This window comes from Pinus tabuliformis, chromosome 6 (genome assembly GCF_031772625.1).
Source record: "Pinus tabuliformis cultivar Carrire ecotype Pingquan chromosome 6, CPIR1, whole genome shotgun sequence".
Lineage (NCBI taxonomy): Eukaryota > Viridiplantae > Streptophyta > Pinopsida > Pinales > Pinaceae > Pinus > Pinus tabuliformis.
Genome location: NC_142292.1, coordinates 1707796127 through 1707868215, shown reverse-complemented (window position 1 = coordinate 1707868215; position 72089 = coordinate 1707796127). Strand labels below are relative to the sequence as shown.

At 35.2% G+C, this 72089-nt stretch overlaps 1 protein-coding gene across 1 annotated transcript; it reads left to right on the top strand.

The window, feature by feature from the left end:
* The first annotated feature begins 42700 nt into the window (after nucleotides 1–42700).
* Nucleotides 42701–50623, top strand: LOC149265561 (cytochrome P450 94B1-like). Its single transcript, XM_089393223.1, has 2 exons — nucleotides 42701–42914; nucleotides 49223–50623. Exons 1-2 carry the CDS (start codon nucleotides 42701–42703, stop codon nucleotides 50485–50487), a joined length of 1479 nt encoding a protein of 492 aa, XP_089249349.1. The 3' UTR covers nucleotides 50488–50623.
* Nucleotides 50624–72089: the final 21466 nt, after the last annotated feature.

Genomic DNA, 72089 nt, shown 5'->3' with positions numbered 1-72089 from the left:
ATACTGTCTCCACCGCCTCTGCCTAGAATTTCTATCCTCACCCGGCACCACTGAGCATGCTTCTTGCCCTTTCCATCAATGTCTCGCTCATTCTTTCTACAACTCCATTTTGCTCAGGTGTGTATGGAGTAGTCTTCTGTCGTGCTATACCACACTTCTTATAGAATTCTCCAAGTTCTTTGCTGCAAAAATCTCCACCGTTATCTGTCCTCAACACCTTTATCTTCTTGTCTGTCTGATTTTCCACCAGAGCCTTAGATTCTTTAATCTTGTCAAACACTTAAATTTTTTTTTTGAGGAAATATATCCATGTATTCCTTGAGAATTCATCTATAAATGATACATAGTACACAAAATTACCCAGTGATGGAACCTTCACAGGTCCAAACACATCACTGTGCACAAGCTCTAATATATGTTTTGCCCTCTTACCACCAGAGGGAAAACTCACCCGATTCTACTTCCCATATACACAATTTCATAGAAATCAAAATCCAAAGAGCTATTAGTCACACCTTCTACCATACCTTTACCATGAAGTATTCGAAGGCCTGTTTCTCCAATATGTCCAAGACTTTGATGCCATAGCATGGTATTTTCTCTAGAGACCACTAGATTTTCTGCTCCACTTTCAGGAACCACATAATTATTGCACTAATCAATAATAGTGTTACCTTGCATCTTGTATAAAGTTCCAATCCGAACTCCTCGCATCAATACCTGTGCTACCCAAACCATATTGTAGGTATATTTCTTGAACACTGTTTTTATACCTGCATCATCCAGCTTGCTTATAGAAATCAGATTTCTGGCCAATGCAGGAATATGCAGAACACCCGGAAGTGTTCTAACCCTTCCACCTTGCAACTTCAACTTTACTTTTCCACGACCAACGATTCTAGCCTTCCTATCATCTGCTAATAAGACATCACCACCATCATATTTCTCATACTTGTAGAACCACTCTCTATGGACACTGAAGTGAAAGGATGCACCTGAGTCAATCAACCATGTCTCATGATCTACATGTGTACTTGAAGAAGCCAAGTATACATCCCCACCTTCATCTGAGGTGGTTTTCACCTCTGCAGAAGGAGCATCATCAAGTCCCTTTCCTTTGTCAAGAGCTTTAGATTTATAGTCCCTTTTGTAGTGCACTTCCTTTTTTCATTTTCAGCACACCTTTATAGGTTTTCTTAGAGATTTAGATCTCCCTCTAGATTTAGATCTCCCACTCGATGACTTATTTTTGTTTCTGTTCTGGGACCATCCTCGTACAAATAAGGCATCACCATTCTGGCTCTCCATATTTTTTCGTCTCATCTCCTCCATAAAAAAGGATGAGACTATTTTATCAAACTGCAAGGTAGTTGCATTGCTACCTATTACAATAACTAGACTATCCCACAAATCTGGTAGAGAACACAACAAACTGATGCACTTATCCTCATATGAAATTTTACTATCAAAAAATAATAACTAACTTACCATAGTAAATGCGTTCAGATGCTCTGTCACCGAGTCTCCATCTGTCATCCTCAAGTTATACAAATTTTTTATGTAGGAACAATTTATTCACCAGAGACTTATATTGGTACAAAGTCCCTAACTTGACCCACAAAGCCTTAGCCATAGCTTCCACTGATACATTCAGCAATACAGAATCTGAGACACACAATCGTATTGTGCTCTTTTCCTTCTGATCCAACTTCTTCCATTCTTCATCGGACACCCCAATTGGTTTAGTGCCCGAATCTACCGCGATCCACTAATCTTTATCTACCAACATATCATCCATCTTGAGTTTCCATAACTCAAAACTCTGACCATTAAAATTTTCGATCTCTATATTTCCATTGCTCTCCATCTTATTTCACCACCAGAATCGATCCTGCAGATTTCCCACTGAACAAGGTCTACCGTAGGCCCGATCAAATCCCCTCAGAAACAAAGGCATCATCTTGAATCCAAAACCTGGCTCCAATACCAAATGTAGGTTTTAACCCCGTACAGAAACTACCTACAGATGAATTATAAAACACATAATATAAACAATGAGAGAGCATAACACTTAAAACACATATACACAAATATTTTCCCTTGGATCCCAAAATCGTTATCACCAGATTGATTTTTCATTATGTTCCTTTCAATGTTACAATACTTATATATATACATGTCGAAGCATCCAATACCATGGACCAAAAACAATCGCGCCCAAAACCATTTGCAAAAACCATGCACAAAACCATAGGTAGCTTCGCCCCACCTAATATAGGGTCCAAAAAACAATTTCGCCCAGTTGCTGCCTCAGACTCTGTAGAGGGGGACTACCCGCCCCCCCTAATCCCTCAATTAACTAGGTAAGCTAGTCGTGGAAAGAATATAACACAACCCAATATAAAAATATGCTCAAACTGAATATTTTAAAGATGTTTATGCAACTTTGAGTCAAGGCAATCATGTTGAAGAATTGGATTATCATGTTCATAACAAGTTGTTGTATCATCTTGGAAAGTTGTGTATTCCACAGGGTGAAAGAGTTAATGTTATAAGGGAAGCCCATACTTCTCTTATTGTTGGTCACTTTGGTGTAGGAAAAATAGTTTCTCAACTACAGAGGTATTGTTATTGGCCTCGTATGAATGAAACTGTATCAAGATATGTAAAAGGATGTTCTATGTGCACTACTAGTAAGCTAAGTAATAGGAAATTGGGTTTGTACACTCCACTTCCTATCCCTTTTTGTCCTTGGGAAAGTTTTTCTATGAATTTTGTAGATGGACTACCTACGTCTAGAAAAGGTTGTGATTACTTGTATGTTGTAGTGGATCATTTAAGCAAAATGTGTTTTTTCGTGCCTTATAAGAAATAGGTCACAGTTAAACAAGTTGCACAAATTTTCTTCCAAAATGTATGGGTTAACTTTGGGTTACCCACTTCTATTGTTTTTTATTGGGATTATTGATTTATTTGGAGGTATTGGTCAAGTTTATGGGAACTCATGGACACAAGGTTGAAGAAGAGCACAACATTTCATCCCCAAACCAACGGTTAGATAGAGCTAGTGAATAAGGTAGTAGTGCATCTCCTTCGTGGATATTGTGGTAAGCATACCAAACTTTGGGATGAGAATTTTCATTACATCTATCATGCCTACAGTCATGTCAAGCATTCATCTACACAAGTATCTCCAATTGAAGCTTATTTGGGTTATTTTCCAAAGTCTCCTTTGGATTTCATCTTTGGTAAAGATATTGCGGTGGGTGGACATAGTGATGTGGAAAAATCCAAGCATTTCATTGAACAAATCCAATTAGTGCATCAAGGGGTACAATAAAAACTAGAGAAAATCCAAGTCAACTACAAAGAGAGACATGATAATCATCGGGTTGATCATGATTTCCATGTGGGAGATGAAGTTTGGATGTACATCGACAAGGAAAGATTGAAAGGTGAAGGTAAAATGTTCAAACCAATTAGATATGGTCCTTTCAATATTTTGGAAAAAATTGGTAACAAGGCTTTCTAATTAGATTTTCCACCTTACATGAAAATTTATTCTATTGTGAATGTGGAAAACCTGAGATTACATGAGCCTCATATGATCACTGATCAAGAAAATAATGTTCAGATTCCACTATAAAAGTGATCTGTGGAAATTGGTGGCCACCCGCCTATTACACTTAGACCCTACCATTTTTCCGTTTATTTCTTTCAATTTATGTAATTGTAGCACAATTTACTATGTCAGTATTTTTTCAAGTCCTGAACTTTCAGAGTTATTTTGAGGCCCTAAACGACATTTTTTTTGGAAAACGGGAAAACATGATTGTTCAACTCACATTTGTAGTCCTCGGATAGATATTTCTAACAAGGTATCATGTGCATCAAATGAAGATCGTATGCTGAATTTACAACCCTGGGAAGCCAATGTACCAACTTACCCCAATAAGGCCCATAGTTTTGGCACTTCATTTCCTAGGGTTAGATTTTTGTATGTTTTGGGTTTTCCATTGTTTCTCAATAATAAATAGGCCTTCGAGCCTCATTGTAAAATAGTTTAGAGGCATGTATCTGCCACATCTCTTCTCAGATATAAGCTACCATCCCCTGAGCTAGTCTATTTCCATTCCATATTTAAGCATATTTCAGTTCTTTGATATTAATGAAATTAATATTTATTTCTGTTGCATCTCTATGATTATGTTTATATCTTTATTTTGTTTCGTTCTTGCATAAATATAGATCACTGGTATCAAAGCAGTTTGCTCTTTCTCTCTTTTTATTTGCATGTCCCCAATGAGGTCGTGGTACAAGGAGTTAGGGCTTGAACTGGTTGAACCTTTGTAGGATTGGCGCAAAACCCGATAGCCTCCCATTGTGGAAGAAAAGAAAGACGCGGGAGCAGGATATCCTTTCAAAATATTGCACGAAGAAGCCCTCGAGTGACAAAGGAATGTGAGGATGGACAACTTTTCCTAGATCCTTTGGTGTACGCCCATAAGCAATGCATATTCATCTGACAACCACTCTAGAGGCACAACTCCCTTCAAGGTATAAGTCAAATTTGGCATTCCCATATTTGAAGGAAAAATAGATGCAGACATCATAAATATATGGTTAAATATGTTGGAATGGTATTTTTTAGTTCATGATTTTTCCAATAAGGAAAAGTTTACTATTGCACTGCTCAAAGCCACCCCCCCACATCAAGGACTGGTGGGAAACCTACTGTGAGCATAATAACAAGAGGGAACCCTCATTGTTTTTAGTTGCACCCACTTGGAACTCTTTCTAAGATGCCATCAAGGAGTAGTATTACCCTGTCAGGAACTATGAAGATAAGTACATAAAGTGGACCACACTGCAGCAGGGAAGGGACCAAGATGTGTCGGAGTTCACAAATATTTTTCATACCCTTGGTAAGAATTTGGGTATCAAGGATTCTAAGCAACATCTGGTAGTCAAGTACAGTGGTTCTCTACACAAATACATCCAGGACAAGATGGAGTTCCTAAACATCTCCTCGCTTGGCATTGCCTGCTGATATGCTGTCAAGATCAAGCAAAAGTTTAAACCAAAGAAGTGAGACTTGGATTTGCGAATCCGAATCAAGGGAAAGGCACCCCCAAACCATAGAAAAAAAGAAAATGCCAAGGCAAGGTGACCCAGGGAAACCCGTTGAAGCCACAAGAAAAGAACAACTCAGTGAAGACAAAGAAGGACACAGGAAAATCATGTGAGTTCCATAAGAGCCCCACTCACAACACAAGTGAGTTTCGATCGAAGCAATCCCTAGTGGCCGAGTTGAAGGCTTCAAAGTAAGATACATGTTCCAACTCTGAGTCAAAAAATAATAAGGAGAATGACGAAGGGAAGTAGATTGTTGATGCGGAGACTAGCGCCACTGTTGCCACCACCAAGATCCTGAAGATTGAGCCAGAAGATCTAGAGGAGAGGGAGCATCTCTTCCACTCATAGTGGGTAAAGGGTTCTCCACTACAATTCATTTTCGAGAGCGGGAGCAAAAAAACCTCATTTCAATAAAGGTCATGAAGTGGTTTGGCCTACCAACTATACCACACCCATAGTTGTACACCATAATGTGGCTTCATCAAGGATGAGATCTTCACGTTGGCCAGCAGTGCCCCTTCCCTACATCATCAAGCCCTTCATGGATGAGGTATTGTGTGATGTTTCTCCTCTTGAAGTTTGTGATGTATTATTAGGCGAACCATAATTATGGAAGCGTCATGTTGTGTATGAGTCAAGACCTCACACTATTATTACTTCTTTGGGAAATAAGTTATACAGGATACCAGAGGTAGCCCCTCCTACCACCATCTCTTTGATATTTGCTAAGAAATGCAGTAAGATCATCTCCCAAATCATCATTTTTTTTTTCTTTCCAATTTGCTCTTAGAGTAAGGGGAATATAGTGGCCAAATCCATGGCCCCTAGGAAGGGTTCCTCCACACAACAAACGTAGGTGGATAATGTCATTGAAGAATACAGGGACATCTTATCCTCACCCACAGGGGTACCCTTGCACTGTCAAGTCAAGCATTCGATTGATCTAACTCCTGGAGCACCTCTACCCAACTGGCCAATATATCATCACTCCATTCTGGAAAATGAAGAGATTAAGAAAAAAAATCTAAGAATTGCTACAAAAAGGGCACATCTGGCCAAGTTCTGCACCTTGTGAGAGTCTGATTATACTTGTAAAGAAGAAGGATGGGACTTGGAGGCTTTGCATTGATTATCAAGCACTAAAAAAAAATAACTATCAGGAACAGGTATCCAATCCCATAGATTGATGACCTCCTCGACCAACTCAATGGGGCCGATTGTTTCAGCAAGATCGATTTGAAGTCTCGATATCACTAGATTCCAATTGATCCCACATATATATGGAAGACTACTTTCAAATCTAAGGAATGCCTTTTTGAATGGTTGGTTATGCCCTTCGAGTTGAAAAATGCCCATGCTACTTTTATGAGGATAATGGATGACATCTTGCGGCCCTTCACCAACTCATTTTTGGTTCTTTATCTGGATGAAATCCTCATCTTTAGCAAGAGTTGGGAAGAAAACTTGCAACACATTCAGCGGGTCCTTGAAACACTTCAAAATCACAAATTGTGTGCCAACTTGGAGAAATTCACCTTTGGCATGAGCCAGGTCCAATATCTGGGTTACATCATTCATGAGTGAGGTATGCATGTGGATCCGACTAAGATCCAATTCGTTCGGGATTCAACAACCCTGACCACTCTAACAGAGCTTCGCAACATTTTGTGCCTTGCAAATTTTTATTAGAGGTTTGTGTTGGGATTCTCCCATATCACTTGGTCTTTGAGTCAGTTTACCAAGGGCAGAGCGAAAAAAAAGTTTTCCTAGTTCGAGTTCCAACAGAAGGTGTTCGTTGAGTTGAAGTGTCACTTCTTCTCTGTACTAGTACTCACATTTCTAAACTTGCAACAACCATTTGAAATTGAGACAATCGCCTCTGACTATGCTATTGGTGTAGTCCTCACCTAACATAGGCATCTAGTGGCCTATAATAATGAGACACTCTCTAATACAGTTCGAAAGTAACCCACCTAAGATAAAGTGATGTATTCCATCATGTAGGCTTGTCGGCAATGGAATCATTACATTATGGGGAAGGAGATGATCATCCACATTGATTACCGACCTCTTCAGTTTATAGAGACACAAGGGAAGTTGCAGATTGATTGCCATCATAATTTGTCTGCATATTTGCAACAATTCCACTTGAACATTAAATACATAAAGGGAAATAACAATCATGTTGCAAACTACCTCAGCCGGCTCCCAATTGCAGCACTGATTAATTTTCTCAACTCTTATGGCCACGAGACGTTTGGATGGTCGAAACTACACAAAAGTGATCCAGAGTTCGCCTCCACATGCCATATGCTGGTGGATGGCAAGAAAGTTCCTAATTTCCACCTATAAGATGAATTATTATGCTACCCGGGACACCTTTTTGTTCCTTCAAGTGAGCGTGATAAGTTGATTTGGGAGGTGCACTATAGTCGGGTCACAAGACACTTTGGTTTGGAGAGAACTGTGTTTGTACTACAAAAGTATTTTTATTGGCCAAAACTCTGACAGGATGTTGGGAAATATATAAGATCCTGCACTGCTTGCACCATCGCCAAGCCAACCATCAAGAAGCAAGGCCTTTACACTCCTTTGCCTACTCCCAACCAACCTTGGGAATCCATCTTCATGGACTATCTGTTTGGCCTCCCTTCTACCAAGCATGGTAATGATTGTGTATTTGTGGTCACAGACAAGTTTTCTAAGATGGCTATATTGGCAACCTGCAAGAAGTGTATCACAACTTAGGACACTGCAAAACTCTTCTTTGAACGATTGTAGGTACATTTTTGGATCCAGTAAACCATTATATCAAATCCATATAGAAGGTTCCTGAGGAAATTCTGGTCAAGCCTCTGGATATTATTGGATACCAAGCTCACCAAGTTGACTACATTCCATCCCTAGACTGATGGCCAAACAAAGGTCATCCACAAGATGATAGTGCACATACTATGAATTTACAAGTCCAAGCATCTGTTGAGTCCCAAACTTGCATCTTCCCTATGCACCTTCTTAGCATTTTTTTCTAGTTACTTGAACCACCAAGTTGTCAAATCATTGCATATTAGTTTAAAAAAAAGCTTATAAAATGGTTTCCTAACTATGTCTTGTGACTGCTGTTTGATCTAGATTTTTGCTCAGTCAGCTGTGGAATCTTGTCAGTTTCCGCAGCCAGCTCAACTTTTCGTAACCGTTTTGTTGAAATCTATGTTACAGGTGTCTACTGGAGAATCTGGCCACATGGGCAAGCTGCAACTGATGTGGACATGGAACATGTCCCTTTGGTTCAGCCGAATCACTCACAAAAGGCCATGGTCAAGGACAGTCAAAGTGGTGGTCAACCTAAGAGTTTTGCGGTGGCAGGACTCGGTTTTTCACCACATGAAGACTTGCGTGGCAAAATCCTCAATCTCAGAAGGTGTGCTAACACCCGTAGACTGCTCCGTTAACCCAAATCCAACAGCCACCACTCCTTGGATTTAATTGTAACGGCTACCATATTACTGGATCTCCGGACGTGGTTATTCACGTGTCTATTTAGCAGCGCAGAATTTAGGAAGTAGTTGTAGCATCCTTAGTTATAAATAACGCATTATCATATGCTTGTTAGTTAGCTTGGTATATGTAATTTTGACTATTTTACGAGCCCACTGTGCCGTGCTCTATCTTTATATTATGACTGCATTTTAATATATGAGAAGACGGTGTTCTTAAGTTCAATTTGTGACTGATTGCTGATTGGCTGAGGTTGCAGAGGGCCCATGTACACCAAGGTTGTGTAATTGTTGTATAGCTTCTTGCTTTCTTCCTTTATGTCACTGATGCCATAATCGTTTGCTTGTATATATTACACAGTTTTTGCTATTCATGATAGTTGTTGTCCATAGTTTCTTTTATGCTTTCTAATGACTGTTAACTGATCAGTGTTTTTCTTTCATGTTCTTATAGACAGCCCGGGCAATTGCACATAGATTTTTAATGACTAATGACATGAAATCATCTTGTCCTTATGTTGATTTATTTTCTGAGTTCTAATTCCAGCACTGTTTATTTCTTTCAGTTTTGTTTTGCTCATTTTGTTTTATGCAATTTAGAAATCAGATTACTCAATTTGTTTATGATTACCTCCTATAGCCAGAATGAGTCGAATGGTGAGGGGTCAGAATATGAGTTGAAGTAGTATGATTTAGTTTACTTTTCTACAAGTTAGTGATTAGATTACTCATGTCATTTTCAGTTACCTCCTATAGCCAGAGTGAGTCGAATGGTGAGGGGTCAGAATATGAGTTGAAGTAGTATGATTTAGTTTACTTTGCTTACAGTTTTTGAATTGCTTTGAGTTCAGTTTTTTTCTCTTTTTATATAGCAGCAAGGATACTAGGCTTCATTGTCACTAGCTCACTGTTTGGTACATTTTTATTTTCTCTTAGGAATTGATTTCATCACTGCAAGTTTTAAAACCTTTTTGAGAATTTTGAAGTTTGGAAATTATTTTAGAGGTCACCATTGCCTTGAACACTTATATCCATACTTGACTTTTGCCATCTCACATTAGGGAATCAACAAAAGATAAACCCAAAAACAAACCAAAAATAAAAAATGACAAAGAATTAAGAAATCGGTTATCTTGCATATACAGTGCACTTCACTTCAGAAGTTTATGACTCCCGGATTGACAATTTATATAGCAATTTAGGACACACTAAATTGACCAAACATTTTGGCGTCGTTGCTGGATAAGTGAAACTAGGTAGCCAATTTCTTAAAAAAAAAAAAAACAAGAAAATTTCAAGGAAGGTAAAAATTGATAACTTCTCAAAGTATGCTCTCCTCTTGCACCTAGTGTGACTTGGAGGATCAGAAAAGAGAGTTACTGGTTTAATAATTTCTTGAGTATGCTCTCTTCTTGCACCTAGAGTGACCTAGAAGATCAGAAAGAGAATTATTAGCACGACTTGAAGAAAAATAAAAAAAATGACATGCATAGAGTAAGAGATTCTAGGGGAAGGTTTATAGCTAGGGCCAAGAGTTCGATTTTTACAACTCCGTCTACTTCAAGGTATAGACAAGATACACCTCCATCATCTCCAACTCACACTCCTAGCCTTAGGATTCCTGGAATTCAAGAGGTAGTAGCTGAATTAGGAGACTCTCCCACACTATCCACCGAATCTAAGTTAGGAAAAGACCCTTTATTTACTTCTACAGGAAAACACATTGTAATTGAGGAAGTAGAATCACCTGAAGAAGAAGAGGGAGAAATTCCTCCTCGTTTTCCATTGGTAGAAGAACCAGAGGACTCTAAAATCTCTGAGGAAACTATCATGACAGAGGAAGTAGTAAACATATTTGGAGGAGGTAGAGGAGGAGGAAACAATGCAGGAGGTAGAGGTAACAATGGGGGAAATAGGGATGGAGATAACTCATTTGGATTTCCTATAGTTGATGAGGAATCTCGAACAACAATGAAAAACATCTCACCATCTATCCTCCCAAACGTTTATGGGTTGCGAAGTTAGGATCCTGAAACATTTCTATTTGAGTTTGAAGTCATGTGTCGAACTTATGATTATATGTAAGACTCTCAAAAACTCAAATTGTTTCCTTCAACATTGAAGGGAGCTGCTCTAAAATTGTTCATGGGATTAGTCACTCAATCTATTAGGACTTGGAATGATATGAAGCAAACATTTTTGGATAGATACCTAGACTATTGTATGCCCACCAATCACAAGGATGAGGTATTCAAAATGGTGCAAAAAAAGGATGAAAACTTGGAGGATTTACTTGAAAGATTTCAATACAACTTGAAAAGAGCAAAAATGAATAACTTAGATGAGGAAACCTTGAAAACCCTTCTATTAAAAGCCATTAGAGATGAATGGATAGATATTTTAAACATGATGGGAATAGGAGATATATCTCAACTTCCACTTCATGATATAGCAGAGCTATGTGTCCATCTCTCAAGGGGAAAATCTAAAACTGGAAAAGGGCCTAGAGATCCTTCTCTCATTAGAGCAAACAAATCTGCAACTGGATTAGTAAGTAGGGCTGAAATTGGCAACATGCTTGATGAGTTAAAAACTGATATTTTAGGGAGTCTTAGTGAGCAACTAGACACCCTTAAGATACAAAACAAGCAGAAAGCAGAAGCTGAAGCTTTAGCCATCTTTTGTCCAAAATGTAGGAAGAAACATGCTCTAAGGGAATGCCCCTTGGATGCAAAAGTTGTAGAAACATGTGTGATTTGTTCAGAAAGCCATGAGACCAAGGATTGTCCTTCAATTCCTGGGCTCAAAGCTGTCTTTCAAGAAGATCCAAATTCAATTGAGTCTCTCTATTTTGTTTCAAGGAGACCTTGGCAGGGGCAACAAAATCAAGGGTTTAACAACCCCACGAACTTTCAACCCCCACCAAATTGGAATCCTTGGCAACAACCTTGGTCCCAACCTCAAAATCCATTTCAATCATGGGTACAAGGTATGCCATATCCTTATGGAAGATTTGCTCAATTTTATCAATATCCTCCATCTTTTCAAAACCAACAATCTCCATAACTTCCAAATCAAAATCCACAACTTTCATTGCCATTTCCACAACAACAACAACCTTCTCAACAGAATCCAAATTCCCAACTCTTGCTTCCATTCCAAAAAAAGACAAATCAACTACCTTCCCAGCCATTGCCAAACCCCAATAATAAAAATCCTCAAAATGCTTACATGGTAGAAGGACAATAATTTCCTACCTATATGATTGTCCCTCTCAATGATGTACAACTCAGATCTGGTAGAGTTTTAGACAAGCCTTCTATAGATGCTCAAAATCAAATCATTTCTGAGGAAGATTCTCTTGAAGCCAATAAAGGTTCGGAAGCATCTCTTCAAAACCCAAGCACTCAAAAAGAAAAAGAAAAAGAGTCAACCCCCACAACTCCTATAGTTGAGCAACCCGCATCTTCATCCACGCCTCCTTTTCTTGAAAGATTACAAATTGACAAAGGGGTGGAAAAACAAATCTTGTTGCCTGACTATGATTTCCTAGATGAATTAAAGAATGTATGTATCAAGATTCCCTTGTTACAAGCCATTAGAGAAATTTCTATTCTAGCAAAAACAATAAAGGAGTTGAGTCTCAAAAGACCAGGAAGGAAACCAAGAGATACAAGAAGAATCCACCTGGTAGGAAAAATTGCAGATATCATGATGGGGAAAATTACCATGCAGAAGTATGTAGATCCCGGTAGTCCAATTGTCAAAACACATATCAATGGGGTAGAAATTCCAGATACTTTGATTGATTTAGGGGCTGCTATCAACATTATGAGTAGACAGACTATGGAACAACTAAAACTTCCTAATCTTCTTTTTACACCTACTTTACTGCAACTTGCAGATCGATTAATTATCAAACCAGATGGTGTATTAGAAGACATTTCGGTCTCCTTAAATTCTTGGGAATATCCAGTAGATTTCATGATTTTAACTCCCAAGAGTAATCTAGGAGGGCACCCACTCATCTTAGGAAGACCTTGGCTAGCCACAGCTGATAATTTTATCAGTTGTAGATCCGGGGATATGTATATTTTTGATGGTAATTCGACAAAGAAATTTAATCTCTATCCTCCAGCAAAAGCAATTACAGAAGTAGGAGATAATGAATGCGTCGATGATGAGGACACTATACAACCTGTCTTTACCATTTCTGAAATCAGTGAAGATAGTCAAATTCTGAACACATTAGAAAATTTTGAAACATCTTCAGAATATGACCACACACAATTTCAATTAGATTCTGACATTGAGTATCTATCATCTAGACAAATGTCTCTTTACTCTATGGAAGAGTTTGGTAGTTCCGCCATTGAGATCTTTCTAGGTAAAACATTGAATATCAACAAAAACTTGGAAAAATCACAACAGGGAGAGCTAACCAAAATCTTGCAAAAACATTCTACTGCATTTGCATGGGAGTATACTAATATGAAAGGTATTGACCCTAAGACTTGCATTCATCACATCTACATCGAGGAAAACAGTAGACCAATCAGACAACCTGAGAGAAGGATGAATCCAAACCTTAGGGAGATAGTGAAAGAAGAGCTCCAAAAACTACTCAATGTAAACTTCATTTATCCAATTTCAGAGAGCCGATGGGTTTCTCCTTTGGTTATAGTACCTAAAAATAATAGTAAATGGAGGGTATGCATTGATTACAGGGAATTGAATAAAGCAACTTTGAAGGATCACTTTCCTTTACCCTTTATCGATCAGGTATTAAATACTCTAGCAGGCAAAAATTACTTTTCATTTTTGGATGGTTTTAGTGGCTATAATCAAATTCAGGTAGCACCTGAAGATCAAGATAAGACCACATTTACCTGTCCATGGGGAACTTTTGCTTACCGAGTGCTTCCTTTTGGATTATGTAATGCACCCGCAACATTTCAAAGGGCAGTACTAGGAATCTTTTCTGATCTAATCCATGATTGTGTAGAGGTTTATATGGATGATTTTACAGTTTATGGTGATTCATTTGAAGAGGCATTAGAGAATTTGGAAAAAGTCCTTATAAGATGTAAAGAAACAAACCTTTCATTGAGTCATGAAAAATGCTTTATGATGTTTACTGAAGGTATTGTTTTGGGACATCATATTTCAAGGGATGGGATTAAAGTTGAAGTCATCTCCAAGTTGCCTATTCCAAATTGTCAAAAAGATGTTAGAAGTTTTCTGGGATTTACTGGGTACTATAGAAGATTTATAGAAAACTTCACCAAAATAGCATCTCCACTCTTCAAATTACTTACAAAATACTGTGAATTCAAATGGGATCCTGATTGTCAATCAGCATTTGAAACTTTGAAAGCAAGAATATCTGAAGCACCCATTTTGAGAGGACCAAATTGGAAACTTCCTTTCCATATTTCTACATATGCTTCAGATACAGCTCTAGGAGTTGTGTTGGGTCAAAAGGATTTAGTTCCTTATGCCATTTACTATACTAGTAAAGATTTGACTCCCACTGAGTTGAACTATACCGTGACTGAAAAAGAGTTCTTAGCTGTTGTTCATGCAATCAATAAGTTTAGACATTATATAACAGGCTATGAAACTTTTGTCCATACTGATCATTATGCAATTAGATATCTAATGACAAACCTGTTACTAATGGCAGAGTTATAAGATGGCTCTTACTTTTGCAGGAATTCAATATTACTGTGTTGGATAGACCAGGGAAACAAAATAAAGTAGCTGATTTCTTGTCTAGGATCCAAAATACTAACAAAGATTCTCCTGTAGAGGATAAGTTTCCAGATGAATATTTATTTGTAGTAACTACTAAGACTCCTTGGTATGCAGATATTGCTAACTATTTGGTTACAGGGAAGCTACCTCCACATCTATTTCCTAGTGAAAAAAGAAGAATTATTCAGGAGAGTTCAAAATATTCATGGATTTCTAACGAATTGTTTAAAACAGGGCCAGATTGTGTGATCAGAAGATGTGTTCGGGAAGATGAAATGCCTGACATCCTTAAGGCATGTCATGATGAACCATGCGGTGGACACTTTGCTGACAAAAGGATGGCCTATAAAATCCTTTCTTTAGGATATTATTGGCCTTCCCTCTTCAAAGATACAAAAGAATATGTCAGAAGGTGTGACAGCTGCCAAAGAGTAGGGAAACCAACTCTTTCAAATGAAATTCCATTACAACCATAGGTATTCATCGAAACCTTTGAAAAATGGGCTTTAGATTTCATTGGACCCATTAATCCACCATATAAATAGAAGAAGTATATATTGATATGCACTGATTATGTCACTAAATGGGTAGAAGCCAAAGCATTACTTTCTGCTACTGAAAATTCAGTTGTTAATTTTCTTTATGAGGATATTTTTACTCGCTTTGGTGTCCCAAGAGAAATTGTGACAGATCAGGGAAGTCAATTTACATCCAACATGATGGAGAAGCTGATGGAAGAATACAAAATCAAGCACAGAAAATCTACTCCTTACCATCCGCAAGCAAATGGCCAAGTGGAGTCTACAAACAAAGTTATTGAAAGTAACATCACCAAAACTGTTCATCTACACATAAGAGATTGGGAAAAAAGGCTTCTTGAAGCCTTATGGGCCTACAGAACTACATGGAGGAATACAACAAGACATTCTCCCTATGAACTTGTTTATGGGAAAGAAGTCCTATTCCCCATTGAGTTTCAAGTCAAAACTTTCAAGATGGCAGTTCAGTTGGGGATGGATCTGTCAGAAACCCAAAAGCACAAAATGGAGCAGTTGAATGAGCTAGATGATATCAGACAAGAAGCAATCTTAAGAACTAATCTAGTTCAACATCAAAGAGCTAAATGGCATGACAGATACGTCAAAGAGAAAAAGTTTCAAGAGGGAGATTCGGCATTACTATTTGATTCCATGTTTAAAGACTGCAAAGGTAAATTTCAGACCCATTGGCTTGGGTCATATGAGATTGACAAAGTCTTTAGCAATGGAGCGGTAAGAATCAAGACCATTGATGAATTTCAAACTCCTCTTATTGTGAATGGCCACAGATTGAAAATTTATCATAAGCCACTCTCAAAAGAGGAATTTGTCAAAATGTTTCAAGAAAATTCTGCAATAAGGCTGGTGAAGAAGAATCCTTCTTCCCCACCAGCCTAGCTTCTGTTCCTTTCTGTTCTTTAAAAAGAAAAAAAATGTATAAGCCTGAAAACCAATCACTAATTGGCAGTCTTATACAGAAAATGTAGAGTGAAAATCAGGGACACCTGACACTATATTTTCCAAAAAAAAATCTCTCCTTCTTTTTCCATTTTCACTTCACTTCATTGCCATCCCACTTCATCTCCATTTCATTTTCATTTCACTCCACTTCACTTCATCTCACTCCATCTCATCCATCTCATTCCATTTCATCAATAAATGTCTCTTTCATGACCATTTTCATTCAGTTAGTTATTATCTAACTATCTTTATTCAACCAAATGGGTGTTGTATCAGTTTCTGCAGTTGGAATCAGTTTCCACAGCCAGAATCAGTTTCCGCAGCCACCACTCTATTTTTCAAATTTACAGTCAAAATGTTAGTGCAATAATCATGAAAATGCAGGTGTCACTAATCATATGCTATGAAGACATGGAGCATATATAGACATCAATAAGGAGCAGTTGATTAAAGTCTAATGGACAACAAATGACAAGGATTCCAAGGTTTGAGCAAAAATTTCTTTCAAATAGCAATCAAAGGCACAATTTTTCATAGTTATTAAACCTTAAAGCTCCACTATGTGCAATGATTATCACGATAGCACCATTACCTATTACCGTTCCACGACATTATTCCATAAACCATTCATTTATTCCCTAAACGGTCTCATGATTAAATTTCGGGTTAACTCGTAGATGACTGCACTTTCATACTCCACTTGTAATCATGAGATGTGACCTATTTCATTATGACTCCTCTCCACCGCATTTTTCGTAGCCATTCCATAAACATGTAACATCTCGTACGAAGTCGTTCAATTCAAAATTCCAGCTTCACTCCACTACCCTGCCACTTTGTTAAAACCACCTCGTTCACATACGTCTGCACTCCTTGTGAACTCACCTCGGCTGCTTATCCTCTATTTCTGCTTGCAGTTCCTGAACACTCCCGTTACCTGTTATCCATCTTCCAATCACAACCACTACGTTTTTTTTGCCATAAACCCTGCAATGTAGCCATCTTACATCTGCTAAACATTCACACGCAGTTGAATTTCAAAACAGAGGAAAGGATGGGACGATTACTAAGGGCAGAACCGAAAGGACCTAAGTATTTAGAAGGTTACCCTCAAGTAAAAGATTTTCTGAAGAAAGCAAAAATGGCTACGCTTCATTCAAAAATTTAAAGGCCATAATAAGGAGGTAACAAAATCCTTTGCACGGTCTTTCAACAGCCAGATGGTGGAAATTGGAGACCTGAAGTTCACGGTCACTGAAGCATCAATAGCAGTTGCCACAGACTTGCCCCAGGAAGGTGAGCGTTGGTTTAAAAACAAAAGTGTGGATGAGCAGGCATGGAGAATCATATTACGTAACCCAGGTATGGACGTTACTGTATTTACAAAAGGAATTCCTGTTCATGCACTAAAAGAAGAATGGGCCAGCTTACTGTTAATCATTCAAAAATTTATCACTTGCGAAGGACGCTTTGGGGCAACGTACATGTATCATGCTAGGTTATTGATGAAATTCTTAGAGAGTCAAACTCTTAATCTGCCTTATTTCTTACTGCTGAGTTTGAAAAAGATGAGCACCACAGTCCAAAAGAACATAGGAGACATAGAACCTCATTTATATCATCATGGACTTGTGAGGATTCTCATTGAAGACCAACTGAGGAAGAAAAAAGATACCTGGGAACGGTTCTTAGTAAGAAATTACTTTCAAGAGCCATCTGAGGCACCTGAAAGCAGTACACCAAAGACACCAAGAAGGAGTAGGAGAAAGAAAAGAGTGCCATAATCCAAGACTCTCTTGTTAACAAAACTAAAGAAGTTGGTCAAAAAGAGAAGGAAGAAAGAACTAAGGACAGAAAATAGAGGAAATTGAAAGGAAAAAGGAAGATAGAAGAAGTCTACCAATCACCAGAGCCATCTATAGAGGAAGACTATCAAACATTGTCTGAGAGACTAGTGCATCTTCAAAAACAAGCTGCTACAGCCAAGAAGAAGGAAAAAGGAAAACAGAGCATGGAAGAAGGGAGTACTAGCCCACAGTATTTAAGAAGAAGCAGCAGGCTTAGAGGAAAGGGGAGGAAAACATAAGTAAAAGGACCCCACTTCATCGACTTGGGTGGGGAAACACCCGAAAAACATCCAGCTGGCAGTAGTCCACCTCATCCTCAGCCAAATATTGAAACTAGTCCTCCAGATGTTGATGTAAGTCCCTCTCGGCCGGAATTAGAAAGTAGTCCTCCTCCTCAACAATAATTTGAAGTCAGTCCAAGGAAAACACCAGAAATAGACCCAAGTTAGCAGGAGGTGTCTGATTACCTCGAATCCTTAGAAAAGACAGCTACAGGCTCGAGTACATCGTCCACTCTCCCCCACATAACACAAGATGCACAAGTCCAATCCTTAAAACAAGAATTGTTTGAATTAGAGGTTCTAAATAGGCACATTAAACAAGAGAATGAAGCATTAAAGGAGTAGAGAAAAGTGGACAAAATCATTCATGATAATACTATGCTACATTTGGGACTATGGCAGAAAAAGAACAAGAAACTAAAGAAAAAGTGCAGAAAGTTGAGCAGGGAATTAATCAATCTCAAATTCAGATGTTTGATAAGGAAACCCAGGATGGTGGTAGCACCAAGAAAGAAGAGAAGAGGACTGGATGTACTAGCAGAGGCTTCAAAACATATGGACTAAAGGGGAATGTTGAGTCCCAAACTTGCATCTTCCCTTCACAGTGGGGGTATGTTGAGTTCCAAACTTGCATCTTCCCTATACACCTTCTTAGCGTTTTTTTCCAGTTACTTGAACCACCAAGCTGTCAAATCATTGCATATTGGTTTAAAAAAGAGCTTATAAAATGGTTTCCTAACTATGTCTTGTGACTATTGTTTGATCTAGATTTTTTCTCAGTCAGCTGCGGAATCTTGTCAGTTTCCGCAGCCAGCTCAACTTTCTGTAGCCTTTTTGTTGAAGTCTATGTTACAGGTGTCTACTGGAGAATCCGGCCACATGGGCAAGCTGCAAATGATGTGGACAAGGAATGTGTCCCTTTGGTTCAGCCGAATCACTCACAAAAGGCCATGGTCAAGGACAGTCAAAGCGGTGGTCAACCTAAGAGTTTTGTGGTGGCAGGACTCTGTTGTTCACCACGTGAAGACTTGCGTGGCAAATTCCTCAATCTTAGGAGGTGTGCTAACACCTGTGGACTGCTCCGTGAACCCAAATCCCATAGCCACCACTCCTTGGATTTAATTGTCACGGCTACCATATTGCTAGATCTCTGGACGTGGTTATTCACGTGTCTATTTAGCAGCGCAGAATTTAGGAAGTAGTTGTAGCATCCTTAGTTATAAATAACACATTATCATACGCTTGTTAGTTAGCTTGGTATATGTAATTTTGACTATTTTACGAGCCCACTGTGTCGTTCTCTATCTTTATATTATGACTACATTTTAATATATGAGAAGACAGTGTTCTTAAGTTCAATTTGTGACTGATTGTTGATTGGCTGAGGTTGCAGAGGGCCCTTGTACACCAAGGTTGTGTATTTGCTGTATAGTTTCTTGCTTTCTTCCATTATGTCACATGCCATAATCGTTTGCTTGTATATATTACATAGTTTTTGGTATTCATGATAGTTGTTGTCCATAGTTTCTTTTATGCTTTCTAATGACTGTTAACTGATTAGTGTTTTTCTTTCATGTTCTTATAGACAGCCCGGGCAATTGCACATAGCTTTTTAATGACTAATGACATGAAATCATCTTGTCCTTATGTTGATTTATTTTCTGAGTTCTAATTCCAGCACTGTTTATTTCTTTCAGTTTTGTTTTGCTCATTTTGTTTTATGCAATTTAGAAATCAGATTACTCAATTTGTTTATGATTACCTCCTATAGCCAGAGTGAGTCGAATGGTGAGGGGTCAGAATATGAGTTGAAGTAGTATGATTTAGTTTACTTTTCTGCAAGTTAGTGATTAGATTACTCATGTCATTTTCAGTTACATCCTATAGCCAGAGCGAGTTGAATGGTGAGGGATTGAAGTATGAATGTGTAGTTTGATCTTAGTTTCATTTTATGCAATTTAGATATCAGATTACTCAATTTGTTTATGATTACCTCCTATAGCCAGAGTGAGTCGAATGGTGATGGATCAGAATATGAGTTGAAGTAGTATGATTTAGTCTACTTTGCTTATAGTTTTTGAATTGCTTTGAGTTCAGTTTTTTTCTCGTTTTATACAGCAGCAAGGATACTGGGCTTCATTGTCACTAGCTCACTGTTTGTTACATTTTTATTTTCTTTTAGGAATTGATTTCATCACTGCAAGTTTTAAAACCTTTTTGAGAATTTTGAAGTTTGGAAATTATTTTAGAGGTCACCATTGCCTTGAACACTTATATCCATACTTGACTTTTGCCATCTCACATTAGGGAATCAACAAAAGATAAACCCAAAAACAAACCAAAAATCAAAAACGACAAAGAATTAAGAAATCAATTATCTTGCATATACAATGCACTTTACTTCAGTAGTTTACGACTCCCGGATTGACAATTTATATAGCAATTTAGGACACAGTAAATTAACCAAACAACATCCACAAACCTGAGATGAGAGCCTTCCCTATGTGCAAGACAATTATAACAGATCTCCCCATATCTTGAATGGTTGTAGGCCCTTTCAAGTGGGTTTATGATTTCAACCATTGTGTCTAATTGATGTTTCCATGCCTCATGCGACTACACAAACAAAATCCACATGTGTAGAGCCCAAGTATGATAAAGAAACCATATTTATTGAACGCATCTAGCACATCCTCCAACAGGTTCATGACATATTGGAGAAATCCAATGCCAAGTATAAGCAGCGACATGATCAACATCGTGTGACACACAAGTTTTAGGTGGGCGACAAAGTTTGGTTGCATTTGCAAAAAGAATGGCTTACCAGAGCCCATCGGAAGCTCAAACCACTCTGATATGGGCATTGCACCATTACCAAGGATGTGGGATTCAATGCTTTTGGGATCATCATTACCCCATTGCTTGGCCTACAGCCAACGTTCAATGTGGACCGCCTTCATCCATACTTTCCACCATTACTGGACACATCAGACATTGCAAAACAACTCACACCAATAGAGCTAAACCAAAACTGCATGCAACAAACCACAACTGATCGGTTCATGGATACGTAGATCAAGAACACTCACCAGCAAGAGATCCAACTATATCGAGTTGTCAAAGTTGGCTAACTCCTGCACCAAGGCAAGTGGCTCACTAGGGACCAACTTTAGCATAAATTTCCCCATCTCATGGAGGCGCTCAATGAAATGGGGTCCATTTCTTCCTATGGGGGGAGGATTGATCCAAGTGGATATTGGTGACCACTCTCATATTCCACTTGGACCCCCACCATTGTACCATTATTTCTTTTAGTTTCCATAATAGTAACATATTTTACTATTTTGGCAGTTTTTGGGTCCTGAACTTCCGGAGCCGTTTTGAGGCCCTAAACAACATTTTTTTGGAAAATGGGCAAACTCTTGTTTGGATTTGTAGTCCTCGAATAGATATTTATAATAATGTATCATACACGTCAAAGAGAGGTCGTATGCCAAATTTATGACCTCGAGAAGTTGATGTAGCAATTTACCCTAATGACACCCATAGTTTTGGAGCTTCATCTCCTAGGGTTAGGTTTTCGGATGTTTAATGTTTTCCATTATTTCTCAATAATAAATAGGCCTTCAAGCCTCACTGTTACACAGTTCAAAGGCATGTATCTGCCACATCGCTTCTCAGAGATAAGCTACCATTGCTTGAGCTAGTCTATTTCCATTTTGTATGTAAGCATCATTCAATTCTTTGATATTAATGAAATGAAGATTTATTTTTTCTACATCTCTGTGTTTATGTTAATATCTATATTTTGTTTCATTCCTACATAAAACTAGATCAAAAATATTTTTCTCTTGAATACTTGAATGAGCTGCAAGAAGATATTATTCTTGACGAAAGAATAAAGACTTCATGCAGGTGCAATGTGGAGTATCTTCGTGTGGGGCTCAAAGGTACCAATCCAAGTAAAGCAAGGTGGATAAAGATTGGAAAGTGAAGGAGTTTTACCCTCACTTACTTGCTGAGTAAAAAAATATTTTTGGTGGTAGAAAAGGTTCCAATGGGGAGGAGTGATTTAGGGGATCAAGAAAATACTCAAAAATCAAAGTGCTCAAATTCTCCTGAAATAATGTCAAATCATAGATCTCTTCATTCTAATTCCAATGAGGCTTGAATCGACTCAATCCAAAAATGTATGAGAAAGTTATAGCGTTCTGAATTTTTGGCAAAAGTTAAAAATTCAACTTGCAGCGTACGAATGCTGACGTGGAAATGCTGGTTGGGAGTATGGACTCATTAGGTGGAAGTCAATTAGAAGCTGACATGTGGGCCAATCATGTGAGGGAACATGGCACACTATTATTGGGCAGATGGTTTCATAGTTGGGCCAATCACAAAGTGACATGCGGCCCAAACCCAGGGCGCCACATGGCACTCTAGATGAGGTGAAAAATTGGTTAACAGTTTGACCAACCTCCAATGGAATTGAACCCATGACCTATGTTACACAAATCGATTGCTTGACTAATTGGGCTATGTATGGTGCCTATTAATCTTTAGGGGGTGCCTTTTATTTAATATTTATGGAGTCGACGATTGGGGTAGCCTAACTGACCCAACCCAAGGTTCCATGTGACAGTGGGACCAACAGTGGAATGAGGGGGGTTGGGGCGCATGGCACACTACCCGCTCCCATGGCCCATGCTCATGTGATAATATGTAATGAGAGGCAGGACCATCAGTAGAGGAGAGGAATGGTTGGGTGCATGGAGTTACCACCCATGCCCTTGGACGTATCTTTGTTGAAGAAGACTGGGAGCGGGTGCTACGGGTGGGGATTGTACTAAAAAAAATATTTAATATTTAACAACGAACCCGACAATGAAACCAAACCCGCTAAATCGAACGATAACCTTTGGGCTACTATTACATCGCATAACCATTAGGCCATGAGCCATATTATTGAATGGTTTTGAGAACGAATTCCCTTTTGTTGTAGATTTTATCACTGTATAATTTTGAAGAGTTGTTTCTTGACCATCTGGAGGCCTTTTTGAGTGCAACAAGAGCCTAGATAGGGGTTTTTTAGCATTCTGGACAACATAGGAGCATTTTTTTTAGATTGAGACTTATATTTTGAGTAATGAGCATTTGAGTATCTTAATAAAGCGGTCGCCATTGAAGCTAGACTAGAAGACGTAGCCCAATATGGATGAAAGCCATTATCAATTCACACTTGTATTATGTTGCATTTTTATCCACTTTATCTATATTTCTTTTTCAAATTAACTCATGTTTATGTACTTTCACAATTTCGATATGTTTCCTAAAATGACGTAAACTAACCTGCAAATTGATCAATAAACCTTCACTTTCATTTTTGGATCAACAAGGGTTCACCATTATAGAGATCTGCTAAGTATATTCTCTAGCATATGACCTTATAAAATAAATGATAAAATATAAATGAACTAACCCTAAATGTGTTCAATTATGCATAAACAGAAAATACATAAAATCATTCTGAAAACTAACAATGTTTTTCTATGTAAGTATAAACATATAAGAAGATTGTTTGTCGGATAGGGTAATTGTTGAACATAAGATTGAGACAATAAGAGTAAGAGAAATAAAAGAAATGTTTGTTCTTTAAAGAAAAACATAAAGTAGCTCTAAGGATGGAATCATTTAGAAAATTATGGTACACACGCACACATATAAAGACAAAAAGAATAGAAAGGGAAGAAGTATTCAAAGTAATCCATATCTAAAGTTGCATGTTTTAATGTGTAACTCCTACTTCATATAAATCATGCCTTGCCATGAAAATATATTCGTATGAAATCAAGGAAATAATTACATTATAGTTTGATATGGCATAATTAGTTCTCTTGAATACATATAGTAAAACAATGATAAATTGAACCCTTCTTTTTTTTTGGTTCACAGAGAGTACCAAAAATCTAGGTAACTAAACTATAGTATGAAATTAATAGTCCCTTGTACATAGATTAAGAACGAAAAAGGCCTACAAGCTATTACTTTAAGGAAAAAATCAAAAGATTCCAACAATTCAAGGTAAAATTGAAAAGCAGTTGGGACGAGACCCAACCCTAAATGAGTAAGGGATTTCACAAAAAATGTAATACGCAACACAATTTTGCAGGGTTGTAAACCACAACCTTGTTCCAAATAATAAAAATATGTATGAGAACCCATTGCAAGAGTCATATCTATTTTGTCAACTAAAGGAAAGACATGGGTCAAATTCTTCCCTTTCTACAACTTGGTTGTATAAGTATCATTGTACTTTCAAATAGACAAGAATAACAAGGTTAGTAAGGAATTTGAGGCATGGGTTTCTTTCTTTAAAAGGATTTGTAAAAGGAAAAAACCCTCTCGAATAGGGTTCTCCTTTCTACCCATGCAGTGACGGTAAAACCACCTTCCGTACATGTATTTTCAAGCACATAAATGAAACCCTAGTGAGTTAATTTGTCCATCGAACCCCAAAAAGAGGGGCCATTATTGGCAGAGTGATGTTCAAATATATATATATATCTATATATATATATATATATATATATATATATATATATATATATATATATATATATATATATATATATATATATATATATATATATATATATAGAGATATATAGATATCTATATATGTATGAAAATTACTTACCACACTAACTGGTTAGCTGGTTCCAGAAGGAGTCAGAACGAACCTTGAAACTATCAACCAATAACCAAATCTGCATGTGAAATCCTTATGTAACGAGGTCACCATCCTATCAATTCAACATTTGTACAAGAATTAAAAAATTATCCTCGTAATGTCAAGAGGAAAACTCGAAGGAAAATTATGAGAAGAAGTATGGTCAGGTTAGAGGAAAGTTATCAGGGAATGTGAGGAAGATTACTAAAGAAAGGGTAGGTTGAGTGTGATGGTAGTGTCGGTGAACTCTCGTATTGAATCTAGGGTCTCACCTCCCCAAACACACAATCCTCCATGAAATTCCAACAAAAACCCTTAGGGTTTGTAGGCGAACCAGAGCTTGCAAAGAAAATTTCTCTTGGAAATCTACCAAGAAAGGGGTCTCTTCCTAGTATGAAGTCCCATCTAGACCTCAAACCATTTGGAGCGGGAGCCCCAACTAGAAAATAAGGCCGGTTGCCAAAATTCTTAGGGATTTTCCTTAGATGCAATTATCAACATGAGATATTATGAAAACAATCTTTGAAACAAGAAATTAAGTAGACATTATAAAGCATGCAAATATAATGTATATAAGGCACTTTCACATAAGGGAAGGAAAGAATGAGCATCTAGAAGAAAAATAATAGTACTATCCTAAAAGAGACACCCACGAGCATAGAAGGAATCATGATTAAGTTGTAAAGTAGTTCACAAGATAACAATGATCATAAAAATAAATAACAATGCACATTCAACAATATGCATACCAAAGCCAACAAAATAATTCATTTTCATTAGTATGTGTTAACATAAACATACACCACAAACAATGAAAGAATAGTCTCACATGATTCATGACATATGCATGAAAATGCGTCAACTCCAACAGCTTCATATATTAAGTGAAAGTCCCAAGATACAAGATTACAATGATGTGACACTAGTACCAATAGTGGAACATTAAGTCACCACTTACTCCTGCAAAGAATGATCTTTTCTCCTATGCCAAGCTAGAGAAGCCAAGGTGAAAAGTCCAACATCCATCACTTGAGATATGAGGGTGTATTTATAACAAATGAGGTGACTCTTCACCTCCCTCATGACTCTTGAGATCATAATATGAATTTTCAAAATCCTATGTGACCTTTGAGCTTCTACATGACTTTAGAGCTTTTTAATGAATTTTCACATTCCATGTGGGACCCTTGGGCTTCCACACATTTTACATTTTCACATTTTTTCGAAATTACATAATTACATTCCACATGTGATGTGGCAAAATAATTTTGTTGTGACACTTTGAGAAGCCATGATTTGGTGATGATGGCATAAAACTTCATTTCATCAATGCCAATCTGTTCTGTTTGCTACTATGACTTTGACTTCTTCATGATAGAAATTTTCTTGCACTCGATCTTTACCCTCAGAAGGGTCTAGATGAGTGTTGGAACCATTCAAGTACCGCATAAGCTGCCATATCTTTGTCTTGGTCCAATATTCCTTCATTTCCTTCATGATGGTTCCTCCTTTTTCTTCTTCTTCACAAGTGCCTTATTGTAACCTCCCCTTGATGACCTCCCTTGAGAATCACCCTACCATGTTGATATGATAACACCTACAAATGAATTCCACCCATGAAAAGACAAAATCAATTTGAAAACCATCTATTCTATCTTTTATTTATCATGGAGGATGCTCACTGTCATGGGACAATGGACAAGGAATGAGAGAGAGAGAGGCTTCCTTGGGTGCATGGCGCAACTACAAGAGGTAAGAAGTGGGATACTATGCACTAGAAATTTACATTGTTCTAGGGAAATGGGAAGAAAAAATCATGTGTGTGAAGTATTAGTGACAGGGACTAGAGGCTTGAGGATTGAAGTTGCCCAAGAGAGAGATAGAGAGATAAGTTTTTTCACAATTCTCTGTTGCAAGGGTCCATGGATGCCTCATAGCTGACTTGAAATTCACACTATGTAGTGTAGGAGAGGATTGATAGATATTTTGCGCAAAGCACAAGTCCAAGAGACAAGGGTGGAGTAACTGCTGACTATGACTACATAATGCATAGTTCTTAAGGAAGAGGAGGAAGGGATTATGTAGTTCAGATTTATAAGGATTGAGGGATGAACCCACTATCCACTAGAACTTTGTAGTGCAATTTAACAATCCCTAGTCGATTTCTTGTGTAAATAATTAAAAATAATAACCAACGTCACATGACACATATTCCAAGCTGAATGTTAGGAAAATCATAGTGATGGGGATCATTGGTGATTAATTTATGGCTATGGATATTGGAAATGGAATTAAAAAGGAAAAAGAGGCATTAATTTGCATTTTATTTATGAAAATAATATAAAATAGGAGAAAAGGGAGGTGAAAGATCACAAATTTACATGTGAGGATAATTGAATAAAACTTAACTAAAAATGAAGAAAATAGAGCCCTTAATGATAAAAAGTATTATGAGGATCAATTCATATATTTTGTCAATTTTAGCGTGAATCTCTCTCTCTCACAATCTTTCACACTTAGAGAAATCTTGGAGCATTGTAGGAGCATGCTTAGCGCACTCTAATTTTCATCAGAATTAGAGAAATAAGGCAAAAAAAAGTTAGAAAACATAAGGGAACAATGAGATCAACAACTACAACATGATTTCCTTGAAGGTATCGAGTTGCATGTATGATTTCCTTGCTAGTTTTGGCATGCATGGTATATGCATGTGGTTCTTTGGTTATGATCTATCATTGACATGGAGGATTTCTTGGATTTATCGTGATTTTTTCTAGCCTTTCCATTTCCTAGATAGCCATGGTGTTGTGGGTTTTTCCACCCATTGTTTCTGATTACTGCTCAAGTTCCTTATGGTTGTGGGTTGAATTACTAGTTCTCGGAACTGTTGGTTGGAACAAACCCTTTGGAGCCCTGAAACAACTTGAGTTGAGTTACTATTCCTAGAGCCTAGGTTGGAAAAACCCTTTGGAGCCCTTGGTTGGTTGAGTTACTAGTCTTCGAGCTGGGTTGGAAAAACCTTATGAAGCCTTGGAAGGTTGTGGATTGAGTTATTAGTTCCTGGAGTCACAGTTGGTACAAACAATTTGGAGCCCTAGAAATCTTAGGTAAAGATTGATATGGTTAGTGTTAGTGATGTCTAGCTATGAGGTGGAATCAGTAGTTGAGGGTTGAAGTGGTTTGGCCTTTCGAAACCCTAGCTTGGTTTTGTGTAGTTTATTCCATGAGATCCCACATTCACACTTGGAATATGGAGCCAGGGTGATTGGCTGAAAGAGAGATTTGGTTCAACCGAATATATGGTCAGGTGGTACATGGAAGTCCTTGACTTGGTTGGATTTTTCATATGTTAATAATATCTCTTTCCTCCTGTATTTTCATGAGTAATTGTACTTTTTATTATGTGTCTTAGATGGCTTTTCGATCATGGTGTATATATTGCTTATTTTTTGGTTATTTGATGTAAATTGGTTATGTCTCTTGATGTTTTGACTTATTGATGAATGGCTAATTAATGCATGAGGTAATATATGTATTGAAGCTATTATGAGAGGGCACTAGACCTTGTTGATGATTCTCAGATAAGTATCAGACCCTTATGTTGAAATATGCATTCATGACTTGTACATTACAAGTCCTCAACACATTTGATAGAATTCATGTCATGTTCTAGGCAATCTACGTAAATTTATGCCTTCAAATTTGTATGTCTAACATTGTTTCCATGTCATTATTGATTATGGAAAGTCTCACTGGGTTCTAGGAAGTGTTTTGGAGGCTAACCTGGAATATAGGCTCAAAATCCAGGACTGCATGCTTTAAACTAGAGATTTTAGGTTGCAACAACATGGATGTAAGCTTATGTATGCAGTTGGAGGCTTCTAATCGCATGGAGGGGATGTTTTGGGAATGATTTGGGACCCAGGTCAGAGGAAAGGGTGTCTAGCTCAACGTTTCGCCACCTAGGCTGGTTACTTAGCCTCTAAGTGAGCTATATTCCCTGTAGAATGTTGTTGGTTGTCAGTTTATTGATCCAGGTGGATATTGGTGGCCACCTGCCAGGTCCACCTGGACCCCCACCATTGTCTTTCTCAGCATTTTCAGTTTCCTTAATCGTAGCACAGTTTACTATTTTTAGCAGTTTTTCGGGTCCTGAACTTCCGGAGCCGTTTTGAGGCCCTAAACGACGTTTTTTTGGAATTCTGGGGCAACCGAGCCCTATGTTGCCTTCCAAAGTGGTAGTACTCGGATAGATCTTTCTAACGAGCTATCGTACGCGTCAAACGGAGATCGTATGCCAAAGTTACGACCCCGGGAAATTGATGTACCAATTTACCCAAACGGGGCCCACAATTTGGCGTTTCATCTTCTAGGGTTAGGTTTCGGTATGTGAAGGGTTTTCCATTGTTTCTCAGCAATAAATAGGCCTTCGAGCCTCATTGTAATACAGTTCAGAACAGTTCAGAGGCATGTAGCCATCACATCTCTTCTCAGAGATAAGCTACCATCGCCCTAGCTAGTTTATTGCCATTTCTGTTTGTAAGCATATGTCAGTATTTTCCATTAATGAAATGAAGTATTATTTCCGCTGCATCTTTGTGTATATGGTTATCTCTGTAATTTGTTGCGTTCCTGCTTAAATCTGGATCAGTGGTATCAGAGCGGTCTGCTTTTTCTCTGTTTTTCTTTGCATGTCCCCAACAAGGTCGGGATATAAGGAGTTAGGGCTTGAACTGGTTGAACCTTTGCAAGACCAGCCTCGCAAATCCCGACGGCCTCCCATGGCGGACGAGAAGAAAGACGAGGGGGCAGGAGATCCCATCAAAATCTTGCTCGAAGAAGCGCTCGAGCGACAACGGAACGCGATGATGGACAGCTTTGCGCAGATCCTTCAGCGGCTACCCAGAAGCGGCGCATCGGCTTCCAGCAGCTCCTCTGGAAACGCCACACCCTTTAAGGTACAAGTTAATTTTGAAATCCCCATATTCGAGGATCAGATAGACGCTGATGCCATAGATAAATGGTTAAATCTGCTAGAGGGTTATTTTTCTGTTCATGAATTTTCGAGTCGGGAAAAGATTGTTTTTGCTCTTCTCAAAGCAGCCCCCCACGTCAAGGACTGGTGGGAAACCTACTGCGAGCAGAAGGATGAAAGTACTGGCTCACTATTTTCAGCCGCACCCACCTGGGATTCGTTCCGGGATGCCATCAGGGAGCAGTACTACCCTGTCGGAAGCTATGAGGATGAATACATAAAGTGGACCACGCTGCGGCAGGGAAGGGACCAAGATGTGCCGGAGTTCACCAATCTTTTCCATACCCTTCGCACAAAGTTGGGTATCAAGGATTCGGAGCAACATTTGATACTCAAATACCGTGGCTGCCTGCACAAGTACATCCAGGAAGAAATACAGTTCCTAAACATCCCCTCGCTCGGCGCAGCATACCGGTATGCCGTCAAAGTCGAGCAGAAGTTTAAACAAAAGAAGCGAGACTTTGGATCTGCGAATCCAAAGCAGGGGAAAGGTGCCCCTAAACCACAGAACAAAGGACAAAGCCAAGGCGGGACAGCCCAAGACAACCAGCTGAAGCTGCAAGCAAAGAGCAACGCCGCGAAGCCGAGAAAGGACACTGGAAAATGGTGCGAGTTCCATAAGAGCTCCACTCACAACACAAGTGAGTGTCGGGCCAAACAGTCACTGGTGGCTGAGCTAAAGGTTTCAGAATCAGATGCATGTTCCGACTCTGAGTCAGAACCCGATAAGGGGTATGAAAAAGGGAAGCAGATCATTGATGCGGATCCCAGCGCCACTGTTGCTACCGCAAAGATCCAGAAAAATGAACCCGAAGATCCAGAGGAGGAGGAGCGTCTCTTCCACTCCCAGATGTGGGTCAAGGGCTCCCCGATACAGTTCATTGTTGATAGCGGGAGTCAAAAGAACCTCATTTCGGCAGAGGTCGTGAAGCGGTTGGGCTTACCGACCACAGCACATCCACAACCATACACCATTGGGTGGCTTTACCAAGGGCGAGATCTTCGCGTGAGCCAGCAGTGTCGCCTTCCATACAACATCAAGCCCTTCACGGATGAGGTATTGTGTGACATTGCTCCCCTTGAAGTTTGTGATGTATTACTAGGACAACCATACTTGTGGAAGCGACATGCTGTGTATGAATCAAGGCCCCGTGCTGTTATTATTACATTGGGAAATAAGTTGTTCAGGATACCAGAGGTACCACCACCTGCCGCCATCTCTTTGATTACTGCAAAACAATGCAGTAAGATCATTTCCAAAACCAGGAAATTTGTTTTCCTGATGATACGCCCTCAAGGGAAGAAGAAGACAGTGGTCGCGGCCTCCAAACGAGGTCCCTCTGCACGGCAGCTACAAATGGACAAGATTGTGGAGGAGTACAAAGACATCTTCACCTCCCCGGCAGGGGTTCCTCTGCACTGTCAAGTCAAGCACTCCATTGATCTGACCCCAGGTGCGCCGCTACCCAATGGACCAATTTATCGGCGCTCCGTTCTGGAGAACAATGAAATCAAGAGGCAGATTCAGGAGCTCCTACAGAAAGGTCACATCCGTCCGAGTTCTTCGCCCTGTGGGAGCCCGATAGTGTTGGTACAGAAGAAGGATGGGACGTGGAGACTCTGTATTGACTATCGGGCGCTGAACAAGATCACTGTCCGTAATAGGTACCCGATCCCGCGGATTGATGACCTCCTAGACCAACTAAAGGGGGCGAAATATTTCAGCAAGATCGATCTGAAGTCAGGATATCACCAGGTACCAATTGAACCCTCAGATGTGTGGAAGACTGCCTTCAAATCCAAGGAGGGCCTCTTCGAATGGTTGGTCATGCCTTTCGGATTGACGAATGCTCCTGCAACCTTTATGAGGCTAATGGATGACATCTTGCGGCCATTCACCAACTCCTTTGTAGTAGTATACTTGGATGACATTCTGATCTTCAGCCAGAGTTGGGAAGAGCACCTCCACCACATCCGACAGGTTCTCCAAACACTGCGGCAACACAAGCTATGTGCCAATTTGGAGAAATGCACTTTTGGCATGACCGAGGTCCAGTATCTGGGATACATCATTGATGAACAGGGGGTGCATGTCGATCCAGCCAAGGTCCAAGTCATTCGGGATTGGCCCTCTCCAACCACTCTAACAGAGCTCCGCAGCTTTCTAGGTCTTGCCAACTTCTACCGCAGGTTTGTGTTGGGATTTTCTCATATTTCTTGGCCCTTGAGTCAAGTCACCAAGGGCGGGGCGAAAGCAAAATTCTTTTGGTCTGAATCTCAACAGAAGGCATTCAGGGAGTTGAAGGATCGCCTCTGCACGGCACCAGTGCTCGCGTTACCAGATTTACAACAACCATTTGAGGTCGAGACAGATGCCTCTGACTATGCTATTGGGGCAGTCCTTACTCAACATGGACATCCAGTGGCATATCACAGTGAAACACTTTCAGACACAGTCCGGAAGTACCCCACTTATGATAAAGAGATGTATTCCATTGTACAGGCCTGCCGACAATGGAAGCATTACATTTTGGGGAAGGAAACGGTCATCCACACAGACCACCGACCTCTGCAATTCATACAGACCCAAGGGAAATTGCAGAATGATCGCCATCAGAAGTGGTCTACATACCTGCAACAGTTTCACTTGAATATCAAGTATAAAAAGGGCAGCACCAATAATGTTGCAGATTGCCTCAGTCGACCACCGATCATGGCGCTAACCACCGTGCTCAACTCTTGCGGGCACGAGACTTCTGATTGGCCACTTCTCTACAAAAGCGACCCAGAATTCGGCCACACATACCAGACACTCTTGGAGGGTCGGCAGGTTGCAGATTTTCACCTCCAGGATGCCCTATTATGCCACCTCGGTCACCTTTGTGTTCCTTCAAGCGAGCGTGCCAAGATGATTTGGGAAGCACACTACAGTCGGGCTGCTGGGCATTTCGGGGTCGAGAAAACAGTGGCAGTACTGCAAAACTATTTCTATTGGCCGAATCTTCGACAGGATGTTGGGAAGTACATCCGATCATGTACTGCCTGTGCCATTGCCAAACCGACCATTAAGAAGCAAGGCCTCTATACCCCGTTGCCTACCCCTAGTCGACCTTGGGAATCCATCTCCATGGATTACATGTCAGGCCTTCCTTCCACTAAGCATGGAAATGACTGTGTTTTTGTGGTCGTCGACAGGTTCTCAAAGATGGCCATTATGATGGCCTGCAAGAAGAATATCACAGCAGAAGCCACTGCTAAACTCTTCTTTGAACGAGTGTGGGTGCACTTTGGGATCCCACAGTCTATCATCTCAGATCGGGACAGTCGGTTTCTCAGCACATTTTGGTCCAGTCTCTGGTCAATGCTGGACACCAAACTCACGAAGTCCACAGCCTTCCATCCTCAAACTGATGGCCAGACAGAGGTTGTCAACAGGATGATTGTGCACATTCTGCGCATGTATAACTCAAAGCATCCACGCACATGGGACGAGAGCCTCCCCTATGTTCAGCACAGCTACAACCGAGCTCTTCACAGCTCCACTGGCCATAGCCCTTTTCAGGTGGGTTTAGGATTCCAGCCACTATGCCCCATTGATGTGGCCATGCCACTTGCAGCTACTCACATGAATTCAGCTCATGTCCAGTCCGAAACAGATAAGGCCACCAGCTTCATTGAGCGCATCCAACATATTCGCCAGCAGGTCCATGACATTCTTGAGAAATCAAATGCCAAGTACAAGCAGCGACATGATCAACACCGGGTGCCACACAAGTTTCAGGTGGGCGACAAAGTCTGGTTGCATTTGCAAAAGGAACGCCTTACTGGAGCCTATCGGAAATTGAGACCACTTCGATATGGTCCTTACACCATTACTAAGGCTATGGGAGACAATGCATTTGAGCTCAGCATTCCCCCATTCCTTGGCCTGCACCCAGTGTTCAATGTGGACCGCCTTCGGCCATACTTTCCACCATTGCTAGACACATCCGACATTGCAGAACAGCTCAAACCCACAGAATTAAATCCAGATTGCATGGAACAAGCTGCAACTGATCGGATCATGGACACACAGATCAAGAACACTCGCCAACAGCATATCCAACTGTATCGAGTTGTCAAAGCAGGCCAACTCCTTCAGCAGGGCAAGTGGCTCACCAGGGAACAAGTTCAGCAGAGGTTTCCTCATCTCATGGAGGAGCTCAACGCAATGGGGACCATTGCTTCCTAAGGGGGGAGGATTGATCCAGGTGGATATTGGTGGCCACCTGACAGGTCCACCTGGACCCCCACCATTGTCTTTCTCAGCATTTTCAGTTTCCTTAATCGTAGCACAGTTTACTATTTTTAGCAGTTTTTCGGGTCCTGAACTTCCGGAGCCGTTTTGAGGCCCTAAACGACGTTTTTTTGGAATTCTGTTGCAACCGAGCCCTATGTTGCCTCCCAAAGTGGTAGTACTCGGATAGATCTTTCTAACGAGCTATCGTACGCGTCAAACGGAGATCGTATGCCAAAGTTACGACCCCGGGAAATTGATGTACCAATTTACCCAAACGGGGCCCACAATTTGGCGTTTCATCTTCTAGGGTTAGGTTTCGGTATGTGAAGGGTTTTCCATTGTTTCTCAGCAATAAATAGGCCTTCGAGCCTCATTGTAATACAGTTCAGAACAGTTCAGAGGCATGTAGCCATCACATCTCTTCTCAGAGATAAGCTACCATCGCCCTAGCTAGTTTATTGCCATTTCTGTTTGTAAGCATATGTCAGTATTTTCCATTAATGAAATGAAGTATTATTTCCGCTGCATCTTTGTGTATATGGTTATCTCTGTAATTTGTTGCGTTCCTGCTTAAATCTGGATCATTTATCTTTCATAGTCAGCCCCACTTCCTTAATGGAACCTGGGAGGCCGGTTCATGTCATAGTAGTTCATCCTCTCATGTTCACTCCGACATGCTTATGAAACTGGGTAGATATGGGAGGGGTGTTTATAGAATGGTATCAAAGCTCCCAGGTTCAACACTTGGACTAGATGGGCAGAATTTGTTTGTCATGCATGCATGTCAGTTGTATATGTGTTCATTATGCATGCATTATGACTGTCACTATTTTAAGTAGTGTCATCATGTAGAGGTTGATGATGTCGATGTTGAGATGATTGATATGTTGATTTATATATATAGATATATATATATATATATATATATATATATAGTGCTAATTCAAATTGATCTTGGAGACGAGATAGCCTCCCCTGAACTTCACTCAGGTATGTTGATTATGTTTATGTTTGGTTTATCTAACATGATTCTCCCTACATATCAAATGAACAACATGGTGATGAGTACTTCCCTAACATAACAAATACATTGAGAAGTTTGAAAGCAAAGATCAAAAGTTGTAACACATATATTGACAGAATAATTCAGTCATAGGAAAGAATTGCTAGGGCACAAGAGAAACAAGCAAAGGTTAATGTAGTAATTCTTTAGAGTGTATAGAATTTCCATAGGTAGGGAACACTTAGTATCAATCATGGATAGGATTAAAATACCAATGGGGCATATGGTAGTAGGTCTCAATCAGGATATATGTTTGATAGGGATGATATAGTCATAGATGTAGGTTCTTGGACAAACCTGGCAGGAGGGGTGATGATCGTGGATCTCATTCTAGTTCGAATTTAGAGAGACAACATCATCATCACCATCACCATTCGTATAGGAGGAGTGAGAAGTAGTACTTTCCATAGGAGTTCAAGTAAGAAAAGCCTCCTAAATTAATCACAAGTGATTTCCATGACTATGTTTTCCCCAACATTAAGTTGAATAAAACTATTATGTAAGAGGAAAAAACCAATATTAAATCTACAAATTAATAAGGATCATTTATAAAATGAAAATAGGTTTGAAACCTTTGGCTCAAAAGCCTTCACCCTTGACATCTCTATAAAGTTATCCATCGTATATGCATTAAATATAGGAACATTCAGAAAAGTTGAAGTAGACATTGTTCTTTTCACGACATCCTTAAGAAAAACAACTTTTGAAAATAAAGGCACTCCATTACGAATTGCTCCTCCATACAAATGTAAAACCAAAGGAATAGTTGATTGTTTTTAATACTATAATTGAAAAATAAATAATGTTCAATGAGTTCTTTGCCTACGAATAGAAGCCCTTGTTGTTACTTAGGGATCCCATACATGAACTTGAATTCGTATTTTATATCTACCACAAGATCATCCATGAGATTAAGGCTTTTGTGATAAGATATTTTAAGATCATAATTTGAAATCTTTCTTTGATATCATAATCCTCCCACTTTTAATCTTCATCCATAATGAGTGTTATTAGTATTATAAATTAAACCAAACACTTTTACGTATCATCATCCATAATGAGTGTTATTAGTATTATAAATTAAACCAAACACTTTTACGTATCATCATCCATAATGAGTGTTATTAGTCCCTGCCTTCGGCATAGCAGGGACTATAGTGTTCGATAAGTATTGATTTAGCATTAAATAGAGTTATCAACTCACCTATTTCATCTTTAAACTAATGTTTTACGAAAAATATTCCGCCAAACAAACATTTATGCAAAGTTTCCATTTAGACCCCTTATTACTGGCTTGAGTGTATAATTTTCCTAAAACTTAGGATAAAGGCAGGGGCTACAACGTTCGATAAGTATTGATTTAGCATTAAATAGTGTTATCAACTAACCTATTTCATCTTTAAACCAATGTTTTACGAAAAATATTCCGCCAAACAAACTTTTATGCGAAGTTTCTTATTTCCAGCTTGAGTGTATAATTTTCCTAAAACATAGGATAAGCAATATGAAATTATATTTCAATGCTAATTTAATGTGAATTTATATTTAAAATTACTTCAAAAATGTTTCAAACATTTGATCACATCTTATAAAGTACACGTTCGCTAACATCTTATATACGTATGGGTAGCTAGTTCATCTGGCATTTTAGCTAGAAGACACCATATCCCCACCATTAGATAGGACACCATATCCCTACCATCTGTCCGCCTTTTAGTTATCATCTAAATGGATTTTATTGTCTTCAAAACTTTGGGCATTGAGAACAAATTTGGTATTTCAAAAGAGAAATTGGTGATGTTATCAAAGGCTTTCCTACTTTCGAGTTAAGAGTGGTAAAGAGCTTTTCCTTCTTTCGAGTTAAGAGTGGTAAAGAAGCCTACTCTAGGACATCTCCAGCCTAGTTCACAGAATGTATGGTGACAGAGACTCCAACCTAGATCACAGAAAGTATGGTGCTGAATTTTCCTACTTTTGAGTTAAGAGCGGTAAAAAATCCTACTCCAGGCCATCTCCAGCCTAGTTCGCAGAAAGCATGGTGCCAGAGACTCCAGCCTAGATCGTAGAAAGTACGGTGGCATATTTTCCTGCTTTTGAGTTAAGAGCATTAAAATCCCTACTCCAGGCCATCTCCATCCTAGTTCGTAGAAAGTATGGTGGCGAAGGTAATTGGTGGATGAGTTTATTTAGAAGCACAAGGACATAATGGTCTCTGAAAATAATCTCAACTATTAGTTTTCCAAAGATTGAATCTCACGCTAGAATGTAGTTCTGATTCTTCTGACACTTCATTAGTGCTTTCATGTAGCTTTCCTTTGAAATTACTCCTTAATATTACTCTACTACAAATTGATGAAATTAGTCCTTCATATTACTCTACTAGAAATTGATGAACATGGTGCAGGTTATCAGAATTGTTGCTTCAGTTCATATTCCATTTTTCATTCTCTTTGATACACTAGTCATTAGGTCCTTCTTACATCCAAACAGATGCCTTTTTAGCATCAAAAGGAATGGATTTGGGTTATGGCATTCGCAATAAATTGGAATGGATCAGGATAAGTGTAGCCTATATTTTGCATTATCAATTACAATGGTTTCTTTTCCTTGTAGCAGTTGATAGCATTTCTTTAGGAACTATTGAAAAAACTTCAAAAAATGCTACAAACATGTAAATATTCCATGGACTAACGAGATGAAGCATAATAAATGTTAAATTTATGATTTTTCATGTCAAGTTTATGATTTTTCTTTTAAATTGGAAAAACTCAACCCTAGTCTAGGATATCTTCAGTAACTCGTCACAAATTTTCAACCAACTAATTCATGATACTCTTTTGGTTTTATACTCTAGTTCATGATACATGCATTGTTTTGTAGTGTAGGGGTGGAGGAGCTATATTATAGAGTCTACAGATTATTATGGAAACACAGTACTACATGTGGCATCTTACATTGATCACTTCATCATTGTTAAGAAGTTTTTATTATCTTTACCACCACTTCTACATGATGGAAAGACTCTCTTACACATAGCTATAGCCGGATTTATAGCTTCTAAATTTGTATTGTATCTTCTTACTTGATAATCAAGTAAGAAACTAGATCTTATGAGACATTTAGTCTCAGATGTAACAAAGAAGAATTATAATACATGAAAATCTTTTGGAATTACTCTCATCATCAGGTAAGATATCAATATATATGACCAATGAAATGTCTATTGTTGATGTACTGGAACTCAATCCTATATAACATCAGAGCATCAGAGTAATTGCTTAAAAAACTGACATAATTAGGTGGAAAATTATCTACCATAACATCAAAAACTATCTGCTATAACATCAAACTTCAGATTTTTTATTTTTCTTTTATAAGGGCTTTTCTCTATATTGACTCTTAGTTCAATAAGTTTTGTAGGGATTGCAACTTTGTTTCCTCATCTTTTATTATTTCTTGTAATCCTTCGATAACCTCATTCTTTTGATTAACTACTTTTACTGAGGATGTTGTTTGCTAATCTCTTTCTGCTTCTAACCTTTTGACTTGATTCTCAAGTTTAGAAACTTTAATCTGAAATTATTTTCAGGCCTAATTTCTGCTATCTAGGCTGGAGATTAGTGGTAAAGAAGTCAAATGTGGTAGGTTTTTAATCGAGCCTAAACCCCAACCTCCAGTACAACCAAGAAGTGGAAACCTGGCCGGCCCACAAAGCGTAGTCACAGCCTGCAAATAGTGGAAACCCACAACACTCTTTACCATCTGCACACCTAATTATGGCTATGCTTAATAAAACAAAGAGAATCAACTGAACCAAGTTTTGATTCCGGATGTGATGCCAAAGCTACCATCACATCGGAGAGGAAGGAGGTCTGTGTGCATTTATGTATGTGATAATCATTCATCCTTGCACCCTCTGGCCTTAAAAAATGCTTCAGTGAAGGACTTGTTATTAGATTAACTTTCTGTCTATGAGGTTCAGGCTCGTAATTTCATGTAGGACCAGTCTTAGTAAGTTATTCTTTACACGTCATTCAGGCAACATTCAGGCAACTACCTATATGCCTTATTTTTGTCTTAGCTCTTATGATATTCTTTTGTCGTATTTTTGTTTTAGCTGCTTCAGATAAAATTTTAGCAAACTTTTTTAACAAATGTCATTTGCTTGACTCTGCCTTGCCAGGTTCTTGTCTTCCCATTGACAATTGTTTTCTATTGCCAACATTTTCTAAATTCATGCAAAAAGATGAAATATGAAATTGACAAACAAGTCATAGAGTTTATAATTTATAAATAGTTCTCAAATTTATAGACAGTTCTCAAATCGAAAAAATAAGTTGGTAGGTGATGTCTCCTATCAAATCATCAACGATGGCCATAACCAAATACTTTTACATGTAACAAATTTTCAAACACTTATTTTCTATGTGTTTTTGCAAATCCTTACTAACCATGAACTAAAAGTTAAACCTACCTTTTACAAAGCTTTGGAGTACTTTCACTTTACCTATCAACATTGATATGTTTTCTCATCCATAATTACATGCTTCTCCTAAAAAAGTGTTTATAAAAACTCACGATGCCAATATTCATGACGAATAAGGTCACAAAATAAAGAAAAATAATAACATCATTCCCATAAAAATTATCATAAAAATTATAAAAGAAATGATGGCATTCACAATGTCTACAACCATACAAGATTTCAAAATAAAAAAACCTAATATCATGAATATCAGTTCATTTCCTATATTTTTCTTTACCATAATTGTCACATTTATGTAAACCATTTTCCAAAACTTTTATTACCTTCCATAACTTTATATATATATATATAAATGAAAATTAAAAAATCCCTCACTCTTCTCCATCACTACCACCACATTCACTTACCATTGTTATCCAACCCTCTTCATAATAGGTCCTTAATATGATATCCATATTAATATTTGGAAATGAAAATTAAAAAATCCCTCACTCTTCTCCATCACTACCACCACATTCACTTAACATTGTTATCCAACCCTCTTCATAATAGGTCCTTTCTTTTTACGAATGCACAGTAGTTGTATAATTTTGCGGAGGAACACATTGGTATATATATATATATATATATATATATATATATATATATATATATATATATATATATATATATATATATCTATATATATATATATATATATATATATATATATATATATATATATATATATACACACGTTTTAAAGAGTTCTATTTCATAAAATATTTATACTTTTATATAAGTTATATTAATTTTAAAATTTTATATAAAAATATATTTATAAATAGTTTTTTGATATAGGGCTGTGAATTTCTCTGACCAAGATAAGGATAAGAATTTCAAATCTGAAATATTTTTTAAATTTGACAGATTCAATATTATTTAGATTATTTTAACAAATTATGAAATTTTTTATTTAGATTATTTTAATAAATTATGAGATTTATTTAATATTTTTATTAGAGAAATCAATCCATAAAAAGCAATTTATCTATAAATTCCATTTCAACTTATTTAACCTATCCGAGACCATGTTGGTAAACTTTTACTTTTACCACCCGGGCTCGGCCTCCGATAAGAAAAATGAGGAGGATCCAGCCAAAATTACCAAAGGTTCTAGCACGATCCGGTACATAACTATTCTTTTGCCAGTAGTAGAGGTAGATAAGGGTAAAAACAGAGTGGTTTGTACTGGTGAAGTAGTTCTACGTACTGAGACAAACACGGATATTCATTAGGAAGACACTGAGATTTCTATCCACCAATTCCTCCTGCAATTACGTTATCGATAATGATCCCACATTGGAAACCATACAAACCCAACACTTTGATTCCGGCAGAAGGCAGTTGCGCTTTTAAATTGGTCAAATAAGATCATAATTGGCACTGAATGTAATCATCATTTCAGATATTTTGGTTGGGAAGTTTTGGCCCTCATCTCTTGGTGTGGAATTTTTGGTCCTCAATGGGCATTGGACCAATTTTTCCTTTCAGGAAATGATTCGATTTAATTAAAATTGTGTTATTTTTGAGGACATGAATTTATTTAATTAAAATGGTGTTTTTTAATTGATATGTTGAGAGATGTATTTTATGGTGTAATATAAAGGAGATGTATAATTTTTATATGTAATTTTTTTTATACTCAAAACTTTCATTAAAATGGTGTTTTTTAATTGATATGTTGAGAGATGTATTTTATGGTGTAATATAAAGGAGATGTATAATTTTTATATGTAATTTTTTTATACTCAAAACTTTTGAGTTAACAGGTATCTTTTTTAAAATAAAATAAAACATTTTTTTAAAAAACGTATTTTATATATATTATATATATCAAAAATAAAAATAACTTTTTTTTTTAATTATAACTTAAATTATTATGAAATATTAATCTTTATTGATATTATAAATAACACGAACAAGATACCTACAAATATTTCACTTTCGCTATTACCTATAATTAAATATATATTTATATTAACTTCTAATAAAAATGCAATAACTAAAACATATATATTCCACATCTTTTAATAATATTTATTTATTATTCAGGTGGTTCATAACTATTTTTATTGTTTAAAAAAGATTATATAATTAATTAAGATGGAAATAATTTTTTTATTATTTCTTATGATAAATGAAAATCGATAGTAACTACTTATTTTTAATTTAAAAAAAAAATTATTAAAGTGATCCCAAAAAAAGGTTTTTGATAAAACTAATTAAAAAACATTTTCTTTTATTAAAGTGAGCCAACAAAAAAAATAGATTTTTGATAAAACTAATTAAAAAAATTACATTTTCTTTCCATTGATCTCACTCCCTTATTTAGATGTTCAGTAATTTAGAAATCTAAGAACTCTCCCCTGATTATACGTTAATCTACGTCATTTTGACGAGCTGAATAGAAAATTACAAGCATTGCATCTATCTATTACGAAGGTAAGGTTTATTTATGCATGCAATTTTGCTCATATATTATTAATTTGTGAAAAATCTCCAAAACAATTTTAAAAATTCCCTATAATTGACATGCACATATATTATTTGGATAATGTGAAATGAAGACTTTAAGTTCTCCATTCATTGCGTTCAATTTGATTGCTCGAAGGGTAGGTTGACTCGAAACAATAATGCAGCGGAAAGTAGTGGGCATCTCAAACACCGATTGATTGACACGGGTGACGTTGCCGTACCGCTTCTCACAAAGATTGCCGCACGTGAAATCCGTGCTGGATACAGTTTCAGATAGTGACATTCGCTTAGAGAATCGAGAGCGTAAGCAGAGCTTGTCGGTTTGATTAGATTAAGAAACCGCGGCTTTTAAAACCCCTCATCCTGCTGGTCGTGATAAAAGCGCAAGCTTCTTGTTGCGAGTGCAAGAAAGTGCGTGAAAACTTCATGGAGGAATCTCTAGTTTTACCCTCCTCGCAGATCCAGAGGACGGATCTAATATTGATGTTCATCTTCTTGGTATTGGCGATTTTGTTGCTACTGGTGTTTTATTTGGTATTTCTGTACATTAACGTAGGATTTAGATTATGCAGAACGGTGATGAACGGACCCAGACGGTATCCGGTTGTGGGTTCGCTGCTTGCATTTTGGAGGAATCGAAGCAGGCAATTAGAATGGTACGCCCAGATGATTTCAGAATCCCCCACGCAGACCATCGTGGTGGAGCGACTCGGATGCGTTCGAACAGTTGTGACGGCGAATCCGGAGAATGTAGAGCACATGCTGAAGACGCGGTTCGACAATTATCCCAAGGGCTGTTGGGTATTTTTAAATGGAGAAATACCAAAACCAACAAAACAAAATTCACCACAGAGACAATACTCTGTTTCCTCTGTCCAGGATCTTTTGACAAGAACCTCTTAAAATCAAAATGACTCAGAAGACACCATTACACAGTCACAAAGCATTTCTATTAATTAAAAACAAACTGAAACTCTGTTACATATTTCTTCCTCTGTTCAAAGAGGGAATTACAAAAACAACTCTGCTGCTCTCACAGATTTTCCACTGCTGTGGAAATTACATACACAGCTCTCTGTTCTTCAAAAACTAAATCAAAACATTACATTGCCATTTCTTTATCGCACTGCTGTGCATTTACAAAATAAGAATCCCACTCACTCGTGCCTAACCACCCCACTCACAACATAAAAAAAAACTACACACCAAACTACAGCACACGGGCTATATTCAACATATGACAACGTGTTATAAAAATATAAAAAAAACGTATGCCCATAACTATTTTAAATACATGCCCGTAACAATATTAAAGCCTCACTTAAATCTATATAAAACATATATAAAAGATATATGGGACGTATGCCCATTACCAAACTTAAAGCCTCCACCTAAAAACTACGGAACACATTAAACTCTATTTAATTCCTCCCACGGCGGTCAACGGATAAACTTTCACTCCACGTAAAAATTGATTTGACGTGGGCGGAAGGAAACTTTGGAAAGTCAACGGCTGAGATTACGCGATCAAATCGCTGAGCCAATCCAACGTGGTTCGCACGCCAACCTCCAGCAAAACAAACGACTTTTACCGTCCGGGGAAAGTGGTTTTGGGGCGTTCGTACATGGGACGCGTGGCGGAGAGTGAAGGTGTTCGGAGCCTCCTCCTGCTCGTACAGTCTTGGAGAATGGCGGTGCGGGGAGACCGGCCTGGTTTTCAAAAACCACCGCCGCGCTGTTCAAATTAACAATTTAACACTCCCCTTTAATTTTAACAGCCGCACGTTCGGTCATTCCCAAGCATTTTCTCAAAAATTCGAAACTCTTCTGAACCAGTGGCTTTGTCAAGATGTCTGCAACCTGTTCCTGAGTCCTGCAATGTTCTAGGACGATTTCTCCATTGTTCACTAATTCTCTGATGTAGTGAAACCTCGTATCAATGTGTTTCGTTCTCTTATGAAACACTGAATTCTTGGACAAAGCAATAGCAGAGCTATTGTCACAAAAGACCACTGTTGCTTTTGCCTGCTCTTGGCCTAAGCTTCTCAACATTCTTCTCATCCATACTGCCTGACATGCTGCTGCTGTAGCTGCCACATATTCTGCCTCTGCTGTAGATAATGCTACAATGGATTGCTTCTTAGAAGCCCATGAAATGGCTCCTGAACCCATATTGAAAACATAACCGGAAGTGCTCTTCCGATCATCTACACTTCCAGCCCAATCGCTATCTGTGTACCCAACCAAATCTGAATGTTCTGAGGCATGATATAGAATTCCAAACATTTTGGTACCTTTGACATACCTCAAAATTCTCTTTGCTGCCTGCCAATGTGCCTCCTTTGGCCTCTCCATGAACCTGGAAATCAAACTAACAGCATACATAATATCAGGCCTAGTTGCTGTTAAATACATAAGGCTGCCCACAATGCTTTTGTACAGGCTAGGATCAAAATCCTTGCTGCTGTCCTCTCTGCTGAGCTTTAATCCCATTACTGTGGGAGTGATTGCTGCCTTGCACTCTTGCATGTTAAATCTGCCCAAAACTTGATTTACATATCTTGCTTGAGATATAAAAATTCCTTTTTCATTTTGATCTACTTCTATGCCTAAGAAGTATCTCAACAAACCCATGTCAGTCATTTCAAATTCATCCTTCATGACTGATTTAAAATTCTCAATAAGATAAATATCATTTCCAGTGAAAATAACATCATCTACATACAAGACAACAATTAAAATTTTACCATCCTTTTCCTTGATGTAGACTGTGGGTTCTCCTTCACATTTGTCAAATTCATTATCCAATAGATATGAATCTATCCTGCTGTACCATGCTCTAGGCGCTTGCTTCAGCCCATAAAGAGCTTTCTTCAATTTGCACACTTTGTGCTCTTCACCTTTCTTCTCATAGCCGAGAGGTTGTTCAACATAAACCTCTTCCTTTAACACTCCATTTAGGAATGCTGACTTCACGTCCATTTGGTAGACTTTCCATTTGTTTTGTGCTGCTATGGACAGCACTGCTCTCACGGTTTCCATTCTTGCAACCGGTGCGAAAGTCTCCTCATAATCTCTCCCATACTGCTGCTTGTAGCCTTTGACAACCAGCCTTGCTTTATGCCTTTCAATCTTGCCTTCAGCATTGCTCTTCGTCTTGTAGACCCATTTCACACCAATGACTTCTTTGCCTTTTGGTAATTCAACCAAATCCCATGTTTTGTTTCTTTCTATGGCATTCATTTCCTCATCCATAGCTTCTATCCATTTCCTATCTTTAATAGCTTCTTCAAAATGGATAGGATCATCAACATGACAAAACAAGGCAAATAAGGAATTCATTCCTTCTTCATAAATTTCACTTAGATTTCTAAACTTCTTACCTCTTTCACTTGGTGTGCAAGTGCTTGAAGATGCACTTGAGTTTCCTCCTTGTGGTGTGCTTGGAGAAGCACTCTCATTGATCCTCAATGGTGTACCTTGCTGTTCTTGTGTTGGTGCTGCTGTTTGGGGATTCATTTCAGCCACCTCCTCTTCATCCTCATCATGAGACAAACAGTTTTTAATGTTCACTGTTTTCTCTATGCTTCCATCCCAAGCTTCCTCTTCAATGAATTGAACATCCCTGCTTACAAAGAACTTCTTGGTAGATGGAATGTACAGCCTGTAGGCTTTGGATTCCTCACTGTATCCAATGAAGATGCATTTCTCCCCTTTACTGTCCAACTTCCTCCTTAGTTTATCTGGAATGTGTGCATAGGCCACACACCCAAAAACTCTCATGTGGGTGACTACTTGCTTTCTCCCACTCCATGCCTCTTTTGGCACTTTGTTCATGACTGCCTTTGTAGGACACCTGTTCAAAATATACACTGCACAATGTACAGCTTCAGCCCAATACTCATTTGGCAAATGCTTTGCCTTCAACATGCTCCTTGCCATCTCCATGATGGTTCTGTTCTTCCTTTCAGCAACTCCATTTTGCTGTGGGGTGTACCGAGTTGTGAACTGTTTATGTATTCCATTTTCTCTACAAAACTTTAGGAATTCATTTGAGATATACTCACCTCCTCTATCAGTTCTCAATACTTTTATGTGCAGCCCGCTTTGGTTCTCCACAAGTGCTTTGAAGTTTTGGAATTTCTCAAAGACTTCACTTTTGTTCTTGAGGAAATATATCCAAGTCTTTCTTGTAAAATCATCAATGAATGTCAAGAAATATAGGCTGCCAGCTAATGATGGAGCTTGCATTGGTCCACACAAATCTGAGTGGATAATCTCTAAGGGTGTCTTTGCCCTTATGCTTTTCCCTGATGGAAAACTCTCTCTATGTTGTTTGCCCAATATACAACCTTCACAAAGGCTGTCCGGCTTCTCTATCAATGGTAATCCCTTTACCATTCCTTTTCTGCTCAATAAGTTTAGACCTCCAAAATTTAGATGCCCGAATCTCAAGTGCCATAACCAATTCTCATCCTTTGGCACGCTTTGGAAGGCCTCTTGGGTGACTGCTGCCATTTCCCTTTTGTTTTTCATCTCTGCCCAGATCCGGAGAGGGAACATCCTGTTCCTTGTCATCTTCACTTCAGCAATGCATCTTTTGCTGGGTGGTATGTCCATGATGGTGCACACATCATTTACAAAGTAAACATTGTAACCCTTTTGGATAAGCTGTCCAACACTCAAGAGGTTACATCTCATTCCGGGAACATAGTATACATCTTCTATGGTTTTCTTTTCTCCTTGTTTTGAAAATATTTTTACCTCCCCTTTTCCCATAACAGACACTTTACTATCAGTTCCTAGTGTGACCTCTGATTTCAAATTCTGATTTAAGGCTGAAAAGAGGGCTATATTCCCTGTCATATGGTTGCTGCAACCTGAGTCTAAAAACCATATGTCCTCACTATGTGTTTCAGCCATGTTACAAGCTAACAGGACATTTTCTTGACTGTTGTTTTCTCTTGTAACATTTGCATTTTGTCTGCTGTTCATATCATGCTGTTTCTTTCTACAATCACTAGCATAATGTCCATACTTTTTGCAATAATAGCATTGAACATTAGATTTATCATACCTTTGTCCTTGAGCCTGATACTGATCTCTTTGTTGGCTGCTGCCTTGACCTTGGTTCTGATTTGGATTGCTGCCTCTTCCTTGTGCATTTGCTGTGCTGTTCCTTCCACCTCTGTTCTGGCTTCTGCCTCTTCCTCTCTTGTTTCCTCTGCCTTGACCTCTTCCTCTTCCAAAGGACATCTGGGTCTTGAAGGCTTGCTCTAGGGATGAGTTTTCAATCCTACTCAACCTCTGCTCATGAGTTATCAGTGATGCATGTAGCTCATCAACTGAATATTTTGAGAGATCCTTTGTCTCTTCAATGGTGGTGACTATGGCATCAAACCTTGAGGGTAAGACCCTCAATATTTTCTCCACTATTCTTCTATCTTCAATTGTTTCTCCATGAGTTCTCATTTGTGTGATTACACCAATCACATGAGTGAAGAATGATTCAATGTTGTCTGACTCCTTCATCTTCAAGTTTTCAAAATCCTTTCTCAGCATTTGCAATTTTGCTGTCTTCACTCTCTCCATGCCTTGATAGGCTGTCTTGAGAGTTTGCCATGCTTCATGTGATGTTGTAGCTGCTGCTATCCTTGGGAATATACTCTGGTCCACTGCTTGATACAACAAGACAATGGCCTTTGCATCCTTCTTCCTATTGAGCTTCAGCTGATCCTTCTCTCCCTGAGTTAATGCATTGAACTCAGTTTCATCTGCTGGTTCCTCAAACCCATATTCTACTAGTTCCCATATATCTTGAGCGATGAACAAAGCTCTCATGGTTATAGACCAGTAGTCATAGTTCTTCCCATTAAAGTGTGGGAGCTGGGTGTTGAACATACCCATGCTTGTGCTTGCCATTCCTTGCATCTTGAACTATGGTTTTAAATCCTTGACTGTGATTTTTTTAAAACTGACTGTCTTCAGCAATAAGAAGAGAAATGCTTTTGGGGAATACCTGAATCCTTCGCTGTCTGAGTCTTTTGTCTGCCTGAGAAGTTTTGCTGCAGCAACAACCTTCTCCCTTCAGCTTCTTTAACTTCTTTAAAGAGCCTAAGCCTGCTCTGATACCACTGTTGGGTATTTTTAAATGGAGAAATACCAAAACCAACAAAACAAAATTCACCACAGAGACAATACTCTGTTTCCTCTGTCCAGGATCTTTTGACAAGAACCTCTTAAAATCAAAATGACTCAGAAGACACCATTACACAGTCACAAAGCATTTCTATTAATTAAAAACAAACTGAAACTCTGTTACATATTTCTTCCTCTGTTCAAAGAGGGAATTACAAAAACAACTCTGCTGCTCTAACAGATTTTCCACTGCTGTGGAAATTACATACACAGCTCCCTGTTCTTCAAAAACTAAATCAAAACATTACATTGCCATTTCTTTATCGCACTGCTGTGCATTTACAAAATAAGAATCGCACTCACTCGTGCCTAACCACCCCACTCACAACATAAAAAAAAACTACACACCAAACTACAGCACACAGGCTATATTCAACATATGACAACGTGTTATAAAAATATAAAAAAAACGTATGCCCATAACTATTTTAAATACATGCCCGTAACAATATTAAAGCCTCACTTAAATCTATATAAAACATATATAAAAGATATATGGGACGTATGCCCATTACCAAACTTAAAGCTTCCACCTAAAAACTACGGAACACATTAAACTCTATTTAATTCCTCCCACGGCGGTCAACGGATAAACTTTCACTCCACGTAAAAATTGATTTGACGTGGGCGGAAGGAAACTTTGGAAAGTCAACGGCTGAGATTACGCGATCAAATCGCTGAGCCAATCCAACGTGGTTCGCACGCCAACCTCCAGCAAAACAAACGACTTTTACCGTCCGGGGAAAGTGGTTTTGGGGCGTTCGTACATGGGACGCGTGGCGGAGAGTGAAGGTGTTCGGAGCCTCCTCCTGCTCGTACAGTCTTGGAGAATGGCGGTGCGGGGAGACCGGCCTGGTTTTCAAAAACCACCGCCGCGCTGTTCAAATTAACAATTTAACAAAGGCGAGCCTTTCACGGCCATTCTCCACGATCTGTTGGGGAAGGGTATCTTCAATTCTGACGGGGACGCCTGGAAATTGCAGCGGAAGGTCGCCAGCTACGAGTTCAATACCCATTCTATCCGCAATTTCATTCTACATGTCCTGGAGGCTGTCACGGATCGACTCTTGCCAATTCTAGAGGAGGCGAGCGAGCGGGGTAGCTGCTTGGATTTGCAGGATATTCTGCAGCGTTTCGCCTTTGATAATATATGCAAAGTTGCGTTTGGGGTCGATCCGGCTTTTCTCGATGGAAGCCTTCCTGTTTCGGAACTGTCGCAGGCTTTCGATTTGGCAACGGGGCTTAGCGCTCGGAGGTCCACTGAGCCCATCTCGTTGGTGTGGAAGATAAAGAGAATGCTTAACGTTGGCTCAGAAAGGCGCCTCTCACGAGCGGTGGAGGCCGTACACCAATTCGCAATTGATGTCATTCTGCAACGCAGACAGGAGATCGCTAGCGGCTCTCCCTGCAAACAGGATCTGCTCTCTAGATTCATGGGGCTCACCAATGTACAAGCAGATCTGCCAGAACGAAACGCCTATCGTTCCGAAGAGTTTCTTCGAGACTCCATCATCAGTTTCGTTTTGGCCGGCAGAGACACCACCTCGGCTGCACTAACGTGGTTCTTCTGGCTCCTCACCTCACATCCCCATGTTGAAGATGCAATACACAAAGAGACAACACGTCTCATGGCCGTCAAACCCGGAGCCAAAAGGGAAGGAAATCCCCTGGTATTTTCATACGAGGATCTGCGAAGCATGCATTACCTACACGCTTCAATCTGCGAATCGATGAGACTTTATCCGCCGGTCCTTTTGGACTCCAGACACGCCCTCCACAACGACGTTCTGCCCGATGGGACTTTCGTGGGCAAAGGCAATCGGGTGACTTATCACCCGTACGCCATGGGTAGAATTGACGCCATGTGGGGCGCCGACTGTCTGCAATTCAAGCCGGAAAGGTGGATGAACGAGGATGGCCATTTCGCCCCGCAGAGTCCATTCAAGTTTGCAGTCTTCCATGGAGGCCCGCGGACCTGTCTGGGTAAAGACATGGCGTTTACTCAGATGAAATATGTTGCGGCGACTGTGATTTCCATGTTCAGATTGCGGCGGCCTTCTGAGTATTCTGCTGCGGGAGCTCCAAAGCTCATTCACAGCTTGACTGCGCGCATGAAGGGGGGTTTTCCCGTTGTTGTTGAAAAAAGGGAGGTGTGCTTTATATCATAGCAGTAGCGCTTCTCTAACTTTCACTGTTCTTGTTCTCATTGTAACTTCGCTATGGTTCAGCCCCCAAACACAAAGAAAAGGCAATCAGACCTTAGTTTTACATTTTCTTTAACATCTTCTTCTTTGCTGCGTCAGTTTTTTTTGTAGGGTTGACACTTAGTGTCTAAACCGCCACTGTCGTCTATAATCGGCCTAAGTTTCTTAACTTCAATTACTGTACTATTTGGGTTGGCACTTCTGTGTTTTACGATATCAGTAACTTATTAATGTACGGATGAACATTGGAAACGAAGCCTATCGTTTACACTGAGAAAGCTGGCAAATATCATTATGGGTTTAACGAATTTTTCACTGTACTTATTACAAATTAGCTTGTCATTTTTTTTGGAATGAAAATTTTAAATTAGTATTTTAAATTTATTATTTGTTTTTTTATTTAGAATTGTTTTCACGGCTTGTGAGGGTAAACATGAGAGGAAGAGTTACTATGACATGACTTGACTTCCTAAATCACATTAAGAAAATGGAGTCGACAAAATGAAATTTTAATGACTTTCCTTACTAGCTACAGGCCCGCCCCAGGAGAGCTAACCGTCATGAAACTTTAATGACCTTCCTCAGGAGCTATAGGGCTCACACGAACTAAACAACCACTCCAAAGTGCCCAAACCGTGAGATACATGCATTCAGGAGTTAAACCTCATGAAACTTTAATGACCTTCCTCAATGACCTTCCTCAGGAGCTATAGGGCTCACACGAACTAAACAACCACTCCAAGTGCCCAAACCCTGAGATACATGCATTCAGGAGTTAAACCTCATGAAACTTTAATGACCTTCCTCAGGAGCTATAGGGCCCATAGGAGCTAAACAACCACTCCAAGTGCCCAAACCCTCAGATACTTGCATTTTAAGTGATCTGTACTCAAAGTCACTTGCATAAAAGGACAAGTTAAAGACTATGACCCTCCAATCGGATGGATAACCCCGCTCACACGAACTAAACAACCACTCCAAGTGCCCAAACCCTCAGATACTTGCATTCAGGAGTTAACCCTCATGAAACTTTAATGACCTTCCTCAGGAGCTATAGGGCCCACAGGAGCTAAACAACCACTCCAACTGCCCAAACCCTCAGATACTTGCATTTTAAGTGATCTGTACTCAAAGTCACTTGCATAAAAAGACAAGCCAAAGGCTATGACCCTCCAATCAGATGGATAACCCCGCGTCTCAGCGACTGTAGTCTAGATTTTCCAATTCTGAGTATGCGACCCCAAAATTTGAGCCACTTTTTGGGAGATACTGGTAAAAAATTCTAGAATGACGAATGACACGAGGACAAAGCCACTAATGCAAAACTTAGTCAAAAACTGACCTATATAGGCGTAACCATGATAGACTTTTCGTCAAACACGTCGTGAACATGTAATCTACAAATCATAAATGCATATTTGATCATAGGGGTTTGATACTTATCTCAGAATCGTCAAGAAGATCTAATGCCCTCTCACAATGGCTTCAATAACATCTATTAGGTCATGCATTCAATAACCATTCATTTACCAATCAAACATGTTAAGAGCCATAACTAGAATTTCTCATGAAACCAAGCTTATAACCATCATATAACCAGAATAATAACAATAATAGAAAAACCATCAAAACCACATAATAACAAGTATAAATATTCATAAAAGTGCAAGAGTAAAAGAACTCTTATTAACATATGCAAAAGTCAACCAAGTCTGTGACTTCCACGTAGCACCCAACCATAGATTAGACTGAACCAAATCTCTCCTTCAGCCAATCACCCTCGTGGCATATTCCAAGCATGAATGTAAGATTTCATGGAATAAACCAAGCAAAACCAAACCAAACTTCCAAAGGCCAACCACCTAACCCTCATTCCACCTCATGATCAGACATCACTAGCCATCACCATATCAGTCTCTACCCAAGATTTCCACGACTCTGAAGCATTTGTTCCAACCCAACTCCAAGACTAGTAACTTAACCCACTATTGTCATAGGGCTCCAAAGATTTTGTCCAACCAAGGCTTAAAGACTAGTAAGTCAAACCACCAAGGACCCCAAAGCGTTTGTCCAACCAAGGCTTCGAGGACTAGTAGTTCAACCCAAATTGTTCCAAGGCTTCAAGAGGGTTTGTCCAATGAGGGCTCCAAGAACTAGTAACTCAACCCATGGCCATGAGAAACATGAGCACCAATCAGAAACAATCAAGTGGGAAAACCACAACACCATGGCTATCTGGGAAATGACAAGCCTAGGAAAAATCACAATCAATCTAAGAATCCTCCATGGCTATCTGGGAAATGACAAGGCTAGGAAAAATCACAATCAATCTAAGAATCCTCCATGTAAATGACAAATCATAACCAAATAATCACATGCATATATCATGGATGCCAAAACTAACAAGAAAATCATACATGCAACTCGATACCTCAAAGCAATCGAATTGTAGTGGTTGATCTCGCTATCCCCTTGCGCTTTTCTACTTTTCTTTTGCCTTCTTTTGTAAATCCAATGAAAACTATAATGCTCCAAACATGCTTCAACAACGCTCCAAGATTTCTTTAAGTGTGTAAGAGTAGGATTGAGAGAAAATAGAATGAGAGTGCCAAAGAATGAACCTACAAAAAGTTGTGAATTGATTCTGAGAAGCTTTTTTATCATTGAGACTTTTATTTTTTCTTCAATTTTCCTCACATGCAATTTTGTGATCCTTCACTTCTTTTTCTCTTATTTTCTTTTATTTTGTAAATAAATACCAATAAATGCCTCTTTGCCTTTGTCAATTTCCATAGCCATAAATTAATCACAAGTAATCGATATCACTATGTTTTGCCCAACATTCAACTTGGAATACATGTCGTATGACCGTGGTTTTATTTTCTCTTTATTAACTTTATTACATACATTTTTAACCGAAAATGTTACATTTGTGTATTTATAGAAAATTATAAAATAAATAATAAAGTTATAAATTCTTTTGTTTAGAACTTTGTAATTGGTTGGCCATGAAAATTTTAATTTAAAATTTTATCATGAAAAAATAAAGAAAAAACTATATATAAAAATTCAACTTTCATTTTAATTTTCAATTTATATTAATGTATCACTGAATTTAAGATAGAAATAGTGATGCATATTCATCCATTTAAAATCCCCAAGTCAAATGTTCTTTTAATATCATATTCCTACCCAAAACTTGTAATTGTTATAGGTATACTTTTCTATAGGTGCATAAGAACCTTACTAGCGACTTAGTAGAAATTTAGAATTTCAAAAAAAAAATGAAAATCACATTTTTATGTATATGGTATACTTACAAATTTAATGTCACATATTTATTCTATTTTTTATATGTGTTTTTTTACAAATATTTTTAATTTTTTTATTAGAAAAACTAAACTTTTTATAATATTATGACAATAAACAAATTTAGACCATTTTCCTTATATAATTAAGAAAGTTTAAATATTGAATAGAAAATAAATTTTTAAAATATAAATATACATTAAAATATTTTGTCGAAGTTAAATAAAGCTATCATGTAAGTGGCCAGAAACAAATATTGAATCTACAAATTAATAAGGATTATTTAGGACACGAAAGTAGGTTTGAAACCTTTGGCTCAAAGGCCTTCAACCTCCATACAAATGTAAAACCAAAGAAGTAGTTGATTGTTTTTAATGCTATAACTCGAAAATAAACCATGTTCAATGACTTTTTTGCCTACAAATGGAAGCCCTTGTTGTTACGTAGGGATCCCGCTTGAATTTGTATTTTATATCTACCACATGATCAATGGAGATTATTTACAAGATTAAGGCTTCTGTGATAAGATATTTTAAGGTCATGATTTGAAATCTTTCTTTCATATTATAACCTTCTCAATTTTAATCTTCATCCATAATGAATATTATTAATATTATAAATTAAACAAACACTTTTATGCGTAAGAGTTTTTCAAATATGTATGTGTTTTTTCAAATTCTTAGCAATTATGAGCTAAATGTTGAACTTATTTTTTAAGTAGGTTTTGAAGTACAATAATATCTTTTTTTTGAGTTTTCTCTTTCCCAATCAATATTGATATTGTACTTTAAGGTTTTCTTATACATAATTAGGTGTTTCATTTAAAAAAACATGTTTATAAAAACTTATAATGTCAATATTCATGATGATTGAAGTCTTTTATGGAATGAAAACATTCATAATATCTTCAACCATATAATATTTACCATAATTGTCACATTTATTTGGACCATATTTCACCACCTTTATTACTCTTTATATCCTCTCATGCTTCTAAAAATTAAAAATAATTATAAAAATTAAAAATAATATGATATTCATATTCAAATATTATCTCAAAATAAAAATAAAAAATCCCTTACCCTTCTTCAACATTACCCCATTCACTTACCATTGTTATCCAACCCTCTTCATAATATGTCCTCTCTTTTTACCACCACATTCACTTACCATTGTTATCCAACCCTCTTCATAATATGTCATTTCCTTTTACAAATACACATTAGTTGTATAATTTTGCGAAGGGACATATTGGAATATATATAATTTTAACTAATTTTATATAAAAAGATATTTACAAATTATTATAAATAAAATTTTATAAAATAAATATAAAAAATATAATTTTTTATTAATCTTAATGAAAAAAAATTATAAAAATTAAATTGTATATTGATTATTAATAGTACAGCAATAATTAAAGTAAAATATAAAGTTTAATTTTAAAAAATATTTTTTATTAATATTTTTTAATGAGATCATAATTTGGAGGGTTTAGTGCGACTTTCATATAATATAATGTCAAGTGAATATTTATCTCATAGATTTGCTAATGTAATTTTTAGATATAGTTGTAATATTATGGTCATGAATTTTAAATATGATCTGGACAATAATTTCTTATTGTTAAGGTTTTTTAGCAAAACCACCAAAAATTAAAATCCCTAAAAATAGCCCATACTCAAGTAAATAACAAATTTACTATAATTACGGGTTATCTTGAGTGGTTAAGAAAAATAATTATTAGCCTCTCAACACAAAGTTAAATCCTACTAGTGATATGATAAGCTTTTATGCTTTCTTTATTGGAAAATGAATGGGGATATAGTTGTCCTTATGGAACCCACAATCCTAGTGTCCATTTATATATTTAATAATGAATGGTGTTGGATCCATTTTTTAATTGTATTTATAAATTCCAACAAAAAAATCCAAAACTTAGATTAAATTGTTCCCTTCTTATAGCTATAGTCTAAATGTTACATGTTTTATCTTTTTTTCTAGCATATTCTCTAATCAAATTTTATTCAAATCCCATAACAAAAAAATCCAAAACTTAGATTAAATTGTTCCCTTGTTATAGCTATAATCTAAAAGTTACATGTTTTATCTTTTTTTTCTAGCATATTCTCTAATCAAATTTTATTCAAATCCCATAAGGATGTGTTGGAATCACAAATTTGAGTTATGAAATGTATAGATATGGAGTCTCAAAGAGCTTCTTAGTGTGTTGAATGCATTTAAGGATTCAAAAACAAGTTAACGTATTTTAGATAAAAAAAAATCATTATCTCACAAAAAATTATAATTTTGGATTCAAGCTAAAAAATCAAATCTTAAAATAGTTAGAGAGTGCACTTCTTATAGCCATTCTCTAATACTTCTACAGTTTGGCCCTTTTTGGGGCTTATTTTTTTGCTAGATTTTGTTTGAAATCTAACATAGATGTGAAGAAATCACAAGTTTGAGCTATGAAATTTTTTGTGAAATCCAACAAAATGAGAGAGAATTACAATTTGTAGATATGAAATGTGCACAATCCAAATTTCATAGATATTTTCCAAATCCATTTATGCTTTCAAAAACACATTTTCCTAGTCTATTACTTTTACATTCAAAAACACATCTTCCTAATGTAATACATTTACTTTTTTTTTTTTTTTTTTATAGGACAATTTTATAGTCAATTTTATCTAAAATCTATTAGAGATATATTAGAGTCACAAGTTAAAGTTATCAAATGTGCACAATTAAAATATCACAAAAAATCATAAATTAAAGTTATCAAATATGCACAATTAAAATATCACAAAAATATTTTTTAAACTATTAAATATATTTATATATTTAAAAATATATTTTCCAAAGCCATTTATGCTTTCAAAAACACATTATCCTAGTCTATTACTTTTACATTCAAAAACACATTTTCCTAATGTAATACTTTTACTTTTTTTACTTTTTATAGGACATTTTTATAGTCAATTTTATCTAAAATCTATTAGAGATATATTAGAGTCACAAGTTAAAGTTATCAAATGTGCACAATAATATCACGTAAATTAAAGTTATCAAATATGCACAATTTAAATATCACAAAAATATTTTTTAAACTATTAAATATATTTATATATTTAAAAATATATTTTCCAAATCCATTTATGCTTTCAAAAACACATTTTTACATTCAAAAACACATTTTCCTAACGTAATACTTTTACTTTTTTTTTTTTACTTTTTATAGGACATTTTTATAGTCAATTTTATCTAAAATCTATTAGGGATATATTAGAGTCACAAGTTAAAATTATCAAATGTGCACAATTAAAATATCACAAAAAATCATAAATTAAAGTTATCAAATATGCACAATTAAAATATCACAAAAATATTTTTTAAACTATTAAATATATTTTCCAAATCCATTTATGCTTTCAAAAACACATTTTCCTAGTCTATTACTTCTACATTCAAAAACACATTTTCCTAACCTAATACTTTTATTTATTATTTTTACTTTTTATAGGACATTTTATAGTCAGTTTTATCTAAAATCTATTAGAGATATATTAGAGTCACAAGTTAAAGTTATCAAATGTGCACAATTAAAATATCACAAAAAATCATAAATTAAAGTTATCAAATATGCACAATTAAAATATCACAAAAATATTTTTTAAACTATTAATATGTTTATATATTTAAAAATATATTTTCCAAATCCATTTATGCTTTCAAAAACATATTTTCCTAGTCTATTACTTTTACATCCAAAAACACATTTTCCTAATGTAATACTTTTACTTTTTTTTACTTTTTTATAGGACATTTTTATAGTCAATTTTATCTAAAATCTATTAGAGATATATTAGAGTCACAAGTTAAAGTTATCAAATGTGCACAATTAAAATATCACAAACAATCATAAATTAAAGTTATCAAATATGCACAATTAAAATATCACAAAAATATTTTTTAAACTATTAATCATATTTATATATTTAAAAATATATTTTCCAAATGCGTTTATGCTTTCAAAAACACATTTTCCAAGTCTATTACTTTTACATTCAAAAACACTTTTTCCTAATGTAATACTTTTACTTTTTTTTTTTTACTTTTGATAGGACATTTTTATAATCAATTTTATCTAAAATCTATTAGAGATATATTAGAGTCACAAGTTAAAGTTATCAAATGTGCACAATTAAAATATCACAAACAATCATAAATTAAAGTTATGAAATATGCACAATTAAAATATCACAAAAATATTTTTTAAACGATTAAATATATTTATATATTTAAAAATAAATTTTCCAAATCCATTTATGCTTTCAAGAACACGTTTTTCTAGTCTATTACTTTTACATTCAAAAACACATTTTCCTAATGTAATACTTTTACTTTTTTTTTTTACTTTTTATAGGAAATTTTTATAGTCAATATTATCTAAAATCTATTAGAAATATATTGGAGTCACAAGTTAAAGTTTTCAAAGGTGCACATTCAAAATATCATAAAAATTCATAAATTAAAGTCATCAAATATGCACAATTAAAATATCACAAAAATATTTTTTAAACTATTAAATATATTATATATTTAAAAATATAGTTTCCAAATCCATTTATGCTTTCAAGAACACATTTTCCTAGTCTATTACTTTTACATTCAAAAAAACATTTTCCTAATGTAATACTTTTACTTTTTTTACTTTTTATAGGACATTTTTATAGTCAATTTTATCTAAAACCTATTAGAGATATATTAGAGTCACAAGTTAAAGTTTTCAAATGTGCACAATTAAAATATCACAAAAAGTCATAAATTAAAGTCATCAAATATGCACAATTAAAATATCACAAAAATATTTTTTAAACTATTGAATATATTTATATATTTAGAAATATATTTTCCAAGTCCATTTATGCTTTCAAAAACACATTTTCCTAGTCTATTACCTTTACATTCAAAAACACATTTTCCTAATGTAATACTTTTTCTTTTTTTAATTTTTATAGGACATTTTTATAGTCAAATTTATCTAAAATCTATTAGGGATATATTAGAGTCACAAGTTAAAGTTATCAAATGTGCACAATTAAAATATCACAAAAAGTCATAAATTAAAGTTATCAAATATGCACAATTAAAATATCACAAAAATATTTTTTAAACTATTAAATATATTTATATATTTAAAAATATATTTTTCAAATCCATTTATGCTTTCAAAAACACATTTTCCTAGTCTATTGCTTTTACATTCAAAAACACAATTTCCTAATGTAATACTTTTACTTTTTTTTACTTTTTATACGACATTTTGATAGTCAATTTTATCTAAAATCTATTAGAGATATATTAGAGTCAAAAGTTAAAGTTATCAAATGTGCACAATTAAAATATCACAAAAAATCATAAATTAAAGTTATCAAATATGCACAATTAAAATATCACAAAAATATTTTTTAAACTATTAAATATATTTATATATTTAAAAACATATTTTCCAAATTCATTTATGCTTTCAAAAACACATTTTCTTAGTCTATTACTTTTATATTCAAAAACACATTTTCCTAATGTAATACTTTACTTTTTTTTACTTTTCATAGGACATTTTTATAGTCAGTTTTATCTAAAATCTATTAGAGATATATTAGAGTTACAAGCTAAAGTTATCAAATGTGCACAATTAAAATATCACAAAAAATCATAAATTAAAGTTATCAAATATGCACAATTAAAATATCACAAAAATATTTTTTAAACTATTAAATATATTTATATATTTAAAAATATATTTTCCAAATCCATTTATGCTTTCAAAAACACATTTTCCTAGTCTATTACTTTTACATTCAAAAACACATTTTCCTAATGTAATACTTTTACTTTTTTTTAACCTTTTATAGGACATTTTTGTAGTCAATTTTATCTAAAATCTATTAGAGATATATTAGAGTCACAAGTTAAAGTTATCAAATGGGCACAATTAGAATATTACAAAAAATCATAAATTAAATTTATCAAATATGCACAATTAAAATATCACAAAAATATTTTTTAAACTATTAAATATATTTATATATTTAAAAATATATTTTCCAAATCCATTTATGCTTCCAAAAACACATTTTCCTAGTCTATTACTTTTACATTCAAAAACACATTTTCCTAATGTAATACTTTTACTTTTCTTTACCTTTTATAGGACATTTTAATAGTCAATTTTTTCTAAAATCTATTAGAGATATATTAGAGTCACAAGTTAAAGTTATCAAATGTGCACAATTAAAATATCAAACACAATCATAAATTAAAGTTATCAAATATGCAGAATTAAAATATCACAAAAATATTTTTTAAACTATTAAACATATTTATAGATTTAAAAATATATTTTCCAAATCCATTTATGCCTTCAAAAGCACATTTTCCTAATGTAATACTTTTACTTTTTTTTTAAACTTTTTATAGGACATTTTTATAGTCAATTTTATCTAAAATCTATTAGAGATATGTAATATACCTATTGTGATTAACCCCACGTAAGGTAATTTTAAGTTACCAATCAGTTAATCAAACCTGCGTAAAAGTAATTTTAAATTACATATCAGTTACAACTAATTCTTGGCATTGGTTAAATGGATAGCGAGCTTAACACAGGGATTTTGCAGAAGGAGTACTGAAGAACGTTCTCGACAAGCGGTAACCAGGTAAGTAACAAAACCTTAAGACTCTACAACTATTGTGATACTTATAAGTAGTACATATTATCAGTAGGGGTTAGAAACCCTACAGTGTCATAAGCAAATAGAATAACTGCGAATGAGAAGATGACACAGTAATGCATGTCATTGTGTCAATTAGAATTACTTAACTCTGCATACGTGGCAAGAAAGGCTACTTAATAGAACAGAGTGAGATAAACGAAGGGGCTAGGGTTTGTAATTGCAGGGCCGAGTACCCTGTGAAGGAGAACTTGAGACATTATAATAGAAATTTATGCATTAAACTTATTGATTCGAAAAGCCTCGATAGCCTTACTGTCACGTGATATAGTAAGTGTAAATCTGGAGAAGGGCCATCGAAACTTTAGTTTATAAGACTGGAAGTATATCAGGGTACGGCAGGCAGAAGTTTAAGTAGCAAGCAGAACGAGTTCGCGACTGAAGAAGACCTTAAGACCGGCAGAAGCCTGAGGCCACTGTCGTTGTTCTCATGACCACTGTGAGATACAGAAATAGAACTTAGGTTCACGTTCAAACCCTATCGTAAGAAGGGAAAAACAAACAGAGGAACCACTGTAAATTTAAATGGACTGCTCTAATAATACTGTCGAGTACAAAACATCTATACATTTAACAATAGATGAATAATATCTAGCGTATAAGTCGCATGCAATAGCATCTGTACCTAAAAATAATAACTTCATATTCACAGTAAATGAATAATGCTGTTATGACAGAGGAATAAACGCATGGTCGTTACTATATTCATATCAGAACTCTACACTGTTAACTCCCCTAATTCATAATAAAGATTTAAGAGCAAACTGTATATAACAGTCGAAGTCCATGTCTCGGCGGTAATAGAACGATACCAGGGAATAACCTTAAATCTGTATGACTGAAAGTCTCATTTTTCTTAACCCTCGCCGAGTCGGCCAGACATCTATTGGATTAGATGCAGGCGTGAGTCCCGGCTGGGCTATCGAGGTGATTGGGGAAGCGGCGTATGCCGACTTACCAAACCCTCTTAAAAATCATAATCACCATGAATAGACTACAAAAGATACATATAAACAAATAATGAGAGATGCTGAAACTCGAAACCCTTACGGGAGCTTTTTATAAAGGAAACGATAAGAAATAGCTGGAAATATAATAATGTTCGGCGATAGACAACAGGCCGAGATAACATTAATTTACACAGGTATTCACACTCTGTAGTAGTTAAAAGAACTTAAAGAAAATCATATGGGTTCGGTCCCAAATTCATTAACCAGCAGAAGCTACAAAGTAAATACAGATACAGATTATATAAATGCGTCAATGTCCCTAAATCATAATACCAAGGCAGCCACTGAGCAGCTAAACTTATGACCGAGAGTTTCGACCCAGAATCTGCTGTAAGCAATGGAGGAAAAGTATCGGGCTGCACATACTCAAACCCCAATGGGTATGGCCCCGGATTTGAGCAGGCAGTGAAACTCCATCTGCGCCAACCGAAGAAGAAAGGTGGCGGAAATTATAAACTGAAACAGCAGAATACCCTCCGACAATCTTATACCAAAACCTTAACTAGTAGTTCATAATATGAGAGGGGGATTCGTGGCTATAGAAGTACCTGTGTATATCCAGCTTAGTAGCAGCAAAGGGCAGCTTATGCCGCTGAAGGAGCCACGACTGCGGGCTTGTCATTATCTGTCAATCAGCAATGAGGCCGTCACTGTGCGATTAATATGAGAACTCTGAACATTAATGCAAAACAAACCAACAGGTGGAGACCTTACCTAGCTTTGGAGCGGTGACTCTACGATGAGGATGCATGTGCTGTCGAGGGCAACCGAAGAAGGCCGAAGCAGGAATCGTGGAGCAAACGCCCAGTGGTAACAGAGTGTTACCCCGAGCTCTGGAGCGCCAAATGGAAACAGCAAAACCCCGATGAACGCGGGCCATAAACCTTATAAGCACAAATACATAACCCTGCGACGTGGAGTAATCCCCAACGTTGATTATCATCCAAACCTCTCTGCCGTGGATCTTGGCGGTAATGCCAAAGTGCTGAAGGTGGGAAGGATCCAGCCTGCAAAGCCATGGTCGATCACATGATCAGGCCAGCGGCATTAAAGGCAGGTCCAGGTGTAATGAGGAGGGGTTGCCAGCAAACAGAAGACAATTGGGTTTTAGTACTCTGACGATAAACTTAAGAACCATCCGCTGCATAAAGTTGAAATGGTATAGTCATATGTAGAACCATTAAACCATAACAAACCTTGACTCCGTAAGTTGGATGCATCAAACATGTTATATATATATCCGTTAGTGTGTGCACATGGTCATAGGGGAAGTAGTATGGTAACACATCGGACCTACTTTATACCCGCATGTGTAAGCTTTTATATATGGTTGAGGTTGATATATTCACCTTATAATTTTTTTTTTTAGTTATAGTTAAATTCAAGTACGAGGTCCAAGGGAACTTGCCAGATATGACAGTCCTCACAAAATCATCCAGCTCTCGGATTCTAAGAACACGCTTCACTTCGGATGCCGAATTAAAGAGCAGCTCCAGTCTACGAATGAAGAATGATGTTGCTATGGTATTTTTGGATTTTTGTCTCAATTTCCATATGTCGGCCTTCCTGTCCAAGTGTCCAATGTATGTGTTCAGTGTTATATGTCTGTGTCCAAGTGTCAATATGTTTCTGTGTTTCTTCTGTTCAGTCCAGCCATGGACAGTTTATCAGTGTCATGTAATAGAGCTCGCGGGTGCTGCAATGTGGGCAAGGCCAAAGAGACTGAGAAATCTTAAACCTTGCCCTATGTAATCTTTTTGTATATATGTTTTACACAGTTAATAGAAGTAGTCATATTCAGAAAAAAAAAAAAAATTCAAGTACGAGGTATGTGACAAGATATATTAGAGTCACAAGTTAAAGTTATGAAATGTGCACAATTAAAATATCACAAAAGGTCATAAATTAAAGTTTTCAAATATGCACAATTAAAATATCACAAAAATATTTTTTAAACTATTAAATATATTTATATATTTAAAAATATATTTTCCAAATCCATTTATGCTTTCAAAAACACATTTTCCTAGTCTATTACTTTTACATTCAAAAACACAATTTCCTAATGTAATACTTTTACCTTTTTTTTTTTACTTTTTAGAGGACATTTTTATAGTCAATTTTATCTAAAATCTATCAGAGATATATTAGAGTCACAAGTTAAAGTTATCAAATGTGCACAATTAAAATATCACAAACAATCATAAATTAAAGTTATCAAATATGGACAATTAAAATATCACAAAAATATTTTTTCAACTATTAAATATATTTTCCAAATCCATTTATGCTTTCAAGAACACATTTTTCTAGTCTATTACTTTTACATTCAAAAGCACATTTTCCTAATGTAATACTTTTACTTTTTTTTACTTTTTATAGGACATTTTTATAGTCAATTTTATGTAAAATCTATTAGAGATATATTAGAGTCACAAGTTAAAGTTATGAAATGTGCACAATTAAAATATCACAAAAGTCATAAATTAAAGTTATAAAATATGCACAATTAAAATATCACAAAAGTATTTTTCAAACTATTAAATATATTATATATTTAAAAATATATTTTTCAAATCCATTTATGCTTTCAAGAACACATTTTCCTAGTCTATTACTTTTACATTCAAAAACACATTTTCCTAATGTAATACTTTTACTTTTTTTCCCTTTTTATAGGACATTTTTATAGTCAATTTTATCTAAAATCTATTAGAGATATATTAGAGTCACAAGTTAAAGTTTTCAAATATGCGCAATTAAAATATCACAAAAAGTCATAAATTAAAGTCATCAAATATGCACAATTAAAATATCACAAAAATATTTTTTAAACTATTAAATATATTTATATATTTAAAAATATATTTTCCAAATCCATTTATGCTTTCAAAAACACATTGTCCTAGTCTATTACTTTTACATTCAAAAACACATTTTCCTAATGTAATACTTTTACCTTTTTTACTTTTTATAGGACGTTTTTTTAGTCAATTTTATCTAAAATCTATTACAGATATATTAGAGTCACAAGTTAAAGTTATCAAATGTGCACAATTAAAATATCACAAAAAGTCATAAATTAAAGTTATCAAATATGCACAATTAAAATATCACAAAAATATTTTTTAAACTATTAAATATATTTATATATTTAAAAATATATTTTCCAAATCCATTTATACTTTCAAAAACACATTTTCCTAGTCTATTACTTTTACATTCAAAAACAAAATTTCCTAATGTAATACTTTTACTTTTTCTTACTTTTTATAGGACATTTTTATAGTCAATTTTATCTAAAATCTATTAGACATATATTAGAGTCACAAGTTAAAGTTATCAAATGTGCACAATTAAAATATCACAAAAAATCGTAAATTAAAGTTATCAAATATGCACAATTAAAATATCAAAAAAATAATTTTTAAACTATTAAATATATTTAAAAATATATTTTCCAAATCCATTTATGCTTTCAAAAACACATTTTCCTAGTCTATTACTTTTACATTCAAAAACATATTTCCCTAATGTAATACTTTTACTGTTTTTTACTTTTTATAGGACATTTTTATAGTCAATTTTATCTAAAATCTATTAGAGATATATTAGAGTCACAAGTTAAAGTTATCAAATGTGCACAATTAAAATATCACAAAAAATCATAAATTAAAGTTATCAAATATGCACAATTAAAATATCACAAAAATATTTTTTAAACTATTAAATATATTTATATATTTAAAAATATATTTTCCAAATCCATTTATGCTTTCAAAAACACATTTTCCTAGTCTATTACTTTTACATTCAAAAACACATTTTCCTAATGTAATACTTTTACTTTTTTTTACTTCTTATAGGACATTTTTATAGTCAATTTTATCTAAAATCTATTAGAGATATATTAGAGTCAGAAGATAAAGTTATCAAATGTGCACAATTAAAATATCACAAAAAATCATAAATTAAAGTTATCAAATATGCACAATTAAAATATCACAAAAATATTTTTTAAACTATTAAATATATTTATATATTTAAAAATATATTTTCCAAATCCATTTATGCTTTGAAAAACACATTTTCCTAGTCTATTACTTTTACATTCAAAAACACATTTTCCTAATGTAATACTTTTTCTTTTTTTTACTTTTTATAGGACATTTTTATAGTCAATTTTATCTAAAATCTATTAGAGATATATTAGAGTCGCAAGTTAAAGTTATCAAATGTGCACAATTAAAATATCACAAAAAATCATAAATTAAAGTTATCAAATATGAACAATTAAAATATCACAAAAATATTTTTTAAACTATTAAATATATTTATATATTTAAAAATATATTTTCCAAATCCATTTATGCTTTCAAAAACACATTTTCCTAGTCTATTACTTTTACATTCAAAAACACATTTTCCTAATGTAATACTTTTACTTTTTTTTACTTCTTATAGGACATTTTTATAGTCAATTTTATCTAAAATCTATTAGAGATATATTAGAGTCAGAAGATAAAGTTATCAAATGTGCACAATTAAAATATCACAAAAAATCATAAATTAAAGTTATCAAATATGCACAATTAAAATATCACAAAAATATTTTTTAAACTATTAAATATATTTATATATTTAAAAATATATTTTCCAAATCCATTTATGCTTTCAAAAACACATTTTCCTAGTCTATTACTTTTACATTCAAAAACACATTTTCCTAATGTAATACTTTTTCTTTTTTTTACTTTTTATAGGACATTTTTATAGTCAATTTTATCTAAAATCTATTAGAGATATATTAGAGTCGCAAGTTAAAGTTATCAAATGTGCACAATTAAAATATCACAAAAAATCATAAATTAAAGTTATCAAATATGAACAATTAAAATATCACAAAAATATTTTTTAAACTATTAAATATATTTATATATTTAAAAATATATTTTCCAAATCCATTTATGCTTTCAAAAACACATTTTCCTAGTCTATTACTTTTACATTCAAAAATACATTTTCCTAGTGTAATACTTTTACTTTTTTTTACTTTTTTATATGACATTTTAATAGTCCATTATATCTAAAATCTATTAGAGATATATTAGAGTCACAAGTTAAAGTTATCAAATGTGCACAATTAAAATATCACAAACAATCATAAATTAAAGTTATCAAATATGCACAATTAAAATATCACAAAAATATTTTTTAAACTATTAAATATATTTAAAAATATATTTTCGAAATCCATTTATGCTTTCAAGAACACATTTTCCTAGTCTATTACTTTTACATTCAAAAACACATTTTCCTAATGTAATACTTTTGCTTTTATTTTTTTTACTTTTTTATAGGACTTTTTTATATTCAATTTTATCTAAGATGTATTAGAGATATATTAGAGTCACAAGTTAAAGTTATCAAATGTGCACAATTAAAATATCACAAAAAGTCATAAATTAAAGTTATCAAATATACACAATTAAAATATCACAAAAATATTTTTTAAACTATTAAATATATTTATATATTTAAAAATATATTTTCCCAATCCATTTATGCTTTCCAGAACACATTTTCCTAGTCTATTACTTTTACATTCAAAAACACATTTTCCTAAGGTAATACTTTTACTTTTTTTTTTTACTTTTTATAGGACATTTTTATAGTCAATTTTATCTAAAATCTATGAGAGATATATTAGAGTCACAAGTTAAAGTTATCAAATGTGCACAATTAAAATATCACAAAAAGTCATAAATTAAAGTTATGAAATATGCACAATTAAAATACGGCAAAAATATTTTTTAAACTATTAAATACATTTATATATTTAAAAATATATTTTCCAAATCCATTTATGCTTTCAAGAACACATTTTCCTACTCTATTACTTTTACATTCAAAAACACATTTTCCTAATGTAATACTTTTACTTTTTTTTTACTTTTTATAGGACATTTTTATAGTCAATTTTATCTAAAATCTATTAGAGATATATTGAGTCGCAAGTTAAAGTTATCAAATGTGCACAATTAAAATATCACAAAAAGTCATAAATTAAAGTTATCAAATATGCACAATTAAAATATCACAAAAATATTTTTTAAACTATTAAATATATTTATATATTTAAAAATATATTTTCCAAATCCATTTATGCTTTCAAAAACACATTTTCCTAGTCTATTACTTTTACATTCAAAAACACAATTTCCTAATCTAATACTTTTTCTTTTTCTTAGTTTTATAGGACATTTTTATAGTCAATTTTATCTAAAATCTATTAGAGATATATTAGAGTCACAAGTTAAAGTTATCAAATGTGCACAATTAAAATATCACAAAAAGTCATAAATTAAAGTTATCAAATATGCACAATTAAAATATCACAAAATATTTTTTAAACTATTAAATATATTTATATATTTAAAAATATATTTTCCAAATCCATTTATGCTTTCAAGAACAGATTTTCCTAGTCTATTACTTTTACATTCAAAAACACATTTTTCCTAATGTAATACTTTTACTTTTTTTTTTTACTTTTTATAGGACATTTTTATAGTCAATTTTATCTAAAATCTATTAGAGATATATTAGAGTCACAAGTTAAGTTATCAAATGTGCACAATTAAAATATCACAAAAAGTCACAAATTAAAGTTATGAAATATGGACAATTAAAATATCACAAAAATATTTTTTAAACTATCAAATATATTTATATATTTAAAAATATATTTTCCAAATGCCTTTATGCTTTCAAGAACACATTTTCCTAGTCTATTACTTTTACATTCAAAAATACATTTTCCTAATGTAATACTTTTACTTTTTTTTTTTACTTTTTATAGGACATTTTTATAGTTAATTTTGTCTAAAATCTATTAGAGATATGTTAGAGTCATAAGTTAAAGTTATCAAATGTGCACAATTAAAATATCACAAAAAATCATAAATTAAAATTATCAAATATGCACAATTAAAATATCACAAAAATATTTTTTAAACTAAATATATTTAAAAATATATTTTCCAAATCCATTTATGCTTTCAAAAACACATTTTCCTAGTCTATTACTTTTACATTCAAAAACACATTTTCCTAGTCTATTACTTTTACATTCAAAAACACATTTTCCTTATGTAATACTTTTACTTTTTTTTTACTTTTTATTTGACATTTTTATAGTCAATTTTATCTAAAATCTATTAGAGATATATTAGAGTCACAAGTTAAAGTTATCAAATGTGCACAATTAAAATATCACAAAAAATCATAAATTAAAGTTATCAAATATGCACAATTAAAATATCACAAAAATATTTTTTAAACTATTAAATATATTTATATTTTTAAAAATATATTTTCCAAATCCATTTATGCTTTCAAAAACACATTTTCCTAGTCTATTACTTTTACATTCAAAAACACATTTTCCTAATGTAATACTTTTACTTTCTTTTACTTTTTATAGGACATTTTTATAGTTAATTTTATCTAAAATCTATTAGAGATATATTAGAGTCACAAGTTAAAGTTATCAAATGTGCACAATTAAAATATCACAAAAAATCATAAATTAAAGTTATCAAATATGCACAATTAAAATATCACAAAAATATTTTTTAAACTATTAAATATATTTATATATTTAAAAATATATTTTCCAAATCCATTTATGCTTTCAAAAACACATTTTCCTAATGTAATACTTTTACTTTTTTTTTTTAATTTTTATAGGACATTTTTATAGTCAATTTTATCTAAAATCTATTAGAGATATATTAGAGTCACAAATTAAAATTATCAAATGTACACAATTAAAATATCAAAAAAATCATAAATTAAAGTTATCAAATATGCAGAATTAAAATATCACAAAAATATTTTTTAAACTATTAAATATATTTATATATTTAAAAATATATTTTAAATAAAAAAAACTAATAAAAAAATACTTTCAGTAAAAAAACACAATATATTTTAAATAACGAAAACCAATAAAAAAATACTTTCACAAAAACCAAAAACACTCTAACCGATTAAAATATACACTTCTTTGGGCAATGTGAAAAACAAAATTGAAGACGTCATGAGTCAAATAAAAGGAAACCAAGTTGGACACGGAGAATAAATTTATGTGGTAAACCTAATTTCCAACTTAACTTTTTCCTTTCAGATATTTGTTTTCATTGTGACCGTGCGTTCGGAGGATTGGACAAGAACGCACCAAAGTAAACGAATGGATATTCCCCATAGAAATGTCGTGTGTGCGAAGCTTGTAATAAGTAGATGGCCAATCTTGATACGGCGGTGCAGTTCAAGATTCCTTAAACCTAAGTCGGTGTACCTTTAAACATTGACAAACATTTATACCTTATGCGATTCTAGTTTACTGGGCACTTTCCGCCCTTTTGCACAGTGGTTTTCTGGTATACGGAGATGACGCAAGAAGCAGCGCGAGTATTTGGTGTAGTAGAAAGGTGGTTAACTGCCATTCTTCTAATCAGGGTAGGAATTTAAAATTTGAAAGATTCGTTAAATTTGATGGATTCTTATCATTTTAACAAATAATTTTAATAATGGATTTATTTTTACTATATTTATTAGATATTTAAAAATTAATAGTATAATTTTTATTATTATATTTAACAGATAAATTCCATCCCTGTTTTCAATCATTATTTTTATTTTTCTAATATTTATAATCTTAGTCTATCAAAATCTTGAACTTATCTCGATTGCTGATTCCTTTAATATTTGGCTTCGTAATATAGACAGACATGAATGCGATAAAATATTTTGACCCTAATATTAAAAAAATCTGCCATCGAGATAAAAATACCCCTATCAAAGACCATGCCAGTAAACTTTTACTTTTATGACCCCTATCAGTTTGATTGCCGAATATTTGAAGAATCCGCAATCCAGATACAAATACCCATATCGGAAACCATGCTAGTAAAATTCTACTTTTATCACCATGGCTCTGCCTCTGATAAGAAGAATGAGGAGGATCCAGCCAAAATTACCAAAGGTTGTAGCAGGATCCGGTACATAACTATTCTTTTGCCAGTAGGAGAGGTAGATAAGGGGAAAAACAAAGGGGATTGTACTGGTAAAGTAATTCTAAACTTCTAGGTACAGAGACAAACGCAGATATTTCTGAGAAAGACACTGGTAGATTACTATCCACCAATTCCTCGGGTAATTACGTTATCGATAATGATCCCAGATTGGAAACTATAGAAACCCTCCACTTACTTTGATTCCGGGAGTACGTACCTGCCGTTTTAAATTGGTCAAATAACATCATAGTTGGCGTTGGACGTATCATCATTTCAGATATTTTGGTTGGGAATTCTTGGCCCTTAATAAGTCCATCTTTTATTTTAAATATATAAATAAACTGGGCTTCATCTAAATTTCTCAGGGTTGGAAAATCTATTTATATAAAATATTCATCATTTCAGATATTTTGGTTGGGAATTCTTGTCGCTCAATAAGTCTATCTTTTGTTTTGAATATACAAATAAAGTTGGCTTCATTAAAAAAAAATTAGGGTTGGAAAATCTATTTATATAAAATAAACTTGATCCGAGGGCCTGAGAATCTATTTTGTTGATGATATTTTAATATCATCACCTCCAGGTTTCGTTTTGAAATACATAAATAAACGGTCTCATCTAAATTCCTTATGGTTAGAAAATCTATTAATATAAAATAAACTTGATTTTAGATTTGAGAATCTATTTTCTGATGATATTTTAATGTAATTTTAATGTATTGTGTAGTATTTATTGTATTGTATATAGTTTTAGTTTGAGAATTTATTTTGATGATGATATTTTAATGTAATTCTAATGTATTGGGTAGTATTTATTGCATTCTATATAGTTTTAGTGGGCTTAATGGTTAAGAGTATGTTTTTTTTAAGAGGTTATATGTTTAAAATCAGAGAGGTAGAAAATGTATGCCTTCGTCAAATCGTTGGTTGCATGTGGGTTGACTCATTAATGTTATTTAAAGAAAACTATATTATGTAGAATTACATATTGGTGATTTATAAAAAAACAAGTTTTCAAGGTCTTGGCAATAACTTGTAGGTAGACTCATTATAGTTATAGTTATAGTTTCCGATATTTTGGTTGGGAATTCTTGGCCCTCATAAGTCCATCTTTTGTTTTAAATATATAAATAAACTTGGCTTCATCTAAATTTCTTAGGGTTGGAAATCTATTTATATAACATATTCATCATTTCAGATATTTTGGTTGGGAATTCTTGGCGCTCAATAAGTCTATCTTTTGTTTTGAATATACAAATAAAATTGGCTTCATTAAAAAAAATTAGGGTTGGAAAATCTATTTATATAAAATAAACTTGATCCGAGGGCCTGAGAATCTATTTTGTTGATGATATTTTAATATCATCA

Excerpts from the sequence above, each read along its gene's own strand:
- LOC149265561 (XM_089393223.1), top strand. The coding sequence starts at position 42,701 with ATGAACGGACCCAGACGGTATCCGGTTGTGGGTTCGCTGCTTGCATTT. Across the intron at positions 42,915-49,222 it reads GTTCGACAATTATCCCAAGG|GCGAGCCTTTCACGGCCATT; the intron begins GCTGTTGGGTAT and ends AATTTAACAAAG.